Consider the following 72,089-nt stretch of genomic DNA (forward strand, 5'->3'; position numbering starts at 1 on the left):
TTTTTCTTGCTGGATTCCCTTTGCCAATGCTATGTTTAAATATTTTTGTTTCTATATATTCGCTAATCTATTTAATAAGCTTTCTTTTTTTTAATTTTATTTTATTTTTAAACTTTACATAATTATATTAGTTTTGCAAATATCAAAATGAATCCGCCACAGCTTTCTGAGTGTTTAATATTTATTAGGTTTTAATATTGAGTTTTGGTAACTTCATCAAATGAATTGGAAGCTTTCCATCATTTTCTGTACTTTGGAATTATTTAAATAGTGTTATAATATTATTTCCTTCATCGATCACAGCCTTGTCATGGCAAAGGGACTTGCATAACTCAATGAAGCTATGAGCCATGCCATGCAGGGCCACCCAAGACAGACAGGTCATAGTGAAGAATTCTGATAAAATGTGGTCCACTGGAGGAGGGAATGGCAAACCACTCTAGTATTCTTGCTATGAGAACCCCATGAACAGTATGAAAAGGCAAAAAGATATTCCAGGTTGGAAAGTGTCCAGTATGCTACTGGGGAAGAGCAGAGGGCAATTACTAACAGCTCCAGAAAAAAAATGAAGCACTTCAGCCAAGCGAAAACAATGCCCACCTGTGGATGTGTCTGGTGGTGAAAATAAAGTCCAATGCGGTAAAGAAAAATACTGCAAATAAAAATACTGTAAATAAAAACCTGGAATGTTAAGGCCATGAATCATGGGAAACTGGATGTGGTCAAGCAGGAAATGGCAAGAGTGAACATCAGCATCTTAAGAATCAGTGAACTAAAATGGACAGGAATGGGAGAATTTAATTCAGATGACCATTCTATCTACTACTGCGGGCAAGAATCCATTAGAAGAAATGGAGTAACCCTTATTGTCAACAAAAGAGTATGAAATGCAGTACTTGGGTGCAATGTCAAAAATGACAGAATGATCTCTGTTGGTTTCCAAGGCAAACCATTCAATATCACAGTAATCCAAGTCTATGGCCCAACCAGTAACGCTGAAGAAGCTGAAGTTGACCCATTCTATGAAGACCTACAAGACCTTCTAGAACTAACACCAAAAAAAAAAAAAAAACTGTCCTTTTCATCATAGGGAATTGGAATGCAAAAGTAGGAAGTCAAGCGATACCTGGAGCAACAGGCAAGCTTGGCCTTGGAGTACAAAATGAAGCAGGGCAAAGGCTAACAGAGTTTTATCAAGAGAACACATTGGTCATGGCAAACACCCTTTTCCAACAACACAAGAGATGACTCTACACATGGACATCAACAAATGATCAATACTGAAATCATATGGACTACATTCTTTGCAGCTGAAGATGGAGAAACTCTGTACAGTCAGCAAAAACAAGATCTGGAGCTGACTGTGGCTCAGATCATCAGCTCCTTATTGAAAAATTCATGCTTGAGTTGAAGAAAGTAGGGAAAAACACCAGGCCATTCAGGTATGACCTAAATCAAATCCCTTATGATAATACACTGGAGGTGACAAATAGATTCAAGGGATTAGACCTGGCAGACAGAGTACCTGAAGAACTATGGACAGAGGTTTGTAACATTGTATAGGAGGTGGTGACCAAAACCATCCCCAAGAAAAAGAAATGCAAGAAGGCAAAGTGATTGTCTGAGGAGGCTTTACACGTAGCTGAGGAAAGAAGAGATATGAAAGGCAAGGGAGAAAGGGAAAGATACACCCAGCTGAATGCAGAGCTCCAGAGAAAAGCAAGGAGAGATAAGAAGGCCTTTTTTTAATGAACATTGCAAAGAAGTAGAGGAAAACAATAGAATGGGAAAAACTAGAGATCTCTTCAAGAAAATTGGAGATATCAAGGAACATTTCATGCGAGAATGGGCATGATAAAGGACAGAAAGGGTAAGAACTTAACAGAAGCAGAAGAGATTAAAAAGAGGTGGCAAGAATACACAGAAGAACTACACAAAAATGGTCTTAATGACCCAGATAACCACAATGGTGTGGTCACTCACCTAGAGCCTGAGATCCTGAAGTCTGAAGTCAGGTGGACCTTAGGAAGCATTACTACATATACCACCTCATGCGAAGAGTTGACTCATTGGAAAAGACTCTGATGCTGGGAGGGATTGGGGGCAGGAGGAGAAGGGGACGACAGAGGATGAGATGGCTGGATGGCATCACCGACTTGATGGACACCAGTTTGGGTGAACTCTGGGAGTTGGTGATGGACAGGGAGGCCTGGCGTGCTGCGATTCATAGGGTCACAAAGAGTCAGACACTGCTGAGCAACTGAACTGAACTACATACAAAGTTAGGGGAAGTGATGGAATTCCAGCTGTGCTATTTCAAATCCTAACAGATGATGCTGTTAAAGTGCTTGCACTCAGTATGTCAGTGAATCTGGAAAATTCAGCAGTGGCCACAGGATTGGAAAAGGTCAGTTTTCATTCCAATCTAAAAGAAGGGCAGTGCCAAAGAATGTATAGACTACTGTATAATTGCACTCATTTTGCATGCTAGTAAGATTATGCTCAAAATCCTTTAAGCTAGTCTTCAGCAGTACATAAATCAAGGACTTCCAGATGTACAAGCTGAATTTAGGAAAGGCAGAGGAACCAGAGATCAAATTTCCAGCATTGCCAACATCCGCTGGATCACAGAAAAAGCAAGAGAACTCCAGAAAAACATTACATCGATTTCTGCTTCACTGACTATGCTAAAGCCTTTGACTGTGTGGATCACAACAAACTGTGGAAAATTCTTAAAGAGATGGGAATACCAGAATACCTTACCTATCTACTGAGAAATCTGTATGTGGGTCAAGAAGGAACATGAAAACATGAAAACTTGTTTCATGTCTTATATGAAACAAGTGAGTGGTTCAAAATTGGGAAAGGAGTATGACAAGGCTATACATTGTCATCCTATTTAACTTATATACAGAGTACATCATGGAAATTCTGGGCTGGATGAATCACAAGCTGAGATCAAGATTGCCAGGAGAAATATCAACATCCTCAGATATGCAGATGATACCACTCTAATGGCAGAAAGTGTAGAGGAACTAAAGAGCCTCTTGATGAAAGTTGAAAGAGGAGTGTAAAAAGCTGGCTTAAAACTCAACATTCAGAAAACTAAGATCATGGCATCTGGTCCTGTCACTTCTTGGGAAATAGATGTAGAAAAAGTGGAAATAGTGACAGATTTTATTTTCTTGGGCTCCAAAATCACTATGGATGGTAACTGTAGCCATGAAATTAAAAGACCTTTGCTCCTAGGAAGAAAAGCTATGACAAGCCTCATTGGTTAAGGGCTGTGGGGTTCAAGGGTAAGGGGGGATGATGTAAACTCTCTGGTAATTCCTGCTCTAATGCCTGTGGGCAAAGTGGTTCCAGTGACCTGAGGTCAGTCCTCATACTTTTATGAGTTGCAGAAGTTGGAGGAGGGGTTGTGCTGCTGCTGTTCAGACGTTCAGTCGTGTCTGACTCTTTGCGACCTCATGGACTGTAGCCCGCCAGGCTCCTACGTCCATGGGATTTTCCAGATAAGAATACACGAGACAGCAAAAGAGACACTGATGTATAGAACAGTCTTATGGACTCTGTGGGAGAGGGAGAGGGTGGGAAGATTTGGGAGAATGGCATTGAAACATGTAAAATATCATGTAGGAAACGAGTTGCCAGTCCAGGTTCGATGCACGATGCTGGATGCTTGGGGCTGGTGCACTGGACGGCCCAGAGGGATGGTATGGGGAGGGAGGAGGGAGGAGGGTTCGGGATGGGGAACACATATATACCTGTGGCGGATTCATTTTGATATTTGGCAAAACTAATACAATTATGTAAAGTTTAAAAATAAAATAAAATTAGAAAAAAAAAAAAAAAAGAATACCAGAATGGGTTGCCATTCTGTTCTCCAGGGGATCTTTCCAATCCAGAGATCGAATTCACGTCTCCTGCAGCTTCTGCATTAGCAGGCAAATTCTTCACCACTGGGCCACCTGCGGATACCAGTCCTTCTATGTTGGAATACTTTTGCAGATGATCAAATGATCAGTCTCCGGGGAGTAGGGCTGATATCCTTCTGTGAAAATCGAGGAACTATCTAACAAGACTGTGTGCCTGAATGGAAAGCCATAGTACTTTAGCTTCAAGGTGAGACATGAGGAAACAATGGGCAAGGCCAAGATTCTCCTAGAAAATTGTTTTCATTTACTGTAGTGCATAGACACGTGGAAAAGAGCCTGAAGCTCTACTTCATATAATTTAACAAAAATACCTTTAGTCTGGAATTTTGTAAAGCTTTGGACATAAAAAGTAATCTCAGTAAAGGACCCAAATTATTTCCAACAATACAAGATAACTAAATAAAATAATATATATGGAAATTTATATATATGTGTGTGTGTGCTAAGTTGCTTTAGTCATTTCCATCCCTTTGCGCCTTCATGGACTGTAGCCCGCCAGGCTCCTCTGTCCATGGGATTCTCCAGGCAAGAATACTGGAGTGAGTTGCCATTCCCTTCTCCAGGGGATCTTCCAAACCCAGGAATTGAATCTGCATCTCCTATGTCTCCTGCATGGGCAGGTGGTTTCTTTACCACTAGCGCCACCTGGGAAGTCCTTTAATCTATATAGAAAAGAAATAGAGGAGAAACTTGCTCAGTCATGTCCAACTCTTTGTGATCCCATGGACTGTAGGAATTCTCCAGGCCAGAATACTGGAGTGGGTAGCTTTTCCCTTCTCCAGGGGATCTTGCCAACCCAGGGATCGAACCTTGGTCTCCCACATTGCAGGCCGATTCTTTACCAGCTGAGCTACAAGGGAAGCCCAAGAATATTGGAGTGGGTAGCCTATCCCTTCTCCAGCAGATCTTCCCAACCAAGTAATCAAACCAGGGTCTCCTGCATTGCAGGAAGATTCTTTACCAACTGAGATATCAGGGAAGCCCTTTAATATATACTAGTATACTAGTTTGTAATTTGAGGAAAGTCTACCAAAAATCCTGTCAATAAATTTAGAAAAGATTATTCACTGAATTCCTTCTTTATACAGCTAAGTTTCAGCAATCTGTTCAAACTATAGTATCTGTAGATAAGAATATATATTTTAGTCTCATCTCTATAATAGGAGGACATATATAGATTGAGCTTGTCCAAAAGTGGTATTGCAGCCTTAACAAACAACCATTTGCACTATGGCAGATTATATTTTCCAAAGATAGCTGTTATTTATCTGTGTATATAATATCTATATCTTTATATCTATCTATATCTCATTCTTCATGCTTTTCTACAATACATTATTGATATGTCTCCATTGAGAGATAGCATCTGTGTTCCCTCCCTCAAACATGGGGAAAGTTTTGTAATTGCCTTGATCAACAGAATATGGCAGAAGTGATGCTCTGTGACTTCAGAGGCTAAGTCACGATAGGCAAGATAGCGTCTTTTTCTTGCTACACTTACTCTTAAAACCACTGTGGTCCATTACTTGTTTTCATACCTTATTCAAGATTCCACATTGTATTTAGTTGCATTCAGCAGCTTCCACTGCATGCAACAGATTCTGATAAATTCTCTTTTCATTTTTATTCTGAATACGAATATTTTCTAATTTTACTTGTTATGCTTTCCTGGAAAATTCCATGGACAGAGGAGCCTAGTGGGCTACAGTCCACGGGGTCACAAAGAGTCAGACACAACTGAGCAACTAACACTTTAAGATGACCTCTTAAATGCACTCATCATTTAAAAGTGGACATTTAATTTCCAAATACATGGTTTTTTTTAAAGTATCCTTGGTATTAATTTCTCATTTTGATATTAACTTCTAATTTAAATGCTTTCGTGTTTGCAGTCAGCCCCTGTGTTTTTTCAGTGTTTTAACTTTATTGATGTTTTCAGTGGATAAGATCTCTTTTTGTAAATGTCACATTGCACTTGAAAATATGTGGGTTATTTTCAAATATCTTTTTATATTGATTTCTAACATAATTCCACAGTGATAAGAGAGTAGACTCTGTATTATTTCAATACCTTTAGACTCTGACATTTTTGCATCTTAAAGTTTTAAGTCCCTGGATATGTTCCAGTGTCTCCAGTGTCTATAGGAACTTGAATTTGTATCCTGTTATTAGAACTGTACAAAAAAGATCTTCATGACCCAGATAATCACGATGGTGTGATCACTGACCTAGAGCCAGACATCCTGGAATGTGAAGTCAAGTGGGCCTTAGAAAGCATCACTACGAACAAAGCTAGTGGAGGTGATGGAATTCCAGTTGAGCTATTCCAAATCCTGAAAGATGATGCTGTGAAAGTGCTGCACTCAATATGCCAGCAAATTTGGAAAACTCAGCAGTGACCACAGGACTGGAAAAGGTCAGTTTTCATTCAATCCCAAAGAAAGGCAATGCCAAAAAATGCTCAAACTACCACACAATTGCACTCATCTCACACGCTAGTAAAGTAATGCTCAAAATTCTCCAAGCCAGGCTTCAGCAATACATGAACCGTGAACTTCCTGATGTTCAAGCTGATTTTAGATAAGGCAGAGGAACCAGAGATCAAATTGCCAAATCTGCTGGATCATGGAAAAAGCAAGAGAGTTCCAGAAAAACATCTATTTCTCCCTTATTGACTATGCCAAAGCCTTTGACTGTGTGGATCACAATAAACTGTGGAAAATTCTGAAAGAGATGGGAATACCAGACCACCTGACTTGCCTCTTGAGAAATTTGTATGCAGGTCAGGAAGCAACAGTTAGAACTGGACATGGAACAACAGACTAGTTCCAAATAGGAAAAGGAGTACGGCAAGGCTGTGTATTGTCACCTTGCTTATTTAACTTATATGCAGAGTACATCATGAGAAACGCTGGACTGGAAGAAACACAAGCTGGAATCAAGATTGCTGGGAGAAATATCAATAACCTCAGATATTCAGATGACACCACCCTTATGGCAGAAAGTGAAGAGGAACTAAAAAAGCCTCTTGATGAAAGTGAAAGAGGAGAGTGAAAAAGTTGGCTTAAAGCTCAACATTCAGAAAACGAACATCATGGCATCCGGTCCCATCTCTTCATGGGAAATAGATGGGGAAACAGTGGAAACAGTGTCAGACTTTGTTTTTCTGGGCTCCAAAATCACTGCAGATAGTGACTGCAGCCATGAAATTAAAAGATGCTTACTCCTTGAAAGGAAAGTTGTGACCAACCTAGATAGCATATTAAAAAGCAGAGACATTACTTTGCCAACAAAGGTTCATCTAGTCAAGGCTATGGTTTTTCCAGTGGTCATGTATGGATGTGAGAGTTGGACTGTAAAGAAGGCTGAGCGCCGAAGAATTGATGGTTTTGAACTGTGGTGTTGGAGAAGACTCTTGAGAGTCCCTTGGTCTACAAGGAGATCCAACCAGTCCATTCTGAAGGAGATCAGCCCTGGGATTTCTTTGGAAGGAATGATGCTAAAGCTGAAACTCCAGTACTTTGGCCACCACTTTGGCCAATGAAGAGTTGACTCATTGGAAAAGACCCTGATGCTGGGAGGGATTGGGGGCAGGAGGAGAAGGGGACGACAGAGGATGAGATGGCTGGATGGCATCACTGACTCAATGGACGTGAGTCTGAGTGAACTCCGGGAGTTGGTGATGGACAGGGAGGCCTGGCGTGCTGCGATTCATGGGGTTGCAAAGAGTCGGACATGACTGAGTGACTGATCTGATCTGATCTGATTGTATGAAATGTTTGTATAAATCTTAATTATGTTGAATTGGTTCATAGTGCTCTTTTCAGGTCTACTGTATCCTTCTACCTTTCTGTTCAGTCATTCTATTAATTTTTGAAAGCTTGATATTGAAATTCCAACTAAAAATCTTAATTTTATCTACTTTAAAAATAATTGTAATGCATGTAACTTTGTTCTGTATTTTCCAAGTCTCCTGTAAACGTGTTATCATACTTTCATAATTAAAAAAAAAGAAAAGAAAGATAATCACAGGCAGACAACAACAACAACAACCCGCCCACTATGTTGTGAGAATGTCTAAGTTTTGCAAGAGGCCCCATGTGGGGCCTAAGTTCCAGCTGAGAGACCCAGGTAGGCCTCTGGTCCACAGCCAGCATCCTCAGCCTCAGACATGCAAGTGAATGAACTTTCAGAGTACTCCAGCCCTCAGCCTTTGAGTTGTCCAGCTGAGGCCCTAGACATCATGCATGATGGGGAGACAAACTTTTTCTGTGATATTCTGTCAGAATTCCTGACCCACCAAACCTACAAGATAAAACAAATGATTATTGTCATTTTAAACTGCTAAATTTTGAGTTAATTTTGTTGACTGAGATATGCACCAGTAACCCATCCTTCCCCACTGATTTAAGACATCGTTGTCACATATTAAACTTCCAAATAGGCATGAGTCTGTTTATGAACGCTTTTATAGTTCATTGATCTGTTCAGTTGTATTCATTGAAGAAAGTTTCTTTTTATATTAGTAATGCTAATTAGTAATTAGTAATGCAAAACCTAGACATCCTCACAACATAGTGGGCGAGTTATTGTTGTTGTTGTTGTCATTGTTTTGCCGGTGATTATCTTTCTTTTCTTTTTCTTTTTTTGTATTAGATAATGCTATGATGAAATAGAACCCCCCAAATCTCTGTGGTTTAGTACAAGAAACACTCATTTCTCATTCATGTGGATTCCACCATGGGTCAGGCAACATTCTAGGCCAGTTGTCCTCCATCTGGAGATTCAGTGGCACAGGCTGCTTCCCTGTTGTGATGCCACAACCTCAGTAGATGCTCTCTAGGTCACTGAAGCATGGGAAGAGAGAACTGAAGAGTTTGTGCCCAAGATCTTAAATGGTTTGACCCAGAAGTGACTCCTTTCCTGCCTATTGGCCAAAACTAGCCACATAGTCCCATCCACAACAAGGGGGCTGAGAAATGTGGAAAGGATATAAATATTGGATGAGAGGTAGATGTTTTGCTGTACTCTTTATTATTCATTGTTAATTTTTCCAGAAATTTCTTGGCTATTTTCACACATATATAGTTTCTGACAAATATTAGAATCCAATATGCTATTTTAATTGCTTTTATTTTAAAAAACTCAGCTTTCTTTTTTTTTTTTTTTTGAGAATGAATTTAATTAATTTAATTTTGAAAAATTTCTGGGGACCTTGAGAGTCTCATATGCATTTTTTTCCTTTTAATTTTTATTTATTAAATTATGAAAGTATGGTAACACATTTACAAGAGACAGAACAAAGTTATATATAGTCCCACTATATGTTACAATTTTTTAAATCTATTTTGGTGGAAGGAAATAAGCTAAAACAAAGAGGGACAAAAACAGTTCCCTATTTTTACTATTGGACACTTGTTGCTCCCTTCCTACCAATCAGCACTCTTTTGGTTCTTAATTAAGTATTCCTAATTATGACTGAATGTCTAGTTCATTTAGCTCAGGGTACCAGATCCAAAAGTTGAAGAAAAGTCAATGGCATTTCCAAATTTCCTTAATGATTTCTCTTCAGAGTAAGAATGAAAATAAGAATGATATGCAGTGGAGTAACAATATCTGAAGCATCATTGCCCTGTAATTGAAACAGTCGTCTTAAAACCTAGACTCAAAAAAGAAAATACACATATCACATGTGAAGAATGTCCTATAATTTAATAGTTCTATAGTTTGGGGGGAGGAGAGAGTAAAATGTTGCATTCAAAAGAAAAACAAACCTTGCTCAAAAAGCTTTGGAATAATTATATAATTTTGATTGAAGTCTCTGAAAGTGTAAAGTATAGAATATTGTCAATTTTATATTTAACTGGTGGGTAATTCTCTTTAGCAGAGTGAGGGGAAAGCCATGCTTTTCAAATTTTATGTTTATTATGTTTTATATCTCCTTAGAAATATTCCCCCTTTATCTTGAAAATGACAGTTTAGATCTATCTTGGTTTTGCCTTATGTGGTAAATCACAGGTATTGTTTTGAGATTACATTGTGCTTGAATGTTCCTTCTTGTTTATTTTTATTTATTAATTTATTTTTTGATGTAGGCAACCAAGAGTCTGCCTGGCCAAGTAGGCTTCTAAATATTAGGCCTGCTCCAGGCTTCTAAATATTAACATAACCTGGGCAGGATTCAGTTTGCCAGTATGAGGTCTTTTTTCTCTTATATTTGCTCCTAAAGTGAACCAGTTCCATGGCTTTGTAGCAGAGAACAAACCTGACTCCATATTGAATCTATTCCTTAGCTCTAACTCTTGTGTTCTGTTGCTTGTGCTGGCTCTGCACCTTCATAAAAGAATGTTGCCTAGAGCCTGAAATGTACAGGATAGGCCATTCTTGGGGCTCTGACCTTTAAAGGTATAGCACTTTTTCATTTGTATAGACATAAAAATTTGCAAAACAGAAAATAACTATTGTCTTGTTGGAGGTTTATAGGAACATTGTAACCACATCTACATGGACAGCTGCAAGAACAAAGGATTCCTGCAACAAGAAGTTTCCAACAACCAGCCATGCTCCTTCCCCTTTTGGTACAAAAGAAACCTGAATTCTGACTTTTAGACACAAGTTCACCATCTTCTCAATCTGCTGACTTTCTGAATAAAGTCACTATTACTTGTCCCAACAACTCATCTCTTGAATTATTGGCCTGTAATGTGGTGAGCAATGAACTTGGACTCGGTAACAGCTTTAAAAGGCACCTATATCCTAATGACTCCAAAATTTATATCCTTCATACAGATCTTTTCCCTGAACTCCAGGTGCTGTCCACCTCCTTACTTGACTGTCTTTCAGTCATTTCTAAATCAAAACCCTTGATTTCATCTCCACCCCCACTATACCTTCCTTCAATCTTCCTTATTTCTGTCAATGACAACATGATTAAATCAGTTGGTCAGGATAAAAACCTATACATACTTCTTGATTGCTTTCTTTCTCTTTGAAAAGTCAATCCACCAGCAAGTTCTTTGGGAAATCTACATTGAAAGTATTTCTAGAATCCGATCACATTTCACCACTCCACTACTACCAATTCAATCCAAGTTTTTATGAAGAGGTAAGTGTTAATTTGTTCATGAATTATCCCCTGTAGAGAAGGAATTGGCCTCCTGAAAATCTCCATAGAAACTGGCTAAGGCTAGTGTTTAAGGCAATCAATCTTGGTCAACCACAAGGCTTGGACCACAGCCCTCCCAGCATGCCCCCAAAAGAGGCTGGTACTTCTCCAATCATGAGCACTGATGTGGCAAATTGTGCTGTTAACTTTCTCTGTCATACAGCTGCGACAGGTACCTTGGATGCTTCTCTTACTTTCACAACAGCAGAAGAAGGGGGATGGATACAAAGTTAAATAGGGATGGAACAAATTTCTGCTGTATCCTATTGCCATTATATCTTGGTCCCTGATCACCCCAAAGGAGGGACTGGCAGGATGGGGATGGAGCACAGTTTACTGTGTTATATTGCTATTATATCCCAGCCCCTCATTATATCAAGGAAGAACCTGATTCTTCCCTAACCATTCAAATTAAAAGCCCCACATTCCAAAAATCATGTCCCTCTCCCATATCTGGCATCTGTGGTGAAGCTACCCCAGAATGTGAGGGGCAGCAAGGAATCCACATAGCTTCCCTTGTCCTGTCTTCCTGAAATTTTTCCTATGAATGATGTTCCTACAGGTCTGGTCTACTTGACAACAGATCATTTGTACTTGCTGCACAACAGGTTCTCTATTATGCCTAAGTAAGAACTCCTGATTCTGCTTCCTCCTTCCACTGTATTCACCCTCTAATCTTCCCTATTTCAATTAAATGAATCACCAGTTCATATCAAGAAACTAAATGTCACTGTCAATTCCTCTTTTATATCTGAACCATAAATCCAATCCATTATCAAGTTCTACAAGAGCTCTACTTTCAGAATATAGTCAGAATTCAACCATGTTTCACTGCATTGGCCTCCTAACCACATTTTCTATTTCCACAAAAGACCCATGGTCATCTTTGATAAACATGAATCAGCTCATGTCACCATCTGGTTCAATATCCCCAGCGGCCTCCCATTCCACTTAGAATACACTCTAAATGCCCAGTCATGGGTATAAGATACTACATGATTTGGTCTTTATCTCATTTTCTTCTACTCTTGCTCTGATTAACTCTGCTCCAGCCACAGTGGCCTCCTTTCTTCATCATGAACATGCTAAGCTTGGTTTCATTCCAAAGCTGTTCCCTCTGCCTGGAATGGTCTTCTGCCAGCCCTTGCATGACTTTTACTTCACTCATATCCTGGAGTTCAAATACTAATTTTTCCTTCATGTGTTTCTTAACCATCCAATCTAAAGTAGCACTCTCCTTCACTCTAGATCACCTTATCCTTTTTTTTTGTCATTCTACTTATCACCTGAAAGTATATTACATATTTCCTCATGAGATTGTCTGTCTCCCTAATACATTTTCAGCTTCATGAGAGCTGGGACTTTTCGGTCTAGTTTGCTACTCTATGTGCAAGGCCTAAAACACGGCTTGGCACTGCTCAAAATTTATTTCTTGAAAAACTAATGAGAGGGACTAAAAAGTTCTGAAAATCACTTCTCAGAAACCTGGGAAAATCAGAGGAACTTTCTGAAAATATAATTATTCATCAATTAGACAAGGAAAGGCAGGGTTTTCTACACTTTGTGGTTACCGTTGATTCACTAAGTGCCATCCAACTCTTTGTGACCCCATGGAAGCATGCCAGGCTTCCCTGTCCTTTACTATCTCCTGGAGTTTGCTCAAACTCATGCCCATTGAGTTAGTGATGCCATCCAACCATCTTACCCTCTGTTGCCCCCTTCTCCTCTTGCCCTCAATCTTTCCCAGTATCAGGATCTTTTCCAATGAGTCTGCTCTTCGTATCAGGTGGCCAAAGTATTGGAGCTTCAGCCTTAAGCATCAGTCTTTCCAATGAATATTCAGGGTTGATTTCCTTTTGGAGTGACTGGTCTCATTTCCTTGCTGTCCAAGGGATTCTCAGGAGTGTTCTCCAGCACCACAGTTCAAAAGCATCAATTTTTTGGTGCTCAGCCTTCTTTATGGTACAGCTTTTACATCTGTATATGACTACTGGAAAAGCCATTCCTTTGACTATACAGACCTTTGTCAGCAAAGTGATGTCTCTGTTTTTTAATATGGTGTCTAGGTTTGTCATAGCTTTTCTTCCAAGGAACAAGAGTCTTTTAATTTCATGGATGTAGTCACCATCCACAGTGATTTTGGAGGCCAAAAAAAGAAAAAGAAAATCTGTCACTGTTTCCATTGTCCCCCATGTATTTGCCATGAATTTATGGGACCAGATGCCATGATCTTCATTTTTTGAATGTTGAGTTTTAAACCATATTTTTCACTCTTCTCTTTTACCTTCATCAAGAGGCTCTTTAGTTCTTCTTCACTTTCTGCCCTTAAGGTGGTATCATCTGCATATCTAAGGTTGTTGGTATTTCTCCTGGTAATCTTGATTCCGGCTTGTGAGTTATCCAGCCCAGCATTTCACATGATGTACTCTGCATGTAAGTTAAATAAGCAGGGTGACAATATACAGCCTTGTCGTACTCCTTTCCCACTTTTGAACCAGTCCATTGTTCCATGTCCAATTCTAACTGTTGCTTCTTCTCCTACACACAGATTTCTCAGGAGACAGGTAAGGTGATGTGGTATTCCCATCTCTTTAAGAATTTTCCATATTTCGTTGTGATCCACACAGTCAAAGGCTTTAGTGTAGTCAATGAAACAGAAGTAGTCTTTTCTTTTTAGAATTCCCTTGCCTTTTCTATGATTCAGCAGATGTTGGCAATTTGATCTCTGGTTCCTCTGCCTTTTCTAAATCCAGCTTGTACATCTGGAAATTTCTGGGCTTAGTAAACGTTTAATAAATACAGATTGAATAAGTAAATATATAAAATAAAGCTGCTTTTATTCATCACATAGAACAACTACAGAATGCCTCTAAGCCTGTTATTTATTTCTTGACTCAAACCACAAAATATGTTTTTTTTTAATTAAGTTTTAATTGGAAAAAAAATCATAAATTTGAAGAAGACAAACTTTTCAATATGTGAGAAGATTCTTCTGGGAAAGATAACAAAGTGACAAACATGATGAGTGGTATCTTTTTTTTTTTTTTTTTTTTTGCTGTGTGGGGGAAGATCAAAAAATACAATCTTTCTTTGAGCATCCAGTCAATGACTATTCATCCTTTCAAAAGCATACATTAATTACAAGCTGTCAGTATGAACTCTTACAATAATTCTTTCTGTGTGAAATTGACCTCAGGTAGGATTAAAACTGACCTAACATGAATTTGTTGAGCTTCTAGTGACTATAGTTTGTCTATGATCTTTGAGACATGTGAAGTTAATGAAAAATCCCTTATTTTTTTCATTAATTTATTTTAGGCTGTTATTTGCTTTCAATTTTTTAATTTATTTTTAATTGAACGATAATTACTTTACAATATTGTGTTGATTTCTGCCAAACACCAACATTAATCAGCCATAGGTAAATCTATGATCCCTCCCTCTTGAACCTCCCTCTGACCTCCCTTCAAATACTTCATTCTTTTTCTTTTTTTAAATTTTTTATTTATTTTAATTGGAGGCTAATTACAATATTGTGGTGGGTTTTGCCATACATTGACATGAATCAGCCATGGATGTATATGTGTCCCACCATCCTAAAGCCCACTCCCACCTCCAAAATCCTTCATTTTTAAATGAATTTCACATTTTGAAACTAAACGGAGGGGATATTTTTCAGTCCTGTGAAATTTAAGATTTTGAAAAAATAGGATTTGACAGTAGACTACATTATTTTATAGCTAGAATGTAAGAAATTGAAGTTCAAATATGACTGAAACCATTTTGTTTCACTATGGAGAACGTTATTATTTCCTAGTCAGTAGTTTTATAGGCATCATAATATGGGAGTCAAAGACCTTGGTTCTGTTTATAGCTTGAGACTGAGTTCACTGTTCCTTAGGTGTTCTCCAGCAGGGCCTCATCTAACAACACAGAGCAATAATCTTCGCAATTTAAAGCAATGTCTCAAATAACCTTCACACTGAGCCTCTTAGATTATTTTTCTTTACCCATAAAACAGATGAAGTAACTGAGGTTGTAAGAAGTTAACAACTTTTCCTAAATTACACAACTAATAAGATTTTTCAGGCTGGGGCAACTGTGGTACACCTGATTTAAGGATGCAGAATACTGGAGTAGCATGAAAGGAGCCGACTCGGTGGCCCAGTGAGAGGTGCCAATGAATTATTTAAATGGTGAGTCCTTGGGAATAAGTGGCAGTTCTTGTTTTGAAGTTCAGAAGGTAGACTGAGAACTGAAATGGACCTGGAGGTAACATTTGAGCCATGAACTAGATAAATCACTCAGGTGGGTTTGTGGAGAAAAGAATTGAGGCCATGAAGGAAAGGATGCCAGGATAGGAGTGGTTCCTATACAAGCAGTCCCCAGTGGTTTTGGCACTAGGGACTGGTTTCATGGAAGACAATGAAAACGGGTGGGGGAATGGTTTCAGGATGATTTAAGCACATTTCATTTATTGTGCACTCTATTTCTATTATTATTGCATCAGCTCCACTTCAGATCATCAGGCATTAGAGCCCGGAGGCTAGGGACCCCTGCTATAACATGATGAAGACAAAGAGAAGGATGAATTTTAAGGAAGAGTTGCTCACTCATTCATGTTAGATACTATTGAGTTCTATGGGGTGAGGAATAAGATCTTTGAATTAAAATAAACATTGAGATCCTTACTTCTAGCAAGGGGTCCCACACCCCCTCAGTGATTTGGCAGAGTACTGATGATTTTAATAGACCTATTCCTCATCAAACTAAAGAAAGGCAAATTTTAGAACCATAATGAAGTAAGACACTACATTTTGTTAGAGAATTTGTTTCCTCCTTAAATATAAGTCCTTTCTTTTCTCAAATGCTTTTTGGACTTTTTGAATCCTTGCATTTTTCATTTGAAGTATTAAATAATTTTTCATTATCCTTATGGAGTAACTCATGGACAGTAAGATGTATTATTTTAAAAGGGGCTAGATAAAGATCTTAGTTTTTCTATTACACTATGTCGCTGTTTAAGTGATTTTTATAAAGTTCAGAAGGTGCTTAGATTTAGAGTTGAGAGTCTTTCTTTCGTCATCTTTTTATAAACCAAAGATTGTACTGAGTTATGCCTTTGATGAAATGTACAGTATGTTGTAAGGAAAAGATGTCCTCTCAACTCTTTGAAGATGCTCATAAAATGGTGGAAAGGATGCCAAAAAAGATTATTCACTACAATTAGCACATGTCTAGGGGTTCATTAGCTTGAATTTACATTATAAAATTGTTTATTGAGTTGATTGACTGGGTACTTTTATAATGGCTAAAGACTGGTTCTTGACTCTAACTGTGCTTTAGAATTGCCTGGGGAATTTTTTTTCTTTCCTGAGACTGTCTCCTCTAATTGGGTAATATTTTTGCAGAGAGAAGGGAGCCTGCCATATTTTTTTTTCACAATTTATTTTTTAGAGCAGTTTTAAGTTCACAGCAAAATTGAGTGGGAAGTACAGAGTCCCCGTATTCCCCTGTCCCTGCACATGCGTAGCCTCCCCCAACATCAGCATCCAGCACTGCAGGGTACATAAGTTACCACTGATGAACCAACTTGGACATCATCATCACTCAAAGTCTATAGTGTATACTAGGGTTCGCCTCTGGAGTTGTACATTCTATGGATTTAGATGCATGTATAATGATGTGTATCCATCATTATAATATCTGTACTCCATCTATTCATCCCTTCCCCTTCTCAGTCCCTGGAAACTACTTCTCTTTTACTGTCTCCAGTAGTTTTGCCTTTTCAAGAATATAATTTAGTTGGAATCATAGAGTATATAACCTTTTAAGTTTGACTTCTTTCACTTAGTTAGATGCATTTAAAAAATCCAGCTCTGTTGAGATATAATTGACATAAAAATTATTTAAAAATTCACCTTTAAGCTTCCTCCATGTCTGTTCATGATTGATAGCTCATTTCTTTTTAGCACTAAATAATATTCCATTGTTTGGATGCACCACAGTTTATCTATTCACCTACTGAAGGACATCTTGGTTCATTGCAAGTTTTGGCAATTATGAATAAAGCTGCTATGAATATCTGCATGGGCATAAGTTTTCAGCTTCTTTGGGTAAACACCAAGGATCACGATTGCTGGATCATATGGTTAGAGTGTGTATAGTTTTGTAAGAAACTGCCAAACTGTCTTCCAGGGTGGCTTTACTATTTTGCATTCCTACTCATCACAAATCAATTTCTATTACTCTCACCAATATGTAGTGCTGTCAGTTTCTGGATTGTGGCTATTCTAATAGACATGTAGTGGTATCTTATTACTGTTTTAACTTTCATTTCCCCGATGACATATAACTTGGAGAATCTTTTCATATATTTATTCTCCATCTGTGTATCATCTTTGATTAGGTATCTGTTCAGATCTTTTCCCCATTTTTTAATTAGGTTATTTGTTTTCCTATTGTTAAGTTTAAGATTTCTTTGTGTATTCTAGGTAAAAGTCCTTTATCTGATGTGTCTTTTGCAAATATTTTTCTCTCAGTCCATGGCTTTTTTTTCTTTTTCATTCTCTTAACATCATTGTGGAGCAGAAGTTATAATTTTAATGAAGTCCAGCTCAATTATTTAACGAATTGTGCCTTTGACGTTGTAAGGGGAGCTTTATTTATGTATTTATTTACATTCTTCATCTTCTTTTTGTTTTTTCCTGGGCTTTACTGAAATATAATTCATGTATAGCATTGTGTAAGTTTAAGATGTACAATATGTTGATTTGATATGATATACTCATATTTTTCAAAATGATTATCACCATAACATTAACACCTCCATCCCGTCACATAATTAGTTTCTTTTTTTATGTGAGAATGTTTAAGAGCTACTTTCCTTGCAACCTTCCAGTATATAGTACAATATAGATGAAATTGCCAACATCTGCTGGATCATCAAAAAAGCAAGAAAATTCCAGAAAAACATCTATTTCTGCTTTATTGACTATACCAAAGCCTTTGACAATGTGGATCACAATAAACTGTGGAAAAATCTGAAGAGATTGAAATACCAGACCATCCGACCTGCCTCTTGAGAAATCTGTATGCAGGTCAGGAAGCAACAGAACTGGACATGGAACAGCAGACTGGTTCCAAATAGGGAAAAGAGTACATCAAGGCTGTATATTGTCACCCTGCTTATTTAACTTATATGCAGAGTACATCATGAGAAACGCTGGGCTGGATGAAGTACAAGCTGGAATCAAGATTGCCAGGAGAAATATAAATAACCTCAGATATGCAGATGACACCACCCTTACAGCAGAAAGCGAAGAACTAAAGAGCCTCTTGATAAAAGTGAAAGAGGAGAATGAAAAAGCTGGCTTAAAACTCAACATTCAGAAAACAAAGATCATGGCGTCTGGTCCCATAAATTCATGGCAAATAGATGGGGAAGCAACGGAAACAGTGACAAACTTTATTTATTTATTTTTGGCTTCAAAATCACTGCAGATGGTGACTGCAGCCATGAAATTAAAAGACACTTACTCTTTGGAAGAAAAGCTATCAGCAACCTAGACAGCATATTAAAAAGCAGAGACATTATTTTGCCAACAAAAGTCCATCTAGTCAAAGCTATGGTTTTTCCTGTGGTCATGTACGGATGTGAGAGTTGGACTATAGAGAAAGCTGAGTGCTGAAGAACTGATGCTTTTGAACTGTGGTGTTGGAGAAGACTCTTGAGAGTCCCTTGGACTACAAGAAGAACAAATCAATCCATCCTAAAGGAAGTCCTGAATATTCATTGAAAGGACTGATGCTGAAGCTGAAACTCCAGTACTTTGGCCACCTGATAAGAAGAACTGACTCTTTGGAAAAGACCCTGATGCTGGGAAAGATTGAAGGCAGGAGGAGAAGGGGATGGCAGAGGATGAGATGGTTGTACGGCATCACCGACTGAATGGATATGAGTTTGAGTAAGCTCTGGGAGTTGGCGATGGACAGGGAAGCCTAGCATGCTGCAGTTCATGGGGTCAGAAAGAGTCCAACACAATTGAGTGACTGAACTGAACTGAATATTGATTTATAGTATTGTTTTAGTTTCAGGTTTACAACGTAATCAGTCGACATTTTTATAGAATATACTCCATTGATAGATATTATAAAATATTGGCTATATACTTTGTGTTGTACAATATATCCTTGTAGTTTATTAATTTCATACATGCTAGTTTATGTCTGTTAATCCTCTACCCTTATCTGGCCCCCCTCCTCTTCCCTCTCCCCATGGAAACCACTGGTTTGTTCTCTGTATGTGTGAGTCTATTTCTGTTTTATTATATTCATTCACTTGCTTTACTTTTTAGATTCCACATAAAAGTGATAACACACAGTATTTGTCTTTCTCTGTCTGACCTATTTCACTAAGCATAATACCCTCCAGACCCATCCATGTTGTTGCAAATTGGAAAATTTTATTCCAATTTGGAAAGGAAGAAGTAAAACATTTACTGTTTGTAGATGACATGACATACAGCACCCTAAAGACACCACCAAAAAAACTACTAAAGCTCATCAATGAATTTGGTAAAGTTGCAGGATACTAAATTAATACATAGAAATCAGTTGCATTTCTATACAATCACAATGAAATATCAAAAAGAGAAATTAAAGAAACAATCCCAATTATAATCACATCAAAAAGAATAAAATACCTAGTAGTAAATCTAACTAAGGAAGTAAGTGACATAATCAGAAAACTATAAGACATTGATAAAAAAAAATTGAAGGTGACATAAACAAGTAGAAAGATATACTGTGTTAATGGATTAAAAGAATTAATACTGTTAAAATGACCATGCTATTCAAGGCATCTACAGATTCAGTGTAATCCCTATCAATAAACTGTGGAAAATTCTGAAAGAGATGGCAGTACCAGACCACCTGACCTGCCTCTTGAGAAACCTGTATGCAGGTCAGGAAGCAACAGTTAGAACTGGACATGGAACAAGAGACTGGTTCCAAATAGGAAAAGGAGTATGTCAAGGCTGTATATTGTCACCCTGTTTATTTAACTTATATGCAGTGTACATCATGAGAAACACTGGGCTGGAGGAAGCACAAGCTGGAATCAAGATTTCTGGGAGAAATATCAATAACCTCAGATATGCAGATGACACCACCCTTATGGCAGAAAGTGAAGAGGAACTAAAAAGCCTCTTGCTGAAAGTGAAAGAGGAGAGTGAAAAAGTTGGCTTAAAGCTCAACATTCAGAAAACTGAGATCATGGCATCAGGTCCTATCACTTCACGGCAAATAGATGGGGAAACAGTGGAAACAGTGGTTGACTTTATTTTGGGGGGCTCCAAAATCACTGCAGATGGTGATTGCAGCCATGAAATTAAAAGACACTTACTCCTTGGAAGGAAAGTTATGACCAACATAGATAGCATATTAAAAAGTAGAGACATTACTTTGCCAACAAAGGTCCGTCTAGTCAAGGCTATGGTTTTTCCAGCAGTCATGTATGGATGTGAGAGTTGGACTGTGAAGAAGGCTGAGCGCCGAAGAACTGATGCTTTTGAACTGTGGTGTTGGAGAAGACTCTTGAGAGTCTCTTGGACTGCAAGGAGATCCAACCAGTTCATCCTAAAGGAGATCAGTCCTGGGTGTTCATTGGAGGGACTTATGTTGAGGCTGAAACTCCAATACTTTGGCCACCTGTAGCAGAGAGCTGACTCATTTGAAAAGACTGATGCTGGGAAAGATTGAGGGCAGGAGGAGAAAGGGACAACAGAGGATGAAATGGTTGGATGGCATCACTGACTCAATGGACATGAGTTGGAGTAAACTCCGGGAGTTAATGATGGACAGGGAGGCCTGGTGTGCTGCAGTCCATGGGGTCACAAAGAGCTGGACACAACTGAGCAACTGAACTGATGATTAACTATAATCACCATGCTGTGCATTAGATCCCTAGAACTTATTCATTTTATAACTGGAAGTTTGTGCTGTTTGACCAATATCTTCTTATTTCCCCAAATCCGTAGCTCCTGATAACCACTATTCTACTCTCTAAGAGTTTAGTTTTTTTGGATTCCACATATACTTGAGACCATACACTATTTGTCTTTCTATATCAGACTTACTTCACCTAGCATAATGTCCTCACATTTCGTCCATGTTGTCCCAAATGGCAACATTTCTTTCTTACTCACAGCTGAGTAGTATTCCATTGTGTATACACACAGGTACACACACAGACACGTGCACACATATATCACATCTTCTTTATCCATTCATCTGTTGATAGACACCTAAGTTGCTTCCATATATAGGCTATTGTGAGTAATCTGACAGTGACCACGAGGGTACACATATCTCTTTGAAATCCTTTTTTATTTCCTTTGGATAAATACCCAGGAGTGGTGTTGCTGGATCATATGGTAGCCCTATGTTTAATTTTTTGAGGAAGAAAGGAGAGCATTTAAAGATATCAAATGCCCAGCTCTTCACCCCTAAAGAGTCTGTTTTGGTTAATCTGAGTGAGGCCTGGGCAACAGCATTTTAACACTGTGTGTGTGTGTTAGTTGCTTAGTAACACTCTCCAGTTAATTCTAAATTGGAGGAACAGAAGCCTAATGCCATAGTTCCCTTTCTCTACTTTTAGGCAACAACTTTCTATAACTAAAAAACAAAAAAAACAAAACTTGTTATTTGTTTTTCTGGTGATGGCTCAATATCCTGATTTTCCTCTTACCTTTCTGATCTTTTCAATCTCACTTAGTGTGGGTGAGCTCTGGGGCTTTATCCTAGTTCTCCATCTCTCTTTCTCTTTTTTTTCTGATGTGGACCATTTTTATTTTATTAATAAAGACTCGTCTTTATTGAATTTGTTACAATATTGTTCCTGTTTTATGTTTTGGTTTTTGGCCCTGGAGGTATGTGGGATATTAGTGCCCTGACCAGGGATCAAACCCGCACCCTTTGCATTGAAAGGCAAATTCTTAACCACTGGACTGCCTGGGAAGTCCCTCCTCATCTCTTCTCTAGCTACATTCTCTTCCTCAGTGATCTTCATCACCCACATATTGTAACTACCCTCCATAGGTTGACAATGTCCACATGTTTTTTCCTCCAGCTCTGAAATTGCCCCTGAAATCCAAACTAGTATATCACATTATCTTTTCTGAGTTTCAGTTTGGATGTCTTATAAGAATGCTAAACTGAACCTGTTCCAAATTGAATTGAATGCTTCCAGCTCCACACATCATCAAACCAACCGGTACTTCCCTCAGTCCGCCATGGGGCAAGCATAAGACTGATGTTTTCTCTTTTTGGCCTCTCCACATACAATTCAGAGGCAAGTCATGTATATTCTACACCCCCCAAATACATCCAAAGTCTGTCCACTCCACTCCACTTGGACTATTTCCACCACAGTGCAAACCACCGCTTTCTCTTCCCTGGGAGACTTCAGTGACCTCTCTCCTTCCACTCTTTGTCACATCCCATTTCCTCATCTGCCCATGATCCATCTCTACATATGAACCAGAGCGAGTTTCTAAAAAATGTAAATCATTTCTTTAAACCCACCAGTGAATTCCCATCCTTTTGCAAGCAAAACTGTTTGTTTCCAAGGGCTGCCATATCAATGTACCAAAACCTAGGTGGTTTAAAACTACAGAAATTGGAGAAGGAAATGACACCCACTCCAGTGTTCTTGCCTTGAGAATCCCAGGGATGGCGGAGCCTGGTGGGCTGCCGTCTATGGGGTTGCACAGAGTCGGACACGACTGAAGCGACTTAGCAGCAGCAGCAGCATGTACCCTTTTGGAATAAGCTAAAATTATCAAAAATAGGCAATTAAATAGCCAATTAAAAGTTTTTATCTTTGGAAAACAACTTTAAAGTAACACAGAGATCAATAACCAAGTTATGATGCAAGTCCACATAGAGTGTGAATCCATCTACCTGTGTGTGATCATATTTTAATTACTTTTCAGAACAGAATTTCTGCCATTAGAAGATTGACTCACAATTAAAAGCTGTAGTCTAGTCACCATGGTTATCCAATCCTCTTTCAGGAAAAATAAAAAAAATCCAGGTATGTGTATATATTCAAGAAGTGTCTCAAATTTTTACACAGAGATAATACATATTATCTCTGAAATGATTTCATTTCATTTCAACATGAAAATTGTCTCTTTATAATTTTGTGCCTCAACTGAGTAATTAGAGAAGATTATGATAAGAAATAAAATAATAGACCAGATGAACTAGTACTGGGAAAGATGTTATTAAGTGCATGCTGCTGCCCTTATCTTTCACTGCTGAGGACAGGTATGGTGACTGCTACTATAGGGCATTGATTTGATAATGTGCTTTGTAATGAGAACAGATGTGTGGTTAACTGTTAAAATACTACATAATAATTCTTAAGAGTATAATAGGTATCAAAATATGGTTTATTTGAAACAGGCTGTTTGCTGCTTGGAAAACACAAAAGTGATGTTCGCGTGGTGAGTGATAAATATTGGAGTCGAAGAATAAAGAGAGCCGTCTTTGTGAGAGAAAAAAAAAAAAAAGAAACTACAGAAATGTATTGTCCCACAGTTCTGGGGGCCAGAAGTCTGAAATCAAGTTGTCAGCAGGGCCATGTTTTCTCTGATGGCTTCAGGGGAGCATCCTTCCTTGTCTCTTTTAGCTTCTGGTCTTTGTTGGAAACCCTTGATCTTCCTTAGCTTACTGATGCTTCACTACAGTCACACAGCCATCTTCTCGCTGTTCGTGTCTTTACATTTTCTTCCCTCTGTGTATGTATGTTTCTGTGTCTAAAATTCTCCTTTTTATAAGAACACTGGTCATATTGGATTAGGACCCATCTTAATGACTTCACTATTTATCTTTATAATAAGTCAATTTTGAAATAAGGTGGCATTCTAAGCTACTGGGGGTTAGGATTTCAATATATCTTATTTGGAGGAGACACAATTCAACCAAGAACAAAACCCCAAACTCCCTACACTGACCAATCAAGCTTTATGTAATAAAGCTTGTATATATGCCCCCTGCTTTCATCTCTGATCACATCTCCTACTACTTGCCCCTCTCACTCTGTTCCAGGCAGTTCTGCTTGCCCACTTTGCTCTTAGCATTTAAATTCAAATGTCGTGTCTACAGAGAAACCAACTCTGGTCAGGCACACTATTAACTCACTCCTCTTTCTGTACTACTTCAGTTACTGTCTACTTCATTACTGTTTCATTTTCCTCATAGCATTTGTCACACTCTGCAGTTACCTGCTGTTTATATTGTCTTTCTCACAGCGGCAGATACTACAGTTCATCCTCTTTCATCACTAAGAATCTATGTCTAGTCTGCTATGCATCCAGCCCCAGGGCATGGATCATGTTTGGGCCAGACTAGTCATGGCAATTATGCTTTCCTTTGCAGAGACTGGGGCTTCCCTAGGTGGCTCAGTGGTAAAGAATCCACCTGCCAATGCAGGAGACTCAGAGACACAGGTTCAATCCCTGGGTCAGGAAGATCCCCTGGAGAAGGAAATGGCAACCCACTCCCATATTCTTGCCTGGGAAATTCCATGGACAGAGGTGCCTGGTGGGCTACAGTCCAAGGGGTTGCAAAGAGTCGGACACGACTTAGTGACTAAACAACAACAACAGCAACAACATTGCAGAGATTACTGTTGGAGTGGGAATGTGGCCAGGTTCTGGTCAATGGGATGCAATGGGAAGTCCTTGGGGTCTCTGGAAAGACTTTCCTCCTGATTGAAGGAGCAGAGAAAAAACAAAACAAGCTCTTCTCTCTTTCCCTCTTGACTCCTGAAATTCAGTATGATTTCTAGAGTTCCACCAGCCATCTTGTGTGCATGAATTGATCTTCCAGAGGAGAACAGAACCCAGCAGTATTGAGCATGATGAAAGTGGGAGGAGCTTGAGATTTTGATGATACCAGGACTACCGTACCGACTGTCAAGTTATTACTGTCTGATTGAGCACCAGAAATGTCCTTATGTTTTAAGCCACTGATCTTTAAGGTTTTTGTTTCTTGCCTAGAAAGTGTTGCAAAGAGTCAGACATGACTGAAGTGACTTAGCTTGTAGTACTTTTTTCTAGATTTCATATGTGTGTGTGTATATATATATGTATATATATATATATATGCATTAATATAAGATATTTGCTTTTCTCTTTGTGACTTTTTTCATTCTGTATGACAAACTCCAGGTCCATCCAGGAATAGAGATGCAGACGTAGAGAAAAGACTGTGGACACAGTGGGGGAAAGGGAGGGTGGGATGAACCGGGAGAATAGCATTGACATATATACACTTCCATATGTAAGAGAGGTAGCTAGTGGAAAGTTGCTATATAACACAGGGAACCCAACCTGGTGTTCAGTGACAACCTAGAGGGCTGGAATAGGGGCTGGGAGGGAGGCTCCAGAGGGAGGGGATATATGTATACATATAGTTGATTCACTTTGCTGTACAGCAGAAACTAATACAACTTTGTAAAGCAATTATACTCCAGTGAATTTTTTAAAGGGGGTTAAAATGTGAATAATAGCACTATGTATGCTATCATATAGTAGGACTATCTTCTTAGAAAATCCAAGGGCTGATGTTTTTAAAAAGTCACCAGTTAAGAAAACAAAACAAAGCTTAACCATCCAAGTATACACAAAGCAAAGAAATATTTAAGATTTAAAAAATTGACATATACTGGAACAAATATTAAAGAAACAATAGTTGCTTGGGCTTCCTAGGTGGCTCAAGTGGTAAAGAATCCACCTGCCAATGCAGGAGACCCCAGTTCAATTCCTGAGTCAGGAAATTCCCCTGGAGAAGGGATGGGCTACCCACTCCAGTATTCTTGGGCTTCTCTGGTGGCTCAGACAGTAAAGAATCCATCTGCAATGCGGGAGATCTGGTTTTGATCCCTGGGTTGGGAAGATGCCGTGGAGGTGGGCATTGGCAACCCACTCCAGTGTTCTTGCCTGGAGAATCCCCATAGACAGAGGAGCCTGCCAGGCTACAGTCTATGAGATTGCAAAGGGCTGGACACAACTGAGCAACTAAGCACATGTCATTAAGTGGTTATTTGGATTTAACAAGTTACTGTAAGTAAAGCACTTTGTACCTGGCACAGAGCAATCTTTCAATAAACATTCGTTATTATTTTTTGAAAAAAGACAGTAAAGCCAGGACTCATATCTGCTATTTGTTTACTTGGTCAACCTCAGGGAAATCACCTGTCGACTCAGAACTCCAGTTTCCCTACTTACAAAATAGAGAATAGTATCTACCTTATAGGATTACTGTGTATTTCTCTAAAAGAGATAATCCATATAGAATATTTTTCACAACACCCAGGAGAGAGTATACACTCATTAAATAGTTGCTATTATTATTAATAGATATGTTTGAATAAATACGATTATATTCATGAGCATGGTAAAGACTAGTATTCTCATAGATAATTATAAATCATGCTTGGCAGACTATGCTGGTATGTTGGGATTTTACACACAAACACACACCTATCTATATCCATGTAGGCATGATGTCATATGTTGGTTTTTGGTGAGCGTCTTAATAAGTACATAGTATACTCATGCATGCATGCTGAGTCAGTTTAGTCATGTCTGACTCTTTGCAACCCCATGGACTATAGCCTGCCAGGTTCCTCTGTCCATGGGATTTCCCAGGCAAGAATACTAGAGTGGGTTGCCCTGCCCTCCTCCAGGGGATCTTCCTGACCCAGAGATCAAACCCACATCTCTATGTCTCCTGCACGGGCAGGCAGGTTCCTTACCACTAACGCCACCTGGGAAGTCCCCACAGCATATATGTGAATCTTATTATACATCCACCTAGAAATTTTCTACTTTCAAAATGTAGCTATAGCAGACTGACAATTAATCTGAAACCATTTATTTGTTTGGAAAAGTAGTTAGGAAGAAGAAGAGGCTACATTCCCATTTGTATGTTAATGATGTTAGTTACCTGAACTTGGAAAATGGAATGTTCAGGTCAGGACTCTTGGTTGCCAACCTCAAAAACTTCTCTAGCTAATTAAAGCAGAAAATAATTTATTGGCAGGATCTCTGTGGGTGTGGTGATGAGGGAGGCAGTTCACAGAATCCCCAGGAAAGCTGGAGATTCAGCCTCATAAAATGGTGACAAACATGGATGCAGCCCAGAAGACCAGACTGCTCAGAATGCCATCATGGATTTTGATGGCATTCACAGAACACCCTTTGTCACATGCCGGGCTCTGTTGCCCTTGACACTGGCTGCTGTATCCTATGGGACCTCCAGTGCACCCATAGGGAATAACCTCTGAATGTCTGCAGGTCTTTCTTAACCATGCCTCCTGAATGGCGCATCTGGTAAGCTTGGTCACACCTGACTCTCCAGCTGTTCAGAAGAGGGAACAGGTTCTGATGGGAGAAGGCAGCCTTGGGATTTCCCATCCTTCAGGGGTAATTGGATGATGGGAAATTCCTGTAAATATCCACTAGAGCTAACAAGAAAGAGGCAAGCTGAAAACAGAACCAGAAAAAAAAAGGGTCAGGAGGGTCCCCTGAAGAATTTCCCATCCAGCTTATAGACAGCACCTTCTCCAAAACTCTTCCCATCCTGAGCACAAATGAAATAACAGCAGGACTGTTTTCACCCCCTTTGGCATAGATAGAAATGTAAAGAGAGTCCTCCTTTCTCAGGAATGTTAATGATGGCTGATAAAGTAACCATGGGTGGCACAGTGACCTTTCTGAAAAGCATGGTGATGTGATGAAAAGAGTCATGTTGCCAGATACCTACTGAGAAACGGGTCCTCTGGAGCCCAAGGGGCGGAGGCAAATCTCCCTCTTGAAAGGGGCAGCAGATGGTATTCTTTGCTATCCCTAACAGAATAACTCCTGGAGGAAGCAGTGGGGCTCCATCTGGGAGACAGCCTGTCTTCTGTGGCCAAGCAATCAATGTGTTTGCAATTTTCACACTTTCTGTGGTGCTATTGCTTGTAGGAGGCTGGAAAATTCCAACCAGGAAGAACCACACCTTTTCATGTTACTTCAGAGCAGATAGAGTAACTCTGAAAACCCTCAAAAGATAGTAGGGTGGAGTGATGAACACATGTTGAGGAAAAAATCCACAAATTATTAGGAGAAGTGAAAAGGTGGATGGACGTCAAGCTCTGATATTTGAAAATGTTGGTGGCCAAAGGATTTATCCACCCTCTCGATCTGACCCACAAAATTGAGCCAGAAAATGTGTTCATGACTCTTTCCATGGCTCTTACTCAGCTACAAGTCATTTCCCCTTTCAGATTATTTCCATTTTTAAGGTCCAATTTCCATTTGCTTTTTGATCTTCTGCTTTTAAGACATTTCGGCCAATATCATCATTGGCCAAGTGCCAGATTTCCTTTCAAGGCTTTGAACTTGTCATTTGTCCTTTATCCTTGAAAGTAGATTCTGTTTTGTGACTGGCTGGTCCCAGGTAGACTAGGTTTTCCTGGTAAAGCAAAAGAAAAGTGTGGAGATCAAACTGAAAAATATAAGACACCTCTTATAAACTTCAGTGACTGAAGTAAAGGTTCTGTGGGAAAGTAATAATGTGACTGCCTATTTATGAATGAATAATAAATGATGTGATCTAGCTGAACATAACAGTTTCAGCATCAACAATTATATGGAGTTCTCGCAAGAAATTTCTTCTGAAATTCTATGACATATTTATCACGTTTTTATAGTCTCAGTTTAATTCTTCATCAGTGTTCATTTCTTAAAAAAAAACATTCTGGAGCTGGGTTCATCTGACATAAAAAAATTTATAAATGGATCTTTGTGTTTTCCACAAAAAATTGCTGATGGTTTTCTGTCTTAATTTTCAGCTTTTAAGGGCAAGAATTATGAAATATTTCCCTTTGTATTCCCACAGCTCCTAACAGTATTATCCAGCTAGCAGGCATTTAGCCCACACACAGAGTTACCTTTGTCATTTTTCTACCAGTCGTAATGCAGTGGGTTGGCTTTACCTGTTATTATTCTCACCCTCAGAGAACTCCAGGAGTCAAGGACTCCCACTTTGACATTGTATCTAAATCAGATCTAGAGTTTTATTCAAATGACGCTGAGAAGGCGCTGATTTAAGTACTATTGTGAATTTAATCATGGATCTGCTGCTAAAAATCATTTACTGGATAAACAACTCAGAAAAGAAGAACTCTCACCACCCACCCACAGCGTGAACAAACAGGGCAGCCTTTTGCACTTGCTACCACAGCATCTCCTGAGAAGGAGTTCGGATTCCCATGTTTCTCCTCTCTTTCTGAGAATTTCAACTTCATCCTGGTCAGCTGCTGAATCGTTAAGCAGAGTGCCACTCTATATTTCTGTGTCTTTCTTGCGGACGTCACCTCTTTAGGGTAGCCGCATGCTTGCCAAAGAATTAAATCCCGAATATTATGTAGCCCCTTACTAAATATTTCCAAAACACCAAAAAAAGAAGAAGAAGTGGGGGTGAGGGGGTGGGTGGGGACTTCCTTGCCCTTGTTAGTCCTATGCGGTTCCCATCGTAAGATGCTCGGTGGAAGGGAGCCGAGCGGTGGGCAGAGGCGGAGAGTCCCCGATACCGGGCGCCTCACATTTCCCTGGCATTCCCATTTGCTAGTGCGCTGCTGCGGCCGCACGCCTGATTGATATATGACTGCAATGGCTCTTTTCCATTTGACATTCTCTCTCTCTCTCTCTCTCCCTCTCTCTCTCTCCCTCTCTCTCTCCTGTGTCGCTTAAACAACAGTCCTAACTTTTGTGTGTTGCAAATATAAAAGGCAAGCCATGTGACAGAGGGACAGAAGAACAAAAGCAATTGGAAGTAGCACGACCTCTTTCTAGCTCTCAGAAAAGTCTGGGGAGAAAGGAGCCCTGCGTTTCCCCCAAGGTAAGCAGGAAAACAGCGCTGACGGCTTCCCTAGGAAATTACTTCTTTCCAAAACGAGCGTTTCATCCTCCTCTCAGACAAAGAGACAACCTTTAAATACCACTTAAATTTGCATTAATTGAATTTGCATTAATCTGTAGAGCTCTAGCATTGTGTTTTGTAAATGAACGGGTCTTTGAAGTCAGTGACAGAGCAGGGGAGCCTCCAAGAGAGGCTGGAAAATCTCCTTTGGTTGGACTGAAAGGGATTGGATTTTCAGACTCTGCGTAGTTAGATGGAACTTTGTAATGATTCTTCTATTTGTCCCCGTGAAAGGAGACTGAGAAGCAGCTACTCGCCGACATGGATTCCTGAAGCCCCGGTTATCTTCCCCGCCGCCCTCATCCCTCTTACAATGGGGCACTGTGAACGCGGGCAAGCCTGCGAGTTTAAAAGCGCACTGTTTACTTTTATTACTACTTATGTATGCTGCTGATCTCCTGCCAGGGCTCTGCCGGAGTGCTTAGAATGACTTCAAACAATAGGCAACATTTATTTCTACCTTTCTGTGTCACGCTTTGCAGGAATCCTGTTCCTTTGCACCTTTCTCCCAACTTGCAAGATCTTCACTTCCATAGATGCGGTCAGGAGCGCCAGGGAGAGAGGAGGATGGGTTTACTATAGGATTTGCATTCCGCAAAAAGTCCGGGGAAATGCATGTTGTTTGCCTTGGCCTTATTGCAAAGGGTTATTTTTAGTAAATCAGCTTGTCTCTACAACTCCACTTATGCTACCTTGCCCAAGAAGTAACCGGGAAAGGATGCTCCCACCAGCCTGGGGACCAGGACATGTAGGGATGACTCCTACAAACACCTGAGGAATATTCAGAGGGTTCTTTCAAAGCTCCTGAATACAAGTTCTCTCTCTGAATGAACAATTGGGCTGTAGGAGGCCTGGGCATAACTCTTTCTTGGGGGACGGGAAGTTTGACTGTGTACAGAATGTTAATGACTCTGAACGCCCTGTAACTGAGGCTCATTGTCAGGGAGGAGCTGAGATAAACCTGCTTGAAAAAAGGTAGCCTCCCTTCTCTGCTGAGATTCAGGTGCAGGAAAGGAAACTCTTTGGCAAGAGGGGAGTCCCTCATTCTATGCTTGGAAACTGTCATGAATAGCAGATCCAAATGCTGTGAAGATTGTTTCTTTTCATTTATACTAGTGTATTTTAATTACAAGGAGCTGGCATTGGCAAACTGCTTCAACACCTAAATTAAATGCCAGGTGCATTTGCAAACGTAGAGATGCCTAAAATGCAGAGTTGGCTATAGGGGTCTACCAAATACCTACCATGGGGACTGCCAGATGCTTCTCAGTTGTGTGTTTAGATCAAATGCAAATATCTGCCTATTTTCTTCTCATCCATCTGGCTTCTGAAAGTAAACTTTAGCATCCGAGTGGCCAATTTTTATCGTAGAGCAGGAACGTGCTTTCTGGGGAAACTCGTGTGATTTTCTCTAATAACTAAGCGAACAGGCATTGTTGAATGAAAATCTGGCTTTTGAATGAGCTAATTTACAGCTTTGAGAGAGTCATTATTTATTCGAGAAAGTCTGAGAAAATACCATGGATTCTATTGCTATACAATTTTAAACTACTGCTGTTAACAAAGCATTTAGCCAAATCAAAACAATTTTTTAAACTATTATTCAGACCACGATATGTGAGTGAGCACAAAACGCAATGTTTTGCATTGTTTACTTTAGCGTACATTGGATTCAGGTAGAAGGAGAGCTGGCTGAAGCCTTCTAGATGACCATGTACCATCAGCTGACAGCCACAGATGGAAACACGTCTGTGGAGTTTTCAATCTTAATTCAAGCCCCAATGACACTGTCAAGGGGAAAATAAATCATTTTTCAATACATTTAACAATTTCCAACTCATTTATTTTCCTCGGCCCTTGAAAAATGTGGTGAGTTTCTTGAAATTATAGCCACCAGTTGTGGCTGGCAATTTTTACTGTATTTTGAGAACTTACAATTCAAGGCCTATTTTTCTTATTGGTTAATTATTCATGCCATTATTCTTTTAATGTTATGCCAGTCCTGATGGATGCAAAGGTGAATGAGACACTGTCTCATGCCCTAATTCTCAGTCTCTATGCTATTTCCAGTTAGATTTTGTAACTGACATGGACTTGGCCAGTGGGCAAACTGGTCAATGAGTTCCTTGTTAGAAAGAACCATTTCACATATCTGCCGGTACCCAGATTTACTAGAAATGATGGTTGTATATCAGTCGGTTTTCTTTCCATTTATGATAATGCGGTTCCCCTTAGGCTTTTATCATCGGATCCCAGGGACACGTCACTCACAGCTAGCACAACCCAGATCTTTCCCTCCTGGCTAGGAGAAGCCTGGCAAAAGGGCAGTTTATCCTCTCTCTGCTCTCTTGAGCCCCCTTTGGAAAGGACCACGTGCTGTCTGTATCAGGGACAGCTATGAGTCACCTACTCAGTGGCTTACACCAGGGCTGCTTGATGAATCATTGAATTAGAAACACACCCGGAGGAAGATGTAGCCAGTATCTCCCCCCACTTAGTTGTCCCACCCCCAGGATCGAAACCAATGACCTCTGGGCCTGGCCTAAATTCCACAGGCCCCTGGGAAGAAGTTGCTGGAAGTCCTTGCCCAAACCCAGGTCTCCATCAGAGCCACTAACAATGTTGCTTTCAAATAATCCGATCTTTTGTTTCTGACACAAGTAGGTTACTGGGGGTGGGGTGGGGGAAACCCTGAAGGCAGCATCACCAGAGTCCTTGATTTGCTTCTTATCAGCAGATAATCCCCTGTGGTTGGATTAAGATGCCTCTGACTCCCTGGGGTTGTGGGGGGAGGGGGGCTGACTCACCCTAGCCAGCCCTCAACTTCTTGGCCAGCAGCCTTCAAGCTCATCCTCACCTCTTCCCATGACAGTCAACTAAGGCAACTTTGTCCAGGCCCCCTGGCTGAGCCAGTGGGAGCAGGAGGGATGGGGCGGCAGGTGGCAGGACAGAGAGAGGAGGGAAGCTGGGCCATGGGAGGGTGGGTGAGCCCCAAGGCCCAGATTGCTGCAGCCTACCCTGGCTGTGATCAGCTGTCATTTCCTCTTCGTGTATGACACTGTGGAACATATTAAAATTTCTCTGGGATGGTATGTTTGGAATTCCTCTGATGCCCCACCTCACCAACTTACCCGGACAATAAAAGCAAGGTTGTAAGCCTTTGAACAGCTGGCAGGCTATATATTTCCCCTCTTTCTTTCGCATAATCTAGTTCACAAAAGAATCCAGCTAGACTGGCAGTGCCATGTCTGGGTACTAGTTTCCTGCAAGTCCTTCCTCCACCACCTCCTCCCGCCCTCCCTGGAATCTTCCTGGGTGGCATGTGGCTTTTCTTCCATTTTGCTCTCCACCACTCCCACCCCGCCCCCTATTCCCCTCGCCTGAGCTCCTTCCATTGTGAGCTCTCTTTTTGCTCAGTCTGTTTTGCAGACAGCCTGGGTCCTGTCCCATCCGAGGCCAACAGCCCATGAGGTCTCCCCATATCCATAGTATTCCCAGGATGTCATTCTTGGCAGGAGCTCTGCCGGGCTGATGGGATCGGGGGTCTTTTTGGAGCACCCCGAGCCTGAGCCCATTCGCAGAGAGGAGCAGCCTCATGGCTCAGGCTGCCCTTTAGGCTTCTGAGAGAAGGGCTGGAGTGACCCGGGCTGGCAGGGACCGGCATACCATCACAGTGACCCGCACATCTCCAGCAAAGGGCCGGGGGTGGGAGTGCTATGGGAACGCCTGAATGCACTTCAGCCTACATTAAGAGAAATGTGGTTATTCTCTGTTTCAGGGAGAGAGACAAGTGACTTGAAACAAAGCTCCCTGGATCCTTGGACCTGGACCCGCCCCCTTGCTCTGTCCTTCCCACATCCTTGCCTTACCAAGGAAAAAGAAGGACAGACAGGACTTTTAATTTGGCTAGTGTAGGGCTGAACGTCTTTAGGAAACCCGTTTTGTGAAAGAGAGAGGGGAGAAATGGTTCCTGGGTTGAGCCGAACTAAAAATGCATGGGGTTAGGGAGGTGGGGAGGACTTCTTCTCTTTTTCTGTCTTTAAACAGCGGAACAACAGATCAGTTTATGAGCTGCAAATGGAACGACTGGACTTCTCAATTAGACATCCCATTTAAGAGCCTGTGTAACCCTCTAGGTGCAGCATCCTTAAAAGATGCTACTAATGTCCTCGGGTCCAAAAGGTATTAAGGAGCACTCTACAACGCAGCTTCCTATTCCTTTTCTTTTCCTGGGGGCTTTGGTAGTCTTTTCCGAATTAGCTAAAGTTCATTAAAAGGCCCAAAAGGAAAAATTGAACACAGCTGAATTAAAATGAGCCTTTTTTTTTTTTTCCTGTTAGCTTGACAAGAAGGAAAAAAAATAAGAAGGAAAAGAAAAGAAAGCGAAGAAAGAACCAACTCCCCTCTGTTGCCACTTCTTGGGTTTTAATATGAATTATTCCATACAAGTCCCTAGGCTAGAGAATCTATTTAAAGACGCCTGGCAGCGTGAAGAGGGAGGGTAAAAATACAACCACTCTTTTGTCCATCAAAGGTTTTCTTTGGGAGGACATTAAGAGCCTTCCTATTTTCCTGTCTGCCCCTACCAGTGGCAACATTCCAGCTGGTAGTACCCGCTCCTCACCCTTCAGATCAGCAACCATAAACTTCTACTTTGGCATCCAGGAAAAAAACAAAGGGTGGGGAATCCTGCCGAAAGCCCAGTGCATATGCAGCTGGGTGGGAGTAGCTGGTACTTCAGCGAGTGCTGACTTGGCCATGCAGGTTGCATGTGGCAAATTCACACACCCACACACTGGAGTTTTTAAGGAAGATTGTTCCATAGCATGCTTTCTGATGCAAGCTGCTCTCACATCTGCAAAGCTTTTCTGTTGTGTGTCTGGCAATAATTTGCTTGGTACCATCCATCCTTCCTGTCTGTCTCATCAGAGGGTCTCAGAGTCTGGTGGGTGAGACTATACTGCTGAGAATCATACCCCCTGCCTTACCAGAGCCATTTTCAGTCGTTAGAATGTAACTCCCTGGATGGGGGTTCACAGTCTGGGACAACTACTTTCTTGTTAGAAAGACTGCTGATTCAGAAATGCAAAGAATGGGTAGCTTTAGGAGGCAATATATCCCTCATGCTTAGAATCAGGAATTTATCCAATTAGAGTGCATTTCTCCCTCATGTCCAAATCTGTACATGAACATGGTCTATAGCTTTAAACTCAGTTCTTTAAGATTTCCAGTAGATATGTTTTTCTTTTTGTTTTTTCTACAAAAGCTAAGAATCTTTTCATACCATGTTCTCTCTTCCAAAGCCTGGCTCAATCCCAACTTTTTCTTTTAAGCTGTGATCCAACTGATTGCCATATCCTTTAAAAATGAAAGGGCAACAGGTTAATACATTCAAGAAAGTTGATGAGTTGTCAGAAAATGCTCAGGGGTGACCCTTCTGTGGTGCCACCCACCAACAATAGCCCTAAAGATGGAGTCTCCTCCCATCCTTTCATCAATAAGGAATAAAGATAGGAAAAGAGTAGGCCACGGGAGAAGTAAAAAAAAAAAAAAAGGAGAAAGGATTATTTTTGATGCTCAAAATCTGCTACTGGAGATTTTCAAATAGCATAATTTCAGAAAGGGAAGCTTCCCTTAATTTCACCTATTCCTTGCCAGGAAGAGGGACTTGAACTCTGAAGTTGCCTTCTTTACTTGTCATTAGAAAAAGAAGTCAACACTTCAGGTGAAAAAAAAATTCTCCTTGCTTAAATCTAAGTAAAATGATGTAGGCACACACATTCCTGATATGGATATGACGAGTCAAAGAAATTCAATTCTTAATCAAGGTCAATTTTTCTTTAAAGCTCAAGGCAGTATTTAAGGGCTTAATACATTTCTGTGACTTCCTCCCAGTTACGGGAAATTACTTCTTTTCAGAATTAGAATTTTTCTTTTGAAGTTTGAAATCTAAAGGCAGCAGAATAGAAGTGTCACATGGGGGCTGGCAATCAAGAGACATAACCAAAGTGTGTGTGTTTTACACACAAAATACAAACAGAAAACCAAAAGGCCAGTAAGTTCAGAGCGCTTAGCAATAGAGGGAAACGCATTTTTAATATTTATTGATTTGGCTGCACAGGAGTCTTAGTTGTGGCATGCAGGATCTTTAGTTGCAGCATGTGGGATCTAGTTCCCTGACCAGGGATTGAACCCTGGCCCCCTGCATTGGGAGTGCAGAGTCTTAGTCACTGGACCATCAGGGAAGTCCTGGGAAACACATTTTTATGTGATTGGCTTTTTTTTTTTCACTTTGAAAAAAATGGTATTGGAGTATAGTTGATTTACAATGTTGTGTTAGTTTCAGGTGTACAGCAAAGTCAATTACTTATATGTGTGGATGTGGTGGGGGCAGGCTTCCCTGGTGGCTCAGATGGTAAAGAATCTGTTGGCAATGCAGGAGACCCAGGTTTGATCCCTGGGTTAGAAAGATCCCCCGGAGAAGGAAATGGCTACCCACTCCAGTATTCTTGCCTGGAGAATCCCATGGAAGAGGAGCCTGGCGGGCTACAGTCCATGGGGTACCAAAGATTTGGACACGACTGAGTGACTACACTTTCATTTTCACATATGTGTGTGTGTGTGTGTATTCTTTTTCAGATTCTTTTCTCATATAGTTTATTACAGAATACTGAGTAGAGTTCCCTGGGCTTTAACCTTGACCCTTTGACATGAATCTTTGTCTGCAAGCGTTGCTTCCAGATTGCCACAGGAGGGGATTCAGTATTCAAGTCCCATCACTAGGCAGAAAAGGCAAACTGGATGGGGAGTGGAAATACTGAGTTGCTCTATTGTTTATGCCCAATTTCTAACTAAGGGCTCTACAGCTGTTAGGTGAGATCACTACCCACCATTCCAGAACACTGTTGTGGGTGAGGAGATGCAAATGCAGCTTTGGAAATGCTTTGCTGGACACTTTGAAGAAACGCCAACATACTCATTTGGCTTCAGGGTGAACAGGAGCTTGTACCCTGAGCTAACATTGGTTATCCCTCTTCTCCTGAAGCCATAGCACAGCCAGTGGTCCAGTGGCAGAGCAAGTATCAAATTACGTCAGCACAGAGGGTCCCCAGAACACCTGGGAACCTTTTCTTTTCTACAGGGAGAGTGCACATTCACGTTTTGACGAGACAGAGTGCCCTGTGCTGGGTATCTCAGAACTCCCCTGCTTTCCTTCCAAAGGGTCTTACGCAAGGTAAGTGGTGGAGCATGTCTCAGTCCTCATGTGAAAGCCCCTTCCTGGGAAAGAGTGGGTGAAATGAAGGAAACCATCCCCTTGTAGAATTTTGCTATCTGAAATCACTGAAAGGGCAGTGAAAGGTTTGAAACATAAAAATCATGCTTCCTCCATCTCTCATGTTACTTCTTTTGTGGCTTCCTCTCTCCCTATTATTGATGAAAGAATGGAAGCGGGCTCCATGTTTAGGCTATTGTTGATTTCTAGCACTGCAAAAAGGCCACCCCTATACATTTTCTGATAGCTCATCAACATATCAGTCACAGCTTTTAGTGGAGTGGATTTACAGAAATAATCCAAACCTCCAGAGGAGAAGCCTTCAACTATATCCTACTTCTTGACACATGGGTAATCAGACTTGGTCATTTCCAATTTATGCAAGCTTTGTCCTCTAAAAGTCAGTTATGTCAACTGTTAAGAACTCAGAATGAGTCTTTGTATAGAAACTATAGAAGCCTACAGAAGCCCAGTGTAGAATCCAAAACCCATACCCAACGGACAACTCTTTTAGTCCAACTCCCAGCCTAAAAGGGCTTCCCTGGTGGCTCAGATGGTAAAAGAATCTGCCTGCCATCCAGGAGACCAGGGTTTGATCGCTGGGTGAGGAAGATCTCCTAGAGAAGGGAATGGCTACCCACTCCAGTATTCTTGCCTGGAGAATCCTATGCACAGAGGAGCCTGGCAGGCTACAGTCCATGAGGTTGCAAAGAGCTGGACAGGACTCTGACTAACACTAACTAATGCCCAACCTAGAGCTTCAGGAACCCTAACACAATGTTTCCATAGATGCTTTATCAAGCAGAGTGTCTTGCTCTTGACCACATTTGCAGAGAAGAAAGTTCTTCTAACCAGTCTTCCTCTTCTATCCTGAACCAGAGCATCACAAATGGCCCCACTAGGGCATGAAGATCTGTGACTCAATCCATTAGGAATAAGGGTCATTCACAGGAAAGGTGCAAGAAGGTTGAACTCAGCCTGTATCATCAACATCCTCAATTGAAAGAAGTTTAATTTTACCATGACTGACTACTATTAGTCTTTCTCTTCTCCTCATTTGGTGAAGACTGGAAAGAAACACTTCAAATTTTAGGACAGCTTTAAGAGAAATAAGAACTGGTTAAGTATATTCATTAACTGCTTCCTATTATTAACAACATGTTATGAATTTATAAATCATAGTACATTCAAACACCAAGTCAACTGATTATTAAGGGCTATTTTTATTTCTGGGCACCAATATGGCCTCATCAGGTGTCAAATTCTCATAGTTTGACTTTCAAATTTTGGCTTAGGCCCCACATTAGAACTTGTTTGGACTTTTCTGTGATCATTAACTTCTTGAGTAAGAAAAGAACTTTTTCTGTAGTATTTCTTTGGGGACCATGTAGCCCCAAAGCAAACATATACTCTGATAAGCTTGGATAGAGTTAGAGAATGTTAGAAACAGATAGAACCATAGAAATATCTAGACCAATCTGTTCTTTTTGTGGATGAGAAAACTGAGTCCCAGAGAAGGCAACTGACTTGCTCAAGATCACACAGCCAGTGACAGGAAAGTAGGTAGAGTTTTCAGCTCCTCAATATGGCCTTCCTTCTGCCAGAGCAGACAACAGTAGAATGCCCTTTGAGTTTCAGAAGGTTGTAGAATAGTTATCTAATATTTCTGATAAATGAATGTAAGACAGCGGGTTGCAGGACACAGGCTAGAAATAGGTTTGGGGAGGAAGAAATGAAAACTGTAGATAGGTGGGAGTTTGGATCACAGTGAGTGGTTTCCCTGGATTTCCTGAAAAATCAGGATTTGAAGTTTCAGTCAGGTTCTAGGTCCAGTCCTCCCACACCAGTCCTGCCCAGACAGTAAAACTATTCCATCCAAGGACACACACACAGGTGGCGCCACTTGACAGTTGGTCAGAAATTACTTCTATTCCCAGTCCTCCTTTTTCACATCCCTCTTTATCCTAGCCTTTGATTTATTGCTTCCTTCTTGGGCTCTATTTCTTGTTCCCTTTTGCTTGTTCCATCTCTTTGCTTGTTTCCATCTCTTCTCACCATCACCCCTGAGTTTGGCCATGTCTGCCAGGAGAAGGAAATGGCAACCCACTCCAGTATTCTTGCCTGGGAAATCTGATGGACAGAGGAGCATGGCGGGATGCGGTGCAGGGGTCACAAAGAGTTGGACATGACTGAGCGACTGAGCATGCCTTGTAATGCAGGCTGGGAGAAAAGAGGCTCTCCGAGACTAGAGAGCTGTTGTTTAATCCCAAGGATGTCATCTTTCTCCTAAGATGACTCTGTCGGGGCAAGCATTGCCTCCCATGCTCTGCTACCTCTAAGTGTAGAACAGACACCATACTTGAGATGCCAGGGGTAGGAGCTGCTCCCTCCCCACTGACCTTGGGGCTGCCCCTCCTTGAAGATACCTGGGGTGGGCAGGCTGGAGGGCTGCCTTTGGGTGAGCCCAGGCTTGACCTCTTTGTTGCCACTGATGTGCTGTCAGATAGGAATAATATAAAAAACCATTCATTGAGCACATGGGATGCTTTATAAAATCCAGCATGCTGTTTACAGTTTATAAATTAAGTGCCTTGGGAAGAGCATCTGACTTATTCTCCAAGGCATCTCGTTGACTAGATCCAATTGGAATTCTTGGAGTTCCTGGGAAGGGGCTACTTAGCACTTCACACTCTCTGATGAGACTTTAAGTTTTTGTTTTTCTAATTCTAGTGTGAAGTGTTATCTAGTGGCAAGCTTTCTTCCACTTTTAAAACTCTGATTTTGTGTGTATGCAATTCCTTTGAGAGAGGCTCTATGTTCTGCCATCTTTACCTTACTCATGCCTGAGATGATTGTTTTAAATGATAGTAAACATCGAATAATTCAGTCTGGCACACTGATGTCATTCCAAAGTCATTAGATTTCATCTGCTTAACTTGATCTTCTTAGGAATGATGCAATGGATGTTGCATATGAATTAGATGTTAAGCGAGTTCATCGGCATGTCCGAAAAGATTACCCAGAAAGACAACAGGCCAAGACTCTTTGCTTGTGGATGCAGTGAGCTGGAAGAAGGAACTAGAATAGGACCTATTTTTCTTCCTGACCCTTAAGTCTCATCTGCTAGAGCAAAAGGAGACTCATAGTAGCTGTTCAGTGTGAATATGTGTTAAATATGTATTTGTAGAAATAAGCTTCAGGAGGTAAAACCTGCATGTATTATATTGAAAAACAGTCCAGGGGGGAAATATGGATGCTGAGTACCGCCCTCCCTTGTCTGGCAAGCAGGGCAAGAATAAGGCCACTTGGCACATGTCACTTGTCTTAGCCGATTGCTGGAATAACTTGTGTGAAACCAGCACTTTATCCTTTGCCAGGGAGAAGGTCAGCCCAAGAGTGAGTTGATCTGTGGCTACAACACCATCTCTCACCCAGGAGGCTGGGCCCACTGTAAGCTCTGCTATATTATTTCGCTGAGGGTGACAGGTGGGGAAATCTGGGCACCAGTTGTTCTTTTCCACTGGTATCATTTGGAGGGTAGCTCCAAAGTCGGGCACGCCAGCCTACGTGCCTCTCCTGCCGGCAGAGGCTCCACATTGAAGCTATTAGAATGTGGGCTCTGTATATCGGCCAAGTTCATGTCTCAGAGACTGTATCCGGAGCACTGAGCAACCCAGGTCTACCGAGTTCAATGAGACAGTCACTTTCTCACTTAATCCATCACTGGCTGGGCTGAGGTTCTAAGTGTTCATTGGCAGCATTTGATTTTCATGCTAAATGGCTTTAATAAAATTAAAGCAAGTTAGAATTAATTTAATTTTGAGAAAAATAACGGAAGCTCCTACAAGACAGACATAGATACTCCTAGGCTGCCATCAAAGGGGGATCTCATCTAGAGTGATGTAAATCTCCTTCATTCCTGATTTTCCTCTTTGCGAGTGCTTCCCAGGGCACTCTGTACACCATCACCTGTGCACATCCAGACCAACACAATGTTAAGGCAACTTGGCTTAATCTTTTCTTGAGCATTCTGCTTACTTTTTCTTCAACACAGTAGTGTTAGTTCATTCAATTTGAGCACGAGGCAAAAATCCCAGCGTTCTGTTGCAAGGATTAGACTTTCACGCTCCAAGGGTTCTGTGAGTTCTGTGGCATATTTACACTGTTGCTTGCATTCTCACGTCAGAGTTTAATATAACAACTGAACAAAAAGTATCATGCTTTATGAGAGTGTTGAAATGAAAACATCTATTTCTTATTAATGGTGAAACAATATTTTTTCTGTCATTCTTTTACACTTTATCTTTATTACTACTTTTCGGCTCAGCTTATTATCTTTAAAGGGAAAATCAAATAATAGAGTTACATTTTGTATGACATTAACTAGCTCTTTATCAGTATAAACGTCATAACATTTGCTTACAAAATTATTTTATTCATCTTTTGGGAAAAAAAAAATTTAACTGTGCTTGCAATTCAGAATATTACTACTAGGTGGCAGTAGTGCATAAGAACAAACTGGTCCACGGGGAAAACGATTTGACTGAGACCAACATGTCTTCCCATACTTCTAAGGAACAAAAATTTAATATTATTAAAACACTCTAAGTGACACAAACATCAAACATCCATTAACTTCATTACTATTTCTAAGCCAAGATTTGATTTGAAAAGAGAAAGTATTATTTTTTTAATGAAATTCTGGATAGGTAATACATTTGCAAGTTCAGACGTCTACGAATTTAAAAAAAGATATATAGCAAAAAGTCTTTTTCCCAGGCCTGTCCTCCAACTCCCACACATAACTAACTGTATAGTTTCTTGAGTATCCTTTCAGAGCTTCTCTATGTAAATACAAAGTAACATAAATATATATTCTTATCCCTCTTTGTTTTAACACAGATCAGTAGAGTTTCTGCGTTCCTCTTTATGGAGGTACATATTATTTGATTGTATGAATGTTGTATAATATATTTAACCAGCCCCCTGCTAATGGAAATTTTGTGCTGTTTCCAGTTTTATGCTATGACAACCAATGCTGTAGTGAATAACCATATGCTTGTGTGATCTCACTTGTAGGAGAGTTCTCCAAAGTGAAATTGCTGGTCTAAATTATATACATTTTTGGCTTAATAAATATTGCCAAATTGGCTTCTATAGAATTTGTACCAATTTTTACTGTACTGTCTCCAAAATAAGCTTGTTTTCCCATAGCCTTGCCAACAGAGTACATAATTAGACTTTGGGATTTTTATAAATCTGACTGGTTGAACAAAGTATCTTTAATTTTCATTTCTCTTATATAAGTGAGGGACTTACATATTTAAGGGCCATCTTCTATATTTAAGGGCCTGTTATATTTCATTTTCTGTGGAATAAATGTAAATGCCAACACATACCACCATACATACACACACTTTTATAGGATTTTGTTGTCGATGTCGTCGCTTGTTTTTACCATCATGCTATGCATGCTTTTCTTTCATTTGCTTTGCTCATTTAACCATATCTCCTGGCCATGGCTCTGAAAAGAAGTTGGCAGTGGAAAGGGAAGGCCAGGACTGGAATGTCTGCTTTTCCCCTTCATCCCCTTGCCATTGATTCCTGGGGGAAATACCTGTAGACCAGAGTGGTGAAAGGAGAAGTCCAATAAATTCTCTTTCTGAGACTAATTAAGGCTTCAAAGAGACAGATAACCACTTGGGAAAATATACTGAAACTCAGGAAATGGTCAGTAATACCTCAGCCTCTTGACATGGAACTGAAGAAAGCTCTGGCTCTTTGAGCTGAAGTCTTGCTGACTTTCAGTGTAACATGCAGAGGAAAATCTAGAATATGCAGCTGAAAAGAAAGCAAAAATGCTCTTCTGCATCTTTTGCTGATTTGGAGCTTCAGGTTCAGGTTTGATCAATTTTAGTGAGATGTTACCATTAGCATGCACATAAAGGAAAGTGGTGCAAAGTTGCATGCAAATATGGTGTCTTGAACTTTAGGATTATTCTCTACATATGAAGATGGGGGTAAATGAATCCGTAAGTATCTAAAATGTTGGCATTTTTGATCAAGAGGGAGCTGCAGATGCCATTTTTCCCCAACTCCCCTACAGATGAGGAAACCGGGGCTGAAACAGTTCAAATGATCCTGTACATGATCCCCAGCTAATGAATGGCAGTGCTAGAATCCAGGTGAGTCCCCTCATTACTGTTTCCTACCCTTCCTGCAATTTACAGGGCTTCTCTGAAACACACATACTCAAGTTTTGCCATTGCCAGGGATGCTCAACTCTGAAAGAGCACTGTGTTACATACCTTTTTCCACCTGGGATTCCACTGTCCCACACTCGCAAGACAGCTAAACTGAGGTTAAGGGAGTCTGGGGCCACTCTGTTAGAGCAAGAGTAACCAACTTATATGGACTAGAACTTCATCTTATCAATACTTTGCCATGTTTATTCAGACCGTGAGTAGGAAGCTTAAAAAAATGTTGTACTATGAAGCAAAATATTCAAACTTTTATCTGAAATACCTTTGAAAGCTTCTCTGAAGCTTTAATTATTATGTTCCTTTTGTTTTTGATGTAATGTCAAGTCCTCCAATTTTCCTAAATGGTTGAAAATATTTTTGATGCTCTCTGTCTTCTGGTGTGATAACGCTGGCCATGCCTTGGGTTGGGGTTACTGAAGTGATTTGAGCTGACTATGGACCTGAGTCCTTTGTTCAAGAGGTATATGCTTTAAAAAAACGAGGCAAATTTCAGGTATGGCATGATCCCACTTTAATGACAAGTCTCTGCTCCAACAACCACTTACTTTTTCAAATTATACCATGTGCTTGGGCTACAAAGGCTCTTCAGAAATGTGTGAGTCTGTTGGCAACTATACATGTGTTGCCTTAACCACACTGGAGAGCGGTTAGCATAATGTGTATTTCCGATGCAGCTTATCATTGATGCTGGGTGGCACGGAGTTTCACACAAAAACAGGATGAGCCCAGAGTGCAGAAGTGGAAAACTAGGTGGATGGGTGGGTTAGACGTGGACATGGAAAATGTGCTTCTTTCCCGTGGGACATGCCCTGTGTTTGTTACTGCTGACCTGCCTCCTCTCAAGCCCTGGAAGCTGACATGGACATCAAAGCTTACTGAGACACTAAATAGACCCTCTTGCCCCCACCAGCCAGGAGTAAGAATGAGACCACCCAACTGAGTTATGCTAAGGCCAGAACCACATGGTTAATCTTGACTATGGGTTCAAACTATCCTTGTTACTTGTAACATGGACTCCAGCGATCAGAGTCAACATGTACTTTCATTAAACCATTATGTCCACCTTTAAATGATTTTAAATATATACCATAAGCTATGGGGGAAGCGGTACGAAATGGCTGACAGCTTATGAGAATGACACTCTAGAAACCAATATTTTCAACTCATAAATGACATGGAAAAAATTCTACTCAATACCTCCAGGGTTCCATTAGTTTTTCTGGATAAATGTTTCTGGGGAAAATAATTTCTGCTTTCATTCCAGTTGTGCAGCAGATACAGTGATGATGGACCGCGAGTGCAAAGAGTAAGACGAAACTCCGGCATACAAAGGACAATGACAAGCAGAAAGCTCCAACCAGATCCTGCCCTTTCTTTGAAAGGAACTGGAGCCTAGGAGGTGAAGGCATTTCCAATTTTTAGTCCTCTGCCTCCCTCTGCTGTTCTTCTTGAGAAGTTTTCCCTTACAACAATGAGAAATCATGTACTAGCTGCATCCTTTTCTATGCTCTCCCTGCTGGCGCTAATGGGAGATACAGACAGCAAAACAGAGAGCTCATTCATGATGGACTCGGATCCTCGACGCTGCATGAGGCACCACTATGTTGATTCTATCAGTCACCCGCTATACAAGTGTAGCTCCAAGGTAAGACCAAGATCTCTGTGAGATATCCTTACTCCCAGAAACAGGAGAGAAGGCCTATTCTTATAACAAGAGATGGGGAACTATATGGCTGACCCGTAGGGACTGCCACAGAATCACGCTTTTAGGGTTTCCCACCATGCTTTCAACTGTTGTCAATAAAGCTGCCTAACTGACCATGTACATACCTAGCTACCTTCATTCTATTCAGACTGCTCAAAGTCAATAAGAAAGGCTGAAAGCTTCCACAATAAAGTTGATGCTAGGCTCAAGGTGGGAGGGGTATGTTTTATCTTTGGCTGTGAAATTGATGAGCAGTGGTATCCTTGTTCAAGAAAGAAAAATGGTGTCTACATGTTTTCATAATTCCTTCTATCTCCACCAGCAATGAAGAGGAAGGGAATACAAGCAATATGATTGTGCATTGGAACATACTTCTTGGTGGGCTCTTCAAATAGTTTCCTGGTCCATGCCTTTCTCTTACTGCCGTGTTTATGTGAAAATGAATTCAAAAGAAAAATGGCCTTTTGATAAGTTATTATTTTATCTTGATTATACAAGTCATTCTTGTTTGGTGCAGGTTATATATATATTTTTTGCACAGGCAAAAATGACGTCTCAGTGTTGAGATGGAGCGTATGAAGTAATACCATGCTTAAACGTCACCAAGAGTGGCCAGCCACGTGGACCACCCAGAAGGGAGGCACACAGTAGGGAAAAATAGACTCAGAAGGAGACTTCTCACGACTGTCACTGCTCCCAGTCACATGAATGAAATTTGCCCACATTTGGTAAATAAGAATTTGTTTAGCTCAACCTCAGAGATTTTCATTTCCAACCCTGAGACTAAAACCACTTAAATATTCTCATATGGCATGCATTTTTTTAATTACCAGTATAATTAAGAAGTTTTGGTAATATCAACCACTAAAATTGAGACCATATAAATTAATGGCTCTTCTCTCCATTTAAAAACATTACGACTTCTGTCTCCTGTTAAAATTTCCATAGCATTTCTGAGTATAGCTCAGTGATGATGGCTTGTTTTAGTTTAGGGAGATCAGAATTTGGATTAACTCACTTTAACCAAAACTTCTTATTTGTACTTGTTGAACTAAAAAAAAAAAAAGCAGTAACTAGATAAACTTGAAATTTTGCAAGCCTGCAATTCCTTCTTAGGAAAGATTATAAAACAAATTAAGAAAAAACAATCAGGACATGTTCTCACAGCTGTGATTGCTGAGAAGCTGTAGGCCTGAGGTGAGATAGACTAGAGCAATTACTAATTTCTCCTCCACTCCCCCTACAGAGAGCACTAGTACTTCGTGTTTCTTATTCCATGGATGATTTCTCCCTCTACTGAGTTGTCCTCTATAATCATGATTCTTTTTAAAAAAGAAAAAAAAAAAGTCAGGGACTTCCTTGATGGTCCAGTGGTTAAGACTCTGCACTCTGACTGCAAGGGGCACAGGTTCGATTCCTGGTGGGGGGGCACTAAAATATCCCACATGCTGCAAGATGAGGCCAAAAATAAGTTAAAAAGAAAGGAAATAAAATTATTTCCAAGAAAGCGTTCACTTGATGATAGGAAAGAACAGGAAAATTGAAACATTTCTAAAAACTAAAGAACAAGCTGAGATTTGATGAAATGATGATGGAGCGGCTTAGCAATTATCACATTAGTTAAAGAAAGGTCAAAGGAGAGATAGCCTTAACTCGAACCCAACAAACTCATGGTGCTTGAGCATGAATCCTAGAAACAGACTTTAGTCCACCTTTGGTCACCTCTGTTTCTTCCAGAATACCATGATAAATAGCGCAAAATCGTGATTGTAGAAAAATGTTTGTAATTTCATGGGAACAATCTGTTTTCAAACATAACAAACTATCCCTAATATAGCAATAGTTTTATGTAAATGGTGCTTGCAATTATAAACCTTGCTTCCTTGGCCATAAAATATGCCTGGCAGAATCTCAACTACCCAGACCTTCTCTGGATTAAATTTTCTCTATGTATTCAGGAATAAAAATTGCTTTTCATTTTGAGATGTTCTATAAATCTTAATTCTCACAGACTCAGGCTAGTTTATCTGGTGTCTGGTCTTTGGAAGACAGATAAAGGGGAGCTTTTTGACGCATGCTCAAGGAAGAAAGAGCATTTGCTTAAAATTTTAAAATGTGTCAGGCACCTCATACTCTATGATATAATCATTGCTGACAAACCTATGATGGAAGGCTTTATCATCCCTATTTTACAAGTAAGGAAAGCTGAAACCTGAAAGAAGTATTAAGTAGATTGGTCAATGTCAGTTAGCTCAGGATTGGCAATGTCTGCCTTGGAGTGTTCATCTATCAATTCATCTTTCATTCAATTCATTCGTCTTTCATCTGGCTCTTCCTATTTTGGAGATATGCAAATAGAATGTAAGAGCCACTATTTATTTTTTATTATTTTAAAAAAATTATTGAAGTATAGCTGATTTACATTGCTGTGTTAATTTCCTCTGTACAGAAAAGTGACTCAGTTTCACATACATATAGATATATATATGTGTGTATATATATATATTCTTGTTCATATTCTTTTCCATTATGGTTTGTCACAGGATATTGAATATAGTTCCCTATGCTATACAGTAGGACCTTGTTGTTTATCCGTTCTATATATAATAGTTTGCCTCTGCTAATGCCAAACTCCCATTCTTTCTCTCCCCACCCCTTCTGCCCCTTGGCCATCACAAATTTGTTCTCTATGTCTGAGTCTGTTTCTATTTTGTAGATAAGCTGATTGATACCGTATTTTAGATTCCACATATAAATGATATCATATGGTATTTGTCTTTCTCTTTCTGATTCACTTCACTTGGTATGGTAATCTCTAGATCCATCCATGTTGCTGCAAATGGGAGCTGGTATTTAGAAGTCTAGGCTCAACTTCTGGTCTGCTGAAAATGATGATTTACACTCAACAATATGTGTAGAAAAATAAAAATAGTAGGGAAGGCTTTTCTGGGACCCTTCCATGAGACTGTTTCCCCTCACTCTGAACTTGCAGCTGGTCAGCCCTGGGGGCCTGTCTCCTATCTTCTAGCAATTTTGGAAAGGGCTGACAGAGTCAAGCAGAAAGGACCAGCCACCGTGGTCCACGAAGGAGGTCAGTGTGGCCACAGGTTACTATGTGCCTGCTGACTTTCAGCAACACCTTCTAGGATTTGGTGCAAAAGATTCAGGGAGTGGCAGCTTCATTGCCAGTCTTCCCTGGAATTTTTAGTAAAGGTGGTAGAGCAAACAAGTAAGGGGTCAGAGGTTAGTGGAAATGAGTTATCTGGGGAATCTTCAAGGGAACTGAGGCATCCCAAGCTTTGAAGTGAGAGAGACCTGGTTTTAAATTCCAGTTCCCCAGTTTGTAAAATTCCAGCTTCACATCCACTAAGGGTGACTTAGGGGCAAGTGAAAACATTCTTCGGTGCCTCAGTTTCTTCCTATGTGAAGCTAATGCTGTCTTCCAAAAGGTATGGGTCTGGGTATTGGTGGTAATATTTGTAACGCATCCAGCTTAATATCTGGCATCTAATAGACATTAATAAATGATAGTGTGATCTTGATGAAGTTTTAAACTGGACAGGTGTTTAGACTCACTCTTCTATTTCAGTCACCACTGAAACCTCAATAAGTATTGGGATCTCCTACAGCCTTAAAGGATTAGGAAAATGAAGCTCACCGCAGTTCTTGTTAAACACAGAGACCTGGTGGGGGTGGGGAAGTGCACAGAGGGGCTAAGTAAATGTAAGCCACTGTACTGGGTGCTGAAAGGGAGGATCCAAGTCAAAAGGGAACAGATCGAGCCGTCTGACCTCCCTTCTCAGGTGAGTGGAGGAAGGAGGGCTTGGAAGGGTGTGTTCTGGATTCAGGCCAAGGAGAGGTGTTCAGGAATCAAGGCTGGGAAAGCGAGTCCACAGGACAGGGCTGTGAAGTCTGAGCTGGGTGAGGAACAGGAGATGGCGGCACCAAGCCAGGAGTGGGGAAGAAGGGCGTATGGTTGTGTGAACTCTGAAGGGCCACAGGAGCAAGGAGGCAGCGGCCAAAGGAGAAGGAGGAGGAGGATTCAGGGGACAAAGCCTGGGGAAATTCCCTAAGGAAAGGGGACCTGTGATGCCCAGGCTGAGCCTCAAGGTTGAGAAGGGGCGATTAGGATCCCCGAGCCATTTCCTAGTGCTGCCCATGAAGCTCATGGAGAAATGAGGGGAATCGGGGATATTGAGTTTATAACACAATTGCCTACTGGACGGATATGACTTGATTTTTTTTTTAAAAAGGAACAAATTTATACTGTGGTGGGTAGTTGAGGCACAAAAGTTAAAAGAAAACACAGGCTACATTTTTGCCCTCATCATGCTTACAAGTAAAGCGGGGAGAGAGGAAAGGGAAGCATTCGGTGTGCAGAAGTCTCTTCATGTCAGTTCGAGTTGTAACCGGAGTAAAGGGACCAGGTTCTAGCTGGAATCCACCAAGTTTCCACCCACCCTATGAGAGCTCACCCCACCACCCACAACTACTTCCTCCCCCTGGGTGCCATTTTGTGGATGCCCTAAGCCTGACACGGACCCCTCAGAGGTTGACCTGGGTCTCTGGAGATGAGCTAAACAGTCATTTATCAATGATGTTGGTGAGGTGAGGAAGGGGAGAAGCAGAGGTGAGTCACGTTCCTGAGGAGAAAGCGGGGTGCTTCAAGGGGTGCCATGGAATAAGGGATGTTCACTGCTAAGAAAACGCAAGAATTTTTTCTCAATCGATTGAGCTAAAATAGCCAAAACCCTATTCTGATAGTGAAGGATGGAACAGGTGGGTCTTTATTCTGATAGTGATGGAGCCCATGACCTGCACCAGGAATTCATGGGGTCTCCACATGACAGGAAAAGAAAGTGGCTTTGGAGAGGGTGAGTCTTTCAACAGGGGTGATGAAAACCATCTGTGTTTGGGTTTTCTCCCTCTTGGAAGACGCTTGTGTATTGCAGCAAAAGACATAACTATCTAAGAACTGTGGTAGGTCACCAGAGAGAGTGGGAGCCTGAGGTATCTGGCTGCAATCCTTGGGCTGGCCCCAGGAATCACAGCTGGCTACAACCCTCACAATGTAGCCTGAACTTGTTTATGACCAACTAGCATCTTATGCTAGAAACTTGAGAGCTTGAAAGGCTGACTTTTATGCCCTGACAGTATAGCATCACAGTTAGGAGAGAGAGCTCAGGAATCGTGGGGTCTTGGTTCAGAAACTTGGCCCTCCATTGTACAGCTGTGTGACTTCAGGCAGATAACTTATCCTCTGCCTTTGAATTTCTTAATTTGTAAAGTGGGGAGAGTTTACCTTTTGAAGTGGTTGTTAAGTATTAAGTTGCCTGTGAAGGGCTTGGCACAGTGCCTGGAGCCTAGTAAATGCTCAATACATGTTATATATCATCATCATTATTATTCTTTTATTACTACCCAAGGACCTTCTGTTGCTCTTAGCCTCAGCACATGGAAATCAGATTAGAAAATGAAAAAAGTCTATCCTTGAGCAAATACTCTGAACCCGGCAGCTATGTTTATGTTAAAAAGAACTAGATTTCACATCCAGCCAGAGCCAAGCAATTCCAAGGTTGGGGAGATACAATGAGGCTGCTGGAGAAGTTGCCTAACTTCCTAGCATCAAGCCATAAAATAGCAAAAATTGAACCTGATCAAAAGCAGATACTATGTATCTGTCACACACACACACACACACACACACATTCCCCCTCCCCTCTCCAGTGCAAGCTGTGAAAAATCAATAGAAGTTTGTATGAGCAATAACCACCTATTGAACCCACTCCTGTAGGGGTGCAGCTCCATGTGGGTTCTTTGTCCAAAAATGTTCATTTCTTGATTTGATAATGGAGCAGTGTGTATGGTCTCCATTAAGAGTAGTTAAGTGCACTGCAAAATGCAGAGGAATTAATAAAATACAGCCAGGTCACCCGTGTATGAGGAATGTGCTTGAGCATAAGCTGGGGGCCAATGTGTTTTGGCAGGTAAACTGATGCTTGAAGGTGTCAAAGTTCTATTGAACTGAAGGATGGATTGGTGACCAGTTAGAGGGTGTGTGGTATCATCCAGTGAATTGCTTGGAGGTTGTGGGAGTCTTTCAATCACTGGGGAATGGAGTTGGGCAAGAGACTTGACAGTGGAGGAGATATTATTTAGGACTGCCATCGCTCTTAGAAGATCCAGCTGTGCTTAAGTTTAGAGATAGTGATGATGGGTCCCAAGAAGCCCATACATAAGAAAAGGGTCAGACTCGTTATATGGTTAGGACTCCATATCGTAGGCAGGTCAAAGTAGATAACAGTAAGGGGTGAGTTGGCTCATGCCTCAGGAAAGCATCTTAATATTAGGAGGCATGATATTACAGTGCCTTAGACTAGGGCTTTGGTTTTAAACAGACCTGGATTTGATTTCAGCTCTGCCTTTTACCAGATAGGTGAGTCTGGGGAATTTATTTAAACTCTCTAAAGCCCCAGTCTCCTCATCTGTAATAATGACACAGATAATAATAGTATCTTTCACAGAAGATTGTTATGAGAATTAAATGAAATTCGATAAATGTTAGCTTCCATCATAGGTGGTGTGTGCATGCTCAGTAGTGTCCAATTCCTTGAGACCCCATGGGTTCTTCTGTCCATGGGATTTTCCAGTCAAAAAAACTGGAGCCAATTGCCATTTCCTGATCCAGGGATGGAACCCGCCTCTCTTACATCTCCATGTCTTATTTGGATATGACACACCATATGTCTTTGCCCTTCTGAATGAAGTCTGCTGCCACAGCTTAGCTCTATCTATCCAGACTGAAACTGAATCTAGAAAGACTCCATTTGTAGAGGTGATCCTTTGAAGAACTATTCATCTGCCTAATAGATGATCCACATTAGAGATGAGCAATTTTAACATTACTCCAAAGTGAGATGTGAAGGAACTATTTCCATGTACTATCAAGGGTAAGAAGAGACTGGGAAGACCTTGAACTTTTTCTCTCATTAGATGGATGGTGCGGGCACCAATAACTGGCATGTGTGATATAGACTTGTGGCATAGTCTCTCAAAACCAGTTTCAGATCATGTCTGCTTTCCCTGTCAATATGAAGAGCAGGCAGGGTAGAATCAAACCTTTAATACAATCAAAATGACTTACAGCTGCCATTTTTTCCCTGCCTCTGTGACCTTTCAGAGAAAATAAATCAGTAGGTCTAGTCCAACGTATCCTTCACCAAGCCCTGCTAGTCTCATATTCTCTTGTTGGTTGCTAAGAGATTATTGAATTCACCCAGCATCTTTTCAGATATTGATGTTAATGAGTTCTAATTACCAGAAGTCATCTTTGCCTTTTGGAAAGATGGGTAGGCCATTTACTTCTTTTAATTCTTGGGCATTAAATTCTGTCCTATAGGATGATATTAGAGATGATAATAGCTGGTAAGTTTTCAATAATAATTGCTAATTCTTAAAATACCATGAGATAAATGTCAAACAGTTTCATGCATATTTATGGACTGTTTAATCTTTTATTTGAATAGTTCCACTTTTTATGTTCTTGTGGGTTCTGGAAGTATAGGGCAACTTTTTTTCCATCACTTAATGTGAAATTCACCAAGCAAGACCCTCCCACATAAACAGACCAATAATCTCAGGTTTCCACCACCTTCTGTGCCCCAATATATAATGTTCCATAGCTTAATGAATCAAGCTACCCACCCTTCTCTCACTATGACTACCACTCCCAGGATACCATTTATGTATGGTACACATAAATGAGTCTCTGCTCCATCCTTTTAATCTGTATGCAAAATATAAGGTTTGTGCTTATATCCATTGTTTGCTGGAAAACTTTGGTAGCTTGCATCAGATTCTTAAAGGGTCTGTTTACTAAAGACACATTAAGAGCCCCTATAAAGAATCTTCCCAGGTAGCTCAAGTGGTAAAGAATCTGCCTGCAATGTGGGAGACCCAGGTTCGATCCCTGGGTAGGGAAGATCCCTTGGAGAAGGGCATGGCAACCCACTCCAGTATTCTTGCCTAGGGAATTCCATGGAGAGAAGCCTGGTGGGCTACAGTCCATGGAGTCACAAAGAGTCAGACACAACTGAGTGACTAACAGTTTCACTTTCACAAAGAACACACAGCCTCTGCTACTTAAACCTAAGCTTTATTATCGCCCTAGCCTACCTTTGGAAATGGAGATGGTCAGAATGAATGCATCCTAATATTTGCCTTAAACGACTCTGAAAATGCAATTGCACATAATCTTAGTCTTCTTCAACATATATGCCCAGAAGTGTGATTCCAGGTCTCAAAACATCCCATTTCTATTTCACTCTCTTGTTTCAAGTTGTAGTGCCCCGAATAGTTCTTCCTAAGCATCATTAGGTTATTCTCTTTTTCTTCTTCAGAAACCATATTTTTTCTCTTTAGTAATTTCCTGTAGATAGCAAATTTCTTTTCTTTTTCTGTAGTCATTCTTTATTTACCCCCGATTGCAGTTTGGAATGACGTTCTACATTTTGAGACTGATGGAACTGGCATGGAGCCAATGGTAAACTACCACCTGTCAGTAAAAATTTCTTTTATTCTTTGGTTTTCATTTGCACATCATGGTGGTGGGCTGTGTCCGGTGGTACTAAATCCCCAGCGCACCTTCAGAATCACCTAAAGAGCTTAGAAAACCATGAAAGTCTGGGCTCAACTCCAGAGGATATAAATTCACTTGGCCTGAGATGGGGCCTGAGTGTTGACATTTTAGAAGCAAATTTGCAGCAATGTAGAGATGGTTGGATAGCATCACCGATTCAATGGACATGAACCTGGGCAAACCCTGGGAGACAGTGAGGGACAGGGAGGCCTGGCGTGCTGCAGTCCACGGGGTCTCACAGAGTCGGACATGACTTAGCAACTGAACAACAACCACGGGTGATGCTATCATACTTCATATTTTCGTGTATAATGACAGATACAGATTCTTTTTCACTTAGGTTGGGAAATTTCATTGAATAGCAGCTGAAAGGCCAGTTTCAATTGGGAAAATTCATTTATGTCTGTGGCAAACTTTATTTTGATGAAAAGTTGCACTAGCCTTTTACCACCAGATGAAAAAAAAAATGAGGAACTTTAAAAAATTAATGTATTTAAAATGAAGCAAAAAGCATGTATATATCAGGCTTTGTTTTGAATGAATCTTTTCCCCCAGTCCTTAATGTAAAGATCTTGTGTTATAACTTTTAAAGCCATAACAATAAGAGTGCTAAACTGTGGACTTAAAAGTAGGTGTGTAAATATTTTTACACTGGTCTCTTCCAGCAGGAACTCATCCAGCCAGGAGTGTTAGGGCCTTTTAAAGGATGCTTTGGAACTTGGCTAAGGTTTTGGCTTCCCCGTGGGTAACTGGGCTTCCCAGGTGGCACTAGTAGTAAAGAACCCGCCTGCCAATGCAGGAGACATAAGAGATGTAGGTTTGATCCCTGGGTCCGGAAGATCTCCTGGAGGAGGGCATGGCAATCCACTCTAGTATTCTTGCCTGGAGAATCCCATGGACAGAGGAGCCTGGCGGGCTACAGTCCATAGAGTCACAAAAAGTCTGACATGATGGAAACAACTTAGCACGCACGCACCTGAGGTAACCACTTCTTTTCTCTCCCCAGATGGTACTCCTGGCCCGGTGTGAGGGACACTGCAGCCAGGCGTCACGGTCTGAGCCCTTGGTCTCCTTCAGCACTGTCCTCAAGCAGCCCTTCCGCTCCTCCTGTCACTGCTGCCGGCCCCAGACGTCCAAGCTGAAGGCACTGCGGCTGCGCTGCTCAGGGGGCATGCGACTCACGGCCACCTACCGGTACATCCTCTCCTGTCACTGTGAGGAGTGCAGCTCCTGAGTCCTGCTATTGAGTGGCTTCTGGATGGGACAGACCCTCCCCCTTGCTGAGGCAGTTCAACCAGCCAGGGAAGGACTGGCAAGGGAAGAGTTAAGGCAAAAGAAAAAAATATATATATATATATGTATGTATGTATGTATGTATGTAGCAATTCCCACGGGATTCTGCATATTCTAGTAATAAAGAGTCTACATGCTTGTTGACAGAGATACTCTGGGAACTTGTTTTCCATTCCCATCTCCTTTCCTTGGTACCATTTCTTTTGGTTCCTTTTCAGATTCGGGCATTTCCCCCTTTAGTGCTGAATGCCATCTAGGCTCCAACCATTCAGCATTAGTGGGAAAAGTGGGCTCCCAGGCAAGAGTGGATCAGGCTGTCACAGTTTTAGTATTGATGACGGAAGCATTTGCTTTGGAAAGCAGGAAAGCTGAATTCTTTCTGGGACATCCTCTGGCTTTTTTTTTTTTTAAGTCATGTGACTGGGTCTAAGGTTGCCCTTGCTGCTAAATATTACCAATTTCAAATTCCAGGCACCAAGCATATGGATATGTTTAGCCAGGTTCATTCACAGCCAGCTAACTGATGTTAAAATCACTAACAAGCAGATTCTCCTATGTGATGCTGGAACTCTGATAGCCATCATTATTATTCAGAAGTGACTTTGGGAAAGTAAAAGTGGCATAAAGAATTTGTCAATTTGAAGCTCTCTCAGATAAATTATGGTAACGTATAGTAAGAGAGCAGACTTTTAAAGACCTGCACAAATATGGATCCTGCACTGACTTTGAAAAAGGCATATATGTACTAGTGGCATGGAAAATGCTCTATACTCATGCATGCAAATTAGACAACCAAGTACAAATATCTTTGTGGGTGTGCTATAGCTTTAGCCATGTCATGGGCGTCATTCTCTCATATCCACTTGTCCATGGGACTCTTGCTGCCAAAAATGGTGGCCTGGCTCATCTTCTTAATATTTGGTTCAAATAGATTTTGGTCCTTGAGGCTCAAAATTGGAGTTATTCCCATGTTTTGAAATAAAAAGACAGTATCTTCAAAATCTTGATGGTGTAAGGATTGTTTTTTCCTACTCAACTACTAGGATGTATCCCCTATGGTGTGTGAGGGGGATCCAGAAATAGAGGGAGATAAGGTTTCAGAAGATACTGGATGGGGACATTTGTTTGAAAATCAATGTACTAGGGTAGTGGGGGCTTATGACATGTGGCTTTTAGTCTCAGAATCTAGCTTACCAAATGGGCACAAAATCTGGTGCATCTCTTAGGCACTATTCTCAGAAGAAAATAAGTATCCATAAATGAAGTCTGAAGAACCAGAAGGAGAACAAATGGTTCACAGACAATGGTTTCTGTGCCATTCTGTGCCCATTGATCCAGGGCCAATGGTACTTAGGAGCATTGCAAGAATACTCATGGTGCTGGCATAGTGCTGTGTCCACTTTAAGCATCTCAACACTAACCCAGGCTGGCAGTTCAGCTTCCAAGGCAACTGTGACACCTTGCTGTCTTGGTTCACCAGAGATGACGGTGCATCCCACTGTTAGTACAGTTAACACAAGAATTACATTTTCTGTAGTGATGATGGTTTTATACATTCTTTGGCATAACTTTCACATGTTTTTAAGAAAGCCAGCAGGGTTAAATTTATATTTGTGGCTTTGGAACAGAATGAGACTAATATATTAAACCTTGACCTTGATCTTAACCTTCATGGTGACAGAGCCAGCCAGTCCACTAAATTGGAGGTTCTCCTCATTCTGAAGGCAAATGTGAAGTGGTAATTTGAATCATTATAGAAGATAAATTTTGTCATAAAAAAAAGAATTAAATTTAACACCTAAAGTTGAATTGTTATAATTCATAACTGATAATGAAAGTATTAACTGCTGGTCACATTTATGGCTATTCTTTCATGTCAGTAATCAAAAAGTGAAAATAGTGTTTCTAGTCTTAAAATATCTCTTCCTGGCTTGGAAAACAATTTGCTTTGAGAGTCATATGCCCTAAACTAAATCTTTATTTCCTTGCTACCAATGTGGGACTGGAGGGGGGCAGTTTTATGATTCATATTTTCCAAATTCTCTGAAAGCCATAGAAAGTGTTTCCTTCCAATTCTATTACATGGTCTATTGTCAAAGTTTCCCCCATGGAAAAAAGTAGAATATGCTTGGAACGTTAGAGAACACTGGCATTGGAGAGCCATTAAAAAGCTTCCGTCCTTCTCTCTCTGAGCAAATGGAGACATGCAGAAACCCTGGAATTTGCCCAAAGTCATACACTTAGTCCTGGATTTCAGACTAGAACCCAGACTTCCTGTTCTCCACAACCATGAGTTCTTCTGTCCCATTGCCCCTGAAAGGAGTCCTGCTTTTCTCAGGATCTTGGATGTTGACTATGGTGAATGGGCTGGAAAAGAGCATAGCGAGACAGAGTAAAATTTAATGGGGCATATCAAGGCTGAGAAAGAGGAAAAAGAGTTATAATTTTCCAAAAGACCTAAAAATAGCCCTGGGAATGGAGAGAATTTAGACATTATTGGATAGTAAGTTACTATGGAATTCGCACTATATCTTTAAAAAATTAAACATATTTAGCCATATGTTAATGTCTACCCCTAAGGACTGAGAGATAACTAAATGAAAACATTGATCAGTTAAAAACACTGCGTTCTTGAAATGCCGAAGGAATGTCTTCCCCATTTGCTCTGAATGAATAAAGGGAAATTATGTTATACTTTTAGCAACTTACATCTTTAAGATATGTGTGATAATCTACAATTGTGAAGGGCAAGCCTCTTATAAGCTGATCTTCAGTTCAGTCACTCAGTCGTGTCCTACTTTTTGCAACCCCATGGACTGCAGCACTCCAGTCTTCCCTGTCCATCACCAACTCCCGGAGCTTACTCAAACTCATGTCCATTGAGTCAATGATGCCATCCAACAATCTCATCCTCTGTCGTCCCCTTCTCCTCCTGCCTTCAATCTTTCCCAGCATCTGGGTCTTTTCCAATGCGTCAGTTCTTCACATCAGGTGGCCAAATTATTGGAGTTTCAGCTTCAGCATCAGTCCTTCCAATGAATATTCAGGGCTGATTTCCTTTAGGATAAGGATAAGGATTTCCTTTAGGATAGGATAAGGATTTCCTTTAGGGTAAGTTGATCTTACCCTCATAATTTATAAGCATTTAATAATAATGTGTTAATAGTGCAGTAGAAAATGGAGAGGTTTATGGACTGAACTGATTTTCTTGAGTTCTCAATTTCCCAGACCAATCACTTTAGTTTTCTTCATGTAACCACCTGAACTTTCCTCAGAAACTTAGAATGAAGAACAATTCAACTGGTTTGGGTCTTGAGGAAATAACAATTGGTTTTCTTCTAAACTCAAGTGTTTGCTAATCTACTCAAGCCATGATTTTGTATTAGGTAGAACGTGGCGCCTACATGTTATGACTGGGGAACTGTTTAGGTAAGTTGATTTCTTTCTTGTGACCTTGGAGAAGTTAAGATACAGATTTACTTTTGGTTACTTTTTCAGGCCCCATTGAAACATACACACTTGAATAAGACAGCTACACAAGATGAAACACCAAATGCATGGGTAGTTGGGAAGGCTTAGATCAGAAATGGAAGCCATATCCTGCTGATGCTGATTCATGACCCCAGGACACAGTCACATCTGGGTAGACAGACAAGCCCTTTCCCTTCAGGAACTAGAATAATGGAAAGGCTTGGATCTGGGCAGAAAGGTTCTACCCAAGCTCTGCCATAGGTATATTGTTACATCCCAGAAAGACTGCCCATTGAAACATCTTAGTAACATCTGTTTTAATGTACAAACAAGTACCCAGCCACCACTTGCTGAAGGACAATAGTTCATGTGAAAATGACATCATATGCCAACAAATCAAAGTTTTCCCTGAACTCTTCATTATATTTATGAAATATTTTGGTAGATTCTACCAGAAATCTATGAAAACATGGGTAAATTCTTTAACTCAATTATGAATGTAATTACAAATTTCTCATTGATTCCAGTTCAGTTCAGTCGCTCAGTCGTGTCCGACTCTTTGCGACCCCATGAATCGCAGCACGCCAGGCCTTCCTGTCCATCACCAACCCCCGGAGTTCACTCAGACTCACGTCCATCGAGTCGGTGATGCCATCCAGCCATCTCATCCTCTGTCGTCCTCTTCTCCTTCTGCCCCCAGTCCTTCCCAGCATCAGAGTCTTTTCCAATGAGTCAACTCTTCGCATGAGGTGGCCAAAGTACTGGAGTTTCAGCTTCAGCATCATTCCTTCCGAAGAAATCCCAGGGCTGATCTCCTTCACAATGGACTGGTTGGATCTCCTGGCAGTCCAAGGGACTCTCAAGAGTCTTCTCCAACACCACAGTTCAAAAGAATCAATTATTCGGTGCTCAGCCTTCTTCACAGTCCAACTCTCACATCCATACATGACCACTGGAAAAACCATAGCCTTGACTAGCCGGACCTTTGTTGGCAAAGTAATGTCTCTGCTTTTCAATATGCTATCTAGATTGGTCATAACTTTTCTTCCAAGGAGTAAGTGTCTTTTAATTTCATGGCTGCAATCACCATCTGCAGTGATTTTGGAGCCCAAAAAAATAAAGTCTGACACTGTTTCCACTGTTTCCCCATCTATTTCCCATGAAGTGATGAGACCAGATGCCATGATCTTCGTTTTCTGAATGTTGAATTTTAAGCCAACTTTTTCACTCTCCTCTTTCACCTTCATCAAGAGGCTTTTTAGTTCCTCTTCACTTTCTGCCATAAGGGTGGTGTCATCTGCATATCTGAGGTTATTGATATTTCTCCTGGCAGTCTTGATTCCAACTTGTGCTTCTTCCAGCCCAGTGTTTCTCATGATGTACTCTGCATATAAGTTAAATAAGCAGGGTGACAATATACAGCCTTGACATATTCCTTTTCCTATTTGGAACCAGTCTGTTGTTCCATGTCCAGTTCTAACTGGTGCTTCCTGACCTGCATACAAATTTCTCAAGAGGCAGGTCAGGTGGTCTGGTATTCCCATCTCTTTCAGAATTTTCCACAGTTTATTGTGATCCACACAGTCAAAGGCTTTGGCATAGTCAATAAAGCAGAAATAGATGTTTTTCTGGAACTCTCTTGCTTTTTCCATGATCCAGCGGATGTTGGCAATTTGATCTCTGGTTCCTCTGCCTTTTCTAAAACCAGCTTGAACATCAGAAGTTCACAGTTCATGTATTGCTGAAGCCTGGCTTGGAGAATTTTGAGCATAACTTTACTAGCGTGTGAGATGAGTGCAATTGTGTGGTAGTTTGAGCATTCTTTGGCATTGCCTTTCTTTGGGATTGGAATGAAAACTGACCTTTTCCAGTCCTGTGGCCACTGCTGAGTTTTCCAAATTTGCTGGCATATTGAGTGCAGCACTTTCACAGCATCATCTTTCAGGATTTGAAATAGCTCAACTGGAATTCCATCACCTCCACTAGCTTTGTTCGTCGTGATGTTTCTAAGGCCCACTTGACTTCACATTCCAGGATATCTGACTCTAGGTGAGTGATCACACCATCGTGATTATCTGGGTCATGAAGATCTTTTTTCTACAGTTCTTTTGTGTATTCTTGGAGCTTCCCTCGTGGCTCAGATGGTAAAGCATCTGTCTACAACGCAGGAGACCTGGGTTCGATCCCTGGGTTGGGAAGATCCCCTGGAGAAGGAAATGGCAGCCCACTTCATTTCCAGGACTATTGCCTGGAAAATCCCATGGATGGAGGAGCCTGGTAGGCTACAGTCCATGGGGTTGCAAAGAGTCAGACACGGCTGAGTGACTTCACTTTCTGTGTATTCTTGCCACCTCTTCTTAATATTTTTTGCTTCTGTTAGGTCCATACCATTTCTGTCCTTTATCGAGCCCATCTTTGCATGAAATGTTCCCTTGTTATCTCTAATTTTCTTGAAGAGATATCTAGTCTTTCCCATTCTGTTGTTTTCCTCTATTTCTTTCCATTGATCACTGAGGAAGGCTTTCTTATCTTTTTTTGCTATTCTTTGGAACTCTGCATCCAGATGCTTATATCTTTCCTTTTCTCCTTTGCTTTTCACTTCTCTTCTTTTCACAGCTATTTGTAAGGCCTCCTCAGACAGCCATTTTTCTTTTTTGCATTTTTTTCCATAGGGATGGTCTTGATCCCTGTCTCCTGTACAGTGTCATGAACCCCAGTCCATAGTTCATCAGGCACTCTATCTATCAGATCTAGTCCCTTAAATCTATTTCTCACTTCCACTGTATAATCATAAGGGATTTGATTTAGGTCATACCTGAATGGTCTAGTGGTCTAATCTTATTGATTAAAGACATGTTAATGCCATCTTATCACATGGTAGACAGAACATTTAAAATTTGGTGACCAGGGTGGACATGGACATATATGCATCAAGGAAGGATTTGTTGCCTCAGCTGTCAGTCTTCTCCAAGACTGCCTCAGCTGCAGAGTCACCTTGCCCAGGGGTATGCTCTTCCAGGGGTGGCTTTCACATCCAGTGACTAATGTAGGTGGAGTCATAAGAGCCTGTCTATATTACTCTGATGAAAGACAACTCTAGCCAGAGCTGTCCAACTGGGTTGGCAGAAGGCATGTCAGCTCTACTTCTCTTTCTGGCCAGGCATGCTTCTCTCTTTGTGTTTGTGATGATCCCTAATAAATACCTTGCATCACAAGCTCCATCTCAGCCTCTGAGTCTTGGGAACCAAACCTGCAACAATAACTTCTACATATTTTATTGGCCTGGAAAAGGAAGCAAGTGCATCTAAGCCATCTTGTCTTCTGAAGTGGCCCATAATATTTAGGGTTCAAATCAATATTTCTACTTCCTCTAAATGCACAGCTTCAACATATGTACCAATATCTAAGTGCTGGAGATACTGAGGTGAAAAAGCTATAGCCTTGATTTTCATACATGTACAACCTAGAGAGGGTGAGAGATGACTATAATAAGTTCACTGGTGACACATAGAGATAATCCACAAGCAGATGTTCTTGTGTGCTTGGTTTTAAGGAGGCCATCTTTAAACCAAGGGGCTATGACTTTCAATAATAACATTATAATGATACAGCACTTGCACAGATGGTATCTCATCCTTATGAGGTAAATTAATTACTACAGAAATCTCCTGGATAAGAAACCATAAGTTCTTTGCAATTCTGTAACACCCTCTTTTTTTTTTTCCTGAAACTTGAAAACAGAAGACAATGACCACCAAACCATCTTGTGTTGGCATCTCTCAGTTCTCATTTGCAAACTACCATCCCAGAATGTAGAGAGCTTGTTGACACAAACCATGAGAGGTTTGATTCAACAGAACTTTAGAGAATATGCTATTTGAATATAAGCTTCTGCAGAAAATAAATATATTTCAAATTATATATAAAACCAAAGCTGAGCTTGTGAGTTTAAAATCCTGTCATATTTGGCTGTAATCTTTTGAATAGCTTCAATATTTTCATGTAATGTATACATGTTAAATGGAATGTTTTATTTTAAAATTGTTGAGAGTTAGACATGGCTCCCTTAGTGCAGTTTGACTTGTGTGGCCTGTCATTGTCATCATCACTGTTGCTGTCATCATTTTTAAACTTGATTAACAGAGCATAATGAAGCAGACATTGAGCTTAGCACTTTCTCTGCTTTATCTCATTTAATCCTACCAACAGACTGTGAGGTTAATATTACCCTCACTTTACAGATAGTACAAGTAAGTTCTTATGGTTTCTAATCATTCAGACTTTCTTTGGTATCTGAGAATTCTTCATTATCTTCAAAACAATCACTAAACCTAATATTGCCATTATCATCACAAAGTGTATTAAAGTAACTGTCCATGCATATGTGCAGTGGAAAAAAATTTAAAGAGGTAAAGATCTTTCCTGGTAAGAACTGATATTCTAAACCCTGTGTTTGGTTTTAAATAACTAAATTCTTAACAATGTGTCCTCTTCAATTTTGGTCAACACCAGCAGTGTTTTTCCCATAATCCTAGCGTCCAATTATTGCCTCTTCGCATTGTGGCAGTCCCCTTCACCTGCCCTTATTAAATTCCACAACTTCATTTGCGATTCATGACTTTTTAGGTAATTGTCATTGGAAGAAGCTCTCAGAAGCCATAATACTAACAGAATAATTGGTCTAATAAAGGTACATGGAGGGCACGTCATCCCACTGTCTCACTCTATAGAACAGGGTTCCTCAACTCCCCATCCTTCCTCCCCACACCCCTTGCTCTGGCCACATAGCAGGAGGTGAGCCATGGGCCAGGGAGTGAAGCTTCATTTGTATTTCTAGCTGCTCCCCATGGCTCTTATTGCTTGAGCTCCATCTCCTGTCAGATCAGCGGCGGCATTAGATTCTCATAGGAGCTCAAACCCGACAGTGAACTGTGCATGTGAGGGATCTAGGTTGCATGCTCCTTATGAGAATCTTTCAGAAACCACCCTCCTACCACTCCCCCCAACCCCCTGGTCCATGGAAAAATTGTCTTCCATGAAATCAGTCGCTGGTGCCAAAAGGTTGGGGACCACTGTTATTTATAGAGGTTTCTGATCCTGTGTCTCCTGACTTTTCAACCAAGGCTCATGCCATTGGCCAATGCTAAATCCTTGATTCTTCTTGCATGGCAGTTTCCCATGATCCATGCAAATGAATTCTTCATTATTGTTGTTGAAACCAATATTCTAAGACTTTGTTTAACTCTTTGGCCACTTTTACTCACTAACTCAGAGTGCTCGTTGTATGTTAAGATCATGAACTATGAGGCCAGACTGCCTTACACCCCTGTTCTGCTATTTACTAGCCATGTGATCTCTGGGCAAGCTTTTCTGTTTTTCTGTGGCTTGGATTTCATATCTGTAAGGTAGGATGAGTCTATAAATAGAATTCATGATTCTATTATGACAATTAAATACGTTAATACATGATGTGTAGAAACCCAGAACAATGCCTGGCACTGAGTAGCACTCATGAATGTTAGCAACCATTTGCATTATGCATTCAGAGTTAGAACAAGGTGCAACTTCTCAAATAGAGCTTTGCCTAATCTGAATGGTATTCTTATCCATATGTTTCCCCAGAAAAATTTATGCATTCCTAAGATTTTCTGTTATATTACTATACAGTAAAAAGTTTTCATTTTTAAGGTTATAGTACTAAATTGGTAGAAATAAATCAAAGTTGGTTTCTATTTTATAGCTTAATTTTTAGCTTGTATATTCTGCTTTAAAATTACATTCGCTCTAGTGGCAGAAGACACTTATTAGATCATTTTATTTGCCCTCCTCCATGCATGAATCAGGCTTAGATGAAAACAATGTGTAAGCTTTTTAATATTTTTCTGGGAAATTAATTTATTCTGAAGTAATGTACAGCCTTTTCTTCCTCGCATCATTCAGTTATTCTCAAAAGCCCTGTCTTCTCTCTCTGCTTCACACCCCACCCTTTAATAACAGCTTACAGCTGTGAGTTAATGAGCCTATTCTGAGGTATGTTCTGAGTCGTGGCCTGCTGGAAGAACTTTATGAAGGCAACATTTTTGGTTACATTTAAATTTAAAGACACCAGAGAGTTGGGGACTATATGTTCCACCACAAGGAAGGGAGGATTATAGTAAATTGTACAAATTAATGCATTTAAATCATTTATGCCTTATGTTAATTTCTACTTTACCAGAATAGTACAACTATGGATTAGTATAATTTATATAATCTGCCCCAAACAGTGCAATTATTGATTAGCACAGCTTAATATACCTTAGTCAATCATTTCTTACATTAAATTCTACTTTGCGAAAACAGTAGTCATGTACCCTTAGCCAGAAGCCTTTGTTGCAAATCTTGGATTTGAACAAAGAGTAGAATATCTAATTCAAATTGGAAGATTATAATTCTACATGATTGAAGCTATAATGTGAGCCACATAAATCATTTTTAATTCCATAGTAGCAACACTAAAATTTTTTAAACAGGTAAAATTAATTTTAACAAATTTTACTCAATCCAATCTATCCCAAATATTGTTTCAACATGTAATCAATAAGAAAAGTTATCACTAAGATCATTCACATTCTTTTTGTCATATCAAGTCTTTGAAATCTGGTGCTTATTTTACATTCACAGTGCATGTCAATTCCAACCATGTATTATTTTTGAAACATATGTACTGAAATCTTTGTGTAAAAAGGGAGCAAATATAGTGGACAAGTCTAAGAACAAGAGCAAAGAGGTTGAGGGAACAAAAGAAGTTGAACTGGTTTAGTAACAGTTCAAAAGCAACAGTAACACAAGCAACAGTTACTTGGACACTTTGGAGACTTCACTGTCCACATGGCCTTGCTCAAAAGTATCTAAGAGTCAGGAAATCCAAATGCCTTCCTGGCTCCACCACCAACCGGCTGTGTGATCCAGAGAGCATCACTTTGCTTTCTACTACTCAGTTTTGTAGACCAGATTATGAAGATCTCTTCCCATATCATGAATATTCTACACACACACACCCCACACACACAGAGCCCTGCTCTAACACTTAACTATTCTTAAGATAAAGTTTTTGCTGTACTTTCACCACAAAGAAACCTTGTATTTTTACTTATTCAGTTTCTCATGTTTCCTTCTCTTCTTTTCAAGAGCTGTACATGGGTGATATTTTATGTAAGTGATTAAAAATAGAAGTAAGCTCATTGCTTTGACCAATCTTGGAACAGAATGAATTGCTGATAATGCATCATTCATTTTGAGAATTTTTTTTAAAGGTTAAACATGTTATCAATATATTTCACAAAAATGTATTATATTTTCATGATATTTTCCTCATAGCTCTCTCTTCCTCTCTTCCCTTCTAACAAAGGCAGCAAGCAGCAAATGGATAGGAAGGGAGTGGGGTCGTTCAGTGGTGGGTGGGTGGGTCGGTCATCCCTTTGCTTTTGTGTATCGAGTCCCTGGCTAAATGCCAGAGGTACTTGAACAAAAACAAGAGCAGAGCGATACAGGCTTTTAGGCAGAGTGCTCATTCATAATTAAGTTGCTTAGTTGCAGGGCCATCAAAGGAAGACTTCAAACACCCTGACAGCAAAGCCACCTGTGCTAAAAGCAGAAGCAAGATGGTGCAGGGGAAAGGTGCAACCGATGGCAGACACTCAAGAAGCACAGAGCTAAGAGGCCATTTTGAAAGACAAAAGCAAGAACCCAGGCTGTGTGTCAGAGGAACCTGGCAAGCATTGTTAGATCTGAGACTCAAAATCTATTGCTGGGGCTTGTGCTAATGCACAAGAATCTCAAACCTTTCTTTGTTCACTGTGTTGCCTTAAACGGGAGAGTCTGCTTTTAAAATAATAAGCTTGTGACATCATTCATGGGATATTTATGCTGCATCCAGTATTGGGCTAGACTAGATGAGTACAGTGTCTAATTTAATCCTCTCAACAACTTGGTTGTTAGGTGCATTTTACAGACGTGGAAACCAAAGCTTAGAGCGGTTGAGTGATTTTTCCTGAGTCTCACGACCAGTAAGGGGCAGAGGCAAACTAACCACAGGTCTCTATCTGCATGCGCGTGTGCTCAGTCGCTTCAGTCATCTCCGACTCTGTGTGACCCTATGGACTGTAGCCCACCAGGCTCCTCTGTCCATGGGATTCTCCAGGCAAGAATACTGCAGTGGGTTGCCATGCCCTCGTCCAGGGGATCTTCCTGACTTAGGGATCGAGTCTATGCTTCTTTCGACTCCTGCATTGTCAGGCAGGTTCTTTACCACTAACGCCATCTGCGAAGCCCTAGATCTCTATCTACTAAGCTTAAAATTCTTTTTCTTTTTGCTGCATCCACTCTCTGTCCCCACACCTGCCAAAGTTTGACCCTCAGAAGTCACATTTCCATTGGATGACTGTATCAGAGGGTCAATCTATTGTAAAATCCTCCTACCACCCAAGTCTTTTAAAGACAAGCTCCTATTTCTAATAGGTCCTTAGTAACTTCTAGGGAATCTGGGGACTCTAGCTTACTACTGGGGCCTTGGAAACTTTCCAAAGAAACTTTAAGTCAGGCTTTCCTTGCCTTTGAACCCAAAGGATTTGGGTACAACTCACCTGGGTATAATATAACAGAAAGTTTCCTGGATCATTTTCTTTTGCTTCCCAAAATGATATAAAATAGAGGTATGGGACCAGGTTAATCATGGTCTCAAAATGCAGGGCCACAATGATGGTAGAAAAGGAGAGGTCCCTAAGGATAATCTAGTTGAGCAACCTTGCTTTATGCCTAAGAGGATCAGAGAGGTTAAAGCCACAAACCTAGCAAAGAGCAAAGCAGACCTGGAGCCCCCATCTCTCCTACAAGGCTAATGGCTATTTCATAACTGCCCGGTTCCCCCCGCTCCTCAACTGCCTCCCTCCCACCAATGGCCAAGTTCAGACTAGACCCACTGGCAGTTTGAGCTAAGGAATAACAGGTCCCTACAATACAGCAAGCCAGTACAGCTTTTGATAAACATGACCTACTTTTGGGAAGGGGAGAGATGGATAAATTAGGAGTTTGGGATTAGCAGGTACACACTGCTATATATAAAATAGATAAACAACAAAGACCTACTGTTTAGCATAGCGAACTCTACTCAATATCTTATAATAACTTATAAGGGAAGAGAATGTAAAAAAAAATTAATGTATGTGTTTATACATATAGGTATAACTGAACCACTTTGTTGTACACCTGAAACACATTGTAAATCAATATTTCTATAAAAATTTTTTTTAAAGGCCTACTCTTTCAAACAGGCAAGCACTACAGATAACATGTACCTCTCCAGAAATATAACCATCTCAGACACATAGCATGTGATACTGGCCCACTGCTTCATTCTCGGTAGGCAAAAATTTTCAGCGTCAATACTCCAAAGCATTCAGTTCAGTTCAGTCGCTCAGTCGTGTCCGACGCTTTGAGACCCCATGAATCGCAGCACGCCAGGCCTCCCTGTCCATCACCAGCTCCCGAAGTTCACTCAAACTCATGTCCATCGAGTCAGTGATGCCATCCAGCCATCTCATCCTCTGTCATCCCCTTCTCCTCCTGCCCCCAATCCCTCCCAGCATCAGGGTCTTTTCCAATGAGTCAACTCTTCGCATGAGGTGGCCAAAGTATTGGAGTTTCAGCTTCAGCATCAGTCCTTCCAATGAACACCCAGGACTGATCTCCTTTAGGATGGACTGATTGGATCTCCTTGCAGTCCAGGGGACTCTCAAGAGTCTTCTCCAACACCACAGTTCAAAAGCATCAATTCTTTGGCGCTCAGCTTTCTTCACAGTCCAACTCTCACATCCATACAAGACCACTGGAAAAACCATAGCCTTGACTAGACGGACCTTTGTTGGCAAAGTAATATCTCTGCTTTTCAATATACTATCTAGGTTGGTCATAACTTTCCTTCCAAGGAGGAGTAAGCGTCTTTAAATTTCATGGCTGCAGTCACCATCTGCAGTGATTTTGGAGCCCAAAAAAATCCACAGTAAACACTATTTCAGGCAACATTTACACTGGCAAGACATTTGGAATGTAGCCTTTAGATGGTGCTAATGTTCTACTTTTAACATGAAGTCTGCAAGAACTCTGTGCTCAGCATCAAGGAGGTAGAAAGGACCTTGAGAAGCTTGCTATATTTCAAACCTCCTGTTCCAAGCCCTGGGAACACACCAGCAAACAGGTTTGGAGCTATCTTGGTAAAAATACATTTCACAGGCGTTCATTGCTATAGCTAGGTTTTGGTCATGCTAAATGTACCTTACCGGGTGGCTCAGATGGTAAAGAATCACCTACAATGCAGGAGACCCAGGTTCGCATTCGTGGGTCAGGAAGCTCCCCTGGAGAAGGGAATGGCTAGCCACTCATGTTCTTGGGGCTTCCCTGGTGGCTCAGACAGTAAAGAATCTGCCTATAATGCAGGAGACCTGAGCTTGATCCCCGGATTGGGAAAATTCCCTGGAGAAGGAAATGGTTACTCACTCCAGTATTCTTGCCTGGGGAAATTCCATGGACAGAGGAGCCTGGTGGGCTACAGTCCATGTGGTCACAGAGTCAGACACGACTGATAGACTAACAATTTCACTTTCACTTTTCACTTTTGGTAGATCTCATGCAATCCATGCCATCAGTCAATACTTTAAATGTGAATATACATCCTCAGAATTCAGATCCATCTGTGCCTTTGTGCACTGAGTAGAACTTGTGGCTATCTTGGTTCCTAATGTCTGATTGTGTCACCAGATTTGTTTAATGGAGCCATTCATTTTGTGAGACAGTTTTCTTCGGGAAAGCCTCATTCATTCACTTATGAAAGAATTGGTGAAATCTACCATCATCCATTTTTTTTCTGTCTCTGAAAAGAGTGGTGGGGTCGGGGAAACACATCACACCATAGCAACCTTTCTACAGCGGGCTTTTATGTCTTATTTCTTCTCTTTTCCACACACTGTGAGTTCCTGAGACTCCATTCGTCTCACAGTCCTGCTGAAAGAGACAATGCTTTGCTCTCTAGTTTTTCTTTGCCAATGCAGTGAGTGACAGGCTGTGTCACAGTCTCATTGAGAAGCCTTTGACATTGTTGAGATTTTTATGCATGGAAGAAAATTACTCCTTGTGCATTCCCATGGACAGCTCTGCACATGTAGGAGCTGACAGAGGTTCCCAAAGTAAGACATCACACTTAATATATACACTTGTGAGTGTATTTGTGTGTGTGTGTGTGCACGTGTGTTTATATCTGCCCTGAGTGGAAAAGAAAGAACAACTAGGGAGCAAAGAAGGGTAGAGATCAGGGGAGAGGTGAAGTTCCTACCCAGATTATCTGTTGAGAAAAAGCTAGGAGAGTCATGATACCATCATTCTGATGTCTGAAATGGTATTATAGTGGAAAAGTAGGTTTGTCCAGAAAGATCACAGAAGGGACAGAATTAGATCCAAAGAGATGGAAATCTTTGGGAGACAGGATTCAACTCAGTTTCAGCAAGAACTTTTTGTTGTTGTTGTTGTTGTTCTTAAAATTAAAACAACAGCAACTCTAGGATCCAGGTGAGCACTGGCCCATGGGTGGGCTGGGAAGACCACTGCTTCTGCCTTCCTGCTTCCACCCTGGAGTATATAGAATTTAAGCCTCCAGTCAGAGTTTATGGTAGAGCTAAAGAAGAACACAACCAACCAAGGATCATATGAAATTATAATTGGCCAATAATCCCAGGTGGCCTTAGTGGTGAAGAATCCACCTACCAATCCAGGAGATGCAAGGGATTCAGGTTAAATTCCTGGGTTGGGAAGACCCCCTCGAGTAGGAAGTGGCAACTCACTCCAGTATTCTTGCCTGGAGAATTCCATGGACAGAACAGCTTGGCGGGTTATAGTCCATGGAGTTGCAAAGAGTTGATGTAAAGGCTTAGGCTGAGTATGTTGTGGAATGGGCTTCAAAGGACCCATATGACTTCTTTTCCACAGTTATTTTGGCCCTAATGTCATTGTTTCTAGCAAGTGCTATATTGTCTTGCAAATTGGCTAAGATGATTGGGAAAAGGAGCAAAAGAAGAAACAAAAATATCAAAAAAATATTGCAAAAGCTAAATGATTGAAAAAACATTGAAGGCATAAACAGGCTCTGCAACCAGAGGAAAATCGTTTGGAAAATTATTCAGCTTTGGAAGGACCCAGTAAGGTTTCTTTTCAGATCTTATGATGGTATTTTTCAGTAAACAAAGTCTGAGCATATGGAAGAATCATGTTAGTTCTCACCTGTACTGTAGCAACTTTTTAGCTTCAGTATAGAAGTCGGTTGACAGTTACTATAAATTGGCTCTTATTATGCTACAAATTCTTTGTAACTGACATAGTCATTTGCCTTTTTGCAACTTATGTATTAATACTAAAATGAAAACATCCTGTGGAGGAAAATGGCTTTAGATTATGAACTCTATTCAAACAATGGCTTAAGAATGCAAAAATCAGAATTGTCCTGAGGTGAAAAACAGGCTTTGGCTTAAAAGAGATAGGGTGTATTAATTACATCTCTTATCATTATCACTTATTTCCTCAAATAGAATCATTTCTGGCTTCCTCAAAGCAAAATAATATTATTTAATGAGTACTTCTATTTTCTGTATTTTTCTCATGGCTTTTGTGAGACTGGTAATTGTCAGACATTCTGCATTTTTCAAAATATAATTTTGTAAAGAATTCTCTTATTATCTTGACTGTGTAGAACACCACTTACTGGATATAATAATTTTTGTACTTGTGAACACCACCATTTTCTTGAGATGATTTGAGTATAGTAACAATATGATTTAAAGCTTGTGGTAAAAATGCCAAATCTGTAGTACCTTGGAACCAATTTATTCTCACTTGTGCTAAGAAGAAATGTGAAGTAGTTAAAATGTTTTTCAGATAATTTGTTGATTATATAAATACCAGTTTTGCTTTTTATTCTACTCTTTGTTTTAATTAATGTGGTAGTGACATCCTTTACCTTTTTGATCAAACAGGTTCATGGTGAAAATTAAAATTTCAAATTTCCTTTAAGGAACTTTTAAAGAGTAACAGTTAAGTCATATTTCATAAATAGTAAAGAAAGGCTTAACATTTGGAAAATTTTTGTTTGGCATAGTATTGATTGGATGAAAAAGATGTACATTATGTCAAAATGAGACTATAATTAGAAATAAAGAGTTAAAAGATAGTTCCTTCATTAAGTAGCATAACTGGAAATTTTTACTCTAACATGGCTTTTAA

At 40.5% G+C, this 72,089-nt stretch overlaps 1 protein-coding gene, 1 non-coding gene and 1 pseudogene across 4 annotated transcripts; 2 read left to right on the forward strand and 1 right to left on the reverse strand.

Moving 5' to 3' along the window:
• The first annotated feature begins 29,715 nt into the window (after positions 1-29,715).
• NDP (norrin cystine knot growth factor NDP) lies at positions 29,716-56,304 on the forward strand. 3 transcript variants are annotated; one of them, XM_070366060.1, is made up of 4 exons: positions 29,716-30,063; positions 43,484-43,602; positions 44,945-45,325; positions 55,030-56,304. In XM_070366060.1, exons 3-4 carry the CDS (start codon positions 45,152-45,154, stop codon positions 55,255-55,257), a joined length of 402 nt encoding a protein of 133 aa, XP_070222161.1. In that variant the 5' UTR covers positions 29,716-30,063; positions 43,484-43,602; positions 44,945-45,151; the 3' UTR covers positions 55,258-56,304. The 3 variants fall into 3 exon arrangements, with proteins under 3 accessions (XP_070222161.1, XP_014332408.1, XP_005891581.1); XM_014476922.2 differs by having other exon boundaries at positions 43,524-43,602; XM_005891519.2 differs by lacking the exon at positions 43,484-43,602.
• On the reverse strand, positions 36,317-36,389 carry TRNAG-CCC (transfer RNA glycine (anticodon CCC)). The gene has a single exon. It is a non-coding gene; the product is annotated as a tRNA-Gly (tRNA).
• A 14,410-nt stretch (positions 56,305-70,714) lies between the features above and the next one.
• LOC102279051 (small integral membrane protein 15-like) lies at positions 70,715-70,944 on the forward strand (annotated as a pseudogene).
• Positions 70,945-72,089: the final 1,145 nt, after the last annotated feature.

The sequence above is a fragment of the Bos mutus genome, chromosome X, assembly GCF_027580195.1.
Source record: "Bos mutus isolate GX-2022 chromosome X, NWIPB_WYAK_1.1, whole genome shotgun sequence".
Taxonomy (NCBI): Eukaryota; Metazoa; Chordata; class Mammalia; order Artiodactyla; family Bovidae; genus Bos; species Bos mutus.

Coding starts and splice junctions, on each gene's coding strand:
- NDP (XM_070366060.1), top strand. CDS start 45,152: ATGAGAAATCATGTACTAGCTGCATCCTTTTCTATGCTCTCCCTGCTG. Junction 45,326..55,029: donor TATACAAGTGTAGCTCCAAG/GTAAGACCAAGA, acceptor TTCTCTCCCCAG/ATGGTACTCCTGGCCCGGTG.